Source organism: Adiantum capillus-veneris, chromosome 3 (genome assembly GCF_014529385.1).
Source record: "Adiantum capillus-veneris isolate H3 chromosome 3, ASM1452938v2, whole genome shotgun sequence".
Classification (NCBI taxonomy): domain Eukaryota; kingdom Viridiplantae; phylum Streptophyta; class Polypodiopsida; order Polypodiales; family Pteridaceae; genus Adiantum; species Adiantum capillus-veneris.
In genome coordinates this window covers 67,544,637-67,616,725 of record NC_140933.1, presented here as the reverse complement: position 1 = coordinate 67,616,725, position 72,089 = coordinate 67,544,637, and positions in this window count along the sequence as shown.

Sequence of the window (72,089 nt, the reverse complement as noted above, 5' to 3'; positions counted from 1 at the left end):
ATAAGGGGTTTTACAAACATGTCTTGAACGCACGTGATATGGTAGTTTTACACATAGTGAACCCCCCGAGCCTGTTAACAAGCCGTGATCACTGACCATTAAATGTGTAATCTTCAAAGAAGCTTAGCTGTTATTTCTCTACTCTTTTTCTCTTCATGACAACGAAGCTGTACGACAGCGTATAGAGCTAGAAGAGAGAAAGTGGAGGCGCTCACAATGTACAAGAACTTGGGACTTGCTGATAAGATTAATCTTGATTACAAGACTAAATACTTTATTAAGAGAGATAGATACAAGACTTTGATTACATGGCTTGAGTACAAGACAAGGCTTGATTGCAAGGACAAGACTTGAACATAAGACAAGAACTAGAAGAGGGGTCTCCTCATAGGAGGCTCACAACTGGTGTTGGCAAGACTGAGGGGCTTGTGGCCCAAGACCCCTATTTATACTAGTGCTTGAGGAGGTTACTTGAGGAGGTTAGGACTTTCTAGGATCGTCTTGAGGAGGTTAGAATATTCTAGAACCTTCTTGATCCTTGTAGTTCTTCTAGAGATTTCCAGAAACTTCTAGATTCTTCCGGAATCTTCTCGAAGCTTCTAGAAACTTCTTGATCCTTTCAGATTCTTGTAGAGTCTTCTCGATCCTTCTAGAACCTTCTAGATTCTTCTTCAACTTTCTAGAGCTTTCCGGACACTTCTAGATTCTTTCAGAACCTTCTCCATGTTTCTAGAATCTTCTAGATTCTTCTAAAGCCTTCTAGGCGATGATGTAGGCAATGACATAGGTGATGATGTAGGCAGAAGCTGACTCGGAGAATTGAACCACGATGTTTCCAAAAGAAGAAGGGAAGGCATAATAGGCCTATATATCTTGGAGCCGAGGTCTTCATGCGTGCAACCAAAAAGTATCCAACTTTCCTGATAATGATAGCCGCTTTTCGGCTCTCCGTAACTGCCATAGTGAGTTAACCCACCCTACCAAAATCATCCAAACATTGTGGCTATCCCTACCATTTCAGTGTATATAGGTGTGTATGAGTTAGGGGACTTTTCCCATATCTTCTTAAAAACCCTCAATTAGCTAGTCACTCGGCTAGTTGAGCCAAAAATAAAAAATAAAAAAAATTATAAGTATATTATGACCCATTTGTGTGTAAATATTTCATTGTATATAGGACCTAAATAAAATGATGTTTCATCATTATTTTGGTATTTCTTTAAATATTTCTACGTATGGTGTGTTATTTATGCTATGTACATTGACTCACCATTACCATATTTTTTCTTACCATTTTGCATACTCTTTATTCCATATAAAAATAATTTCATGCAAGCTTCTCTTATTTTTGGTGTAACTCCATCCCAACAAAAATCCCAAAAAACTAGTTCTATTTATGTGTATATTTTTTCACTATTGTGATTTTTTCCTTCCTACGTCTATTCTCTATTACTCTCATAAATTAGACCACCAAAAATATTCATCTTTTTATGGTAGACTTATAATGAGAGAGATTTATTTTGACCCCTTTATATTTTTTCCACCTATATTATTTATATTTGACATATACATATTTTTTTAGACCCCTCAATATTTGATTTTCTTAGTTGTACTATTCACTTATATCATGATCTCAACAATATCTTCAATGATAAACCTACCAAATAAGTTCAAGGGTATGTGGCATGCATGCATGCACCATGGGGGGCTCACTCTTGGAGGTATTCAAAAGAATCATCCAAAGAAAGACCTCACAAGGACTTTGTGTAGTGGGAAAAAAACCGTCTGTTTTGCTGAATTTTTAAAGATCACATGCTCCCCGAATTTGAAAAGGTGATACAACAAAAGTTCTAGCTCGTGGGTTGAACTTTTACCTCAAATTTTTTCATATTTTTTTGAGCTACGAGATGTGAGCTATGATTTTATTGGTGGACCCCAGTTTGCCCATGCTATGCAGCCACACGCCCTCCTCCACTTTATCATTTTTCTCTTTCACACACACTTCTTCACTCATCATCCCCACCTCTCTCACCACTCCTCTCTGCACCCTACTCACCTTCTTGTCAACCTTGAAGAATAAGAGAAACCATGGTGAACTCATGTCTCCTACACACACTTCCATTCCAAAATTGACCACCTAGTCTCATTTTTCCTCTTCCATATTACCCATATCTATCAAGAAAACCACAAAATTCAGCCTCTTATCTTGAAACACAGCATCATGGTGATTGATTACTCATGTTCACTTACCTTGGCTCTGAAGGAAGGTCAAGAGTGGAGAAAAAACGTACCGTCAAAGCTAGTGGACCGCCAAAAAGCGTCAAAATTGACCCTACTCAAGACACTTGGAGCATCAACATCATAAGAAATCCATATTTTCATACCTATTAAGAGTTTTTTCTTCCTTATTTGTATCCTATATAGATACTTCCATTGTAAATATCCAATTCCATTTAATACTAACTCTACTAATTTACTAACACTAACCTACTATGAAAAATCCTATCACCTCCACTTCTCTCCTCTCTCTCTTCTTCATCTATCCCCACCAACTTCTTGATAATTCCAAGCAAAAGAAAATAATAAGTGCTAAAAATATAACCCAACCATGGTTAGAGGAGTAACTCTAGCCCTCAAAATTGCTATAAAAGGAGGGTGTAGCTAGCACAAAAAGGGGGGAGCCGTAAGAAACAACACTATGCTATAGCTTGAGAAGCCAAGCTCAACCTCTCTAGAAGGAGCTCTTGAGTGGAAGCTCATTATCTTATGCATATGCATGTGTTGTATTAGGGGTGATTAGCAAGGGAACTCTATGCCATTGTAAGAGAGAGTGATCATTCAATTGAGAATAGGAAATCTATCATTTCTCCTACTAGTGTAAGCCCAACATTTGCTGAATCAAGGAGGGTGGATTTGGAGTAAGCTTGGATACTTTCTCTCTCTTCCAACGTGAAGTAATGGACAACAATGATGTGTAAGTGTCTTGGTGTTTTTTTTTTTTAAAGTTCTTGATAGCTTGTCTCTAGGTGTTGTCATCAATTAAGCTTGAAATCCCATATACTGTAAGAGGGCGACAGGGTGGAGAGGACTCCCCTGGCTTTAAGATAGTGATTGGGGTGGCTTTTCTTGTGATGTGTTGTGGTGTAATTTACTCAAGCTATGTTGAAAAAATACTAATCTCACTTTCATTGGTCATGATAGATTTGTAAGAAGGTATTATGCAACAATCACCCCCTCCCCCTTCCCTCTCTTTCTTACATATATAATTGTGTTTTTTTTATCACGGCCAATATATTTCAAAGCAGCCCGAGCACTATCTCTCTCTCTCTCTCTCTCTCTCTCTCTCTCTCTACGCGTCCTAGTTCGCATCCAAAACTAGGTGGTGCCCCAAATTTGTGTAGGGTTAGGTTGCGGGTTTGTGTGTGTGTTTGCTGTTTTTTTCAACCCTAACCCAATTGAGCAGCACGGGAGCCTAGAAAAGTGCTTAGAGGCCACTCTTCTTGTTGCCCGCCCCGAACGGTTTCAAATTGGTGCCCCCACGGAGGACGGCTTGTGTATGTTTTGTGTAGGTTCAACCTTTAGCATAATCAAGTAGCTTGCATGAATCACAAGAATTTGTATGATCCCTTCATTCCTATTGCAAGGAAAAAGGTACACATAATTGTTAGTACTAAGTTGCAATTTCAACGTGTAATTCGTAGAATTTTAGGTCCTCTTGGGTTGGCTGAGATAAACGCTTCAATAAATTCTTTTATTTTACCTCTCATTAGATACGATCTTAGTTTGGATGTCTATATTTTTGTTTTGTTTTAAGCATTAGGTCATGCATAGACGATGGATAATGGCCCAGGAATAGAGGTTTTTCCCTTCCATTTCTCTCCACACATTAGAATAAACATTGCAATTAGTAGAAAAATCCACTTTCAACAACGTATGGTGTTCATGTTTGGTGCCCAAAGAGTAGGAGAAATTCCCTGTCATTGTACCTCTTATTGATTATCATAGGTCATTTAATGTGAATATTTTTATTTTGTTGTAGAATAGATTGCAATTTAGAAAATATTATTGTGTAAATCTTTTAAAGAAAGAAAAAACAAAAACGTGTCACTTTGAAATCAATTCAATGGAGAGCCAACGCCAAATGTCTGGATATCCTCTTTTCTTTGGAGAGCCTCGAGAGGATGCAGAATTATTTTTAGCAAATTTCAAGATGTCTTGTCGTATCAAGAGGATAGTAACTGATCGTTCCTTAGGAAAGATGTTAGCACTTGGTTTGGCTCGTTGCCTGAGGAAGTTAAAGGGAATTACACGGAAGTTGTGAATCATTTCAAGAGATACTTTTTTGACCCCCAAAACACTCAAAAACTATGGCAAGACATTGTTTCTCATAAGCAAAAGGACTTAGATGACTACTACTTGTACAAGCAAGAGTTTCTACGTCTTTGAGCTGTATGGGTGAGAAATGTTGCTAACCCTGGTGATGGTGCAGAGTTCCTAAAGAAGGAGAGGTTCATGGCCGGACTCTTTTCTGACCTTAAGGTAAAAGTTGAGGCAGGTGCACCTACTACCTTTGATGCAGCTGAAACTAGGGCTGCTGAGAAATATAGGAAACTCAAGTGCTTAAGGGGGGAGGTTCCAATAGAGGGTCTTAGACCCAAAGGTAAGTCACAAGCATCAACATCTAGGGAGCTTCCTGAGGTAACGGCGGAAGTGATTGAGAAGTTAAATGAATCTTTAAGCAGCTTGTCAATTCACCTTGCACAAGTTGTAGGTCCAAAGAGACAAGCAAAGAAGTCTGAAGAGCAAGATCCACAACCTAGGAGAGTCTTGCAATGTTGGAATTGCGGAGAGTCTGGACATGGTATGTATAATTGTCCTTGGCCCTGTGGGGAGCCATGGAGACCTAACTTGAATTACCTAGTGATGAATGCAGGTGAAGGAACTAGTCAACAACCACGGCTTCTACAAAGACCAAATGGACCAAGACCACCTCCACAAGGGGTAGAAGGAGTTCCACCTTTGCCAGACCCAAATGTGCATGTGGTAGAGGTGACAAACCCAAATGAGGTGGACATGGAAGCAAATGGCATTAAGCGTGGCCGAGGAAAAGGTAAAGAGAAAGAAGGTGTCACATCACAGAGTGACCATGGACGAGGCAAGAAGGCAAAGGAGACCAAGGAACCTAAGAGGACTCGACGTCGTATCAATCTCCAAGAATTCCCTCTTGGACATGGTATGGCTCCATACAACCTATTGGAAGACATGAGAGGTAAGGGTCTTGATATCTCATGGTCTCAGTTTCTTGCATTATGCCCACAAGTTAGGAGGGATTTAACGAAGGCAGTTATCACTAGGAGAAAGATAAAAGAGAGTGTTCCTGTTGTAAAAATTGCACATGCTGAAATGAATGAGGATATTACACCTGTGCTAGATTGTTACATCAAAGGAAGATTGGTTAGGAAAGGTGTAGTGGATGGGGGTGCACAAATTTGCATCAGGACAGAGGGACTCATGCAAAAACTAGGCATGCACATCCATGAGACACTTGAAATTAAAGTCAAGATGGCAAACAATAGCAAAGCTAGGTGTGTAGGAATTTGTAAAAATGTTTTTGTAGAGGCCTTTGGCATTAAGAAGGCAGTTGACTTTTATGTTATGTCTACCAAAGGAAATGGTTACCCATTTATCCTAGGGAGACCATGGCTAATGAAAATGCGAGCTTTGAAGGATTGGGAGAGTGGAAAGCTAATTTGCAGAAATGACAATCATAAGAAGGTTGTCTTTGACATGAAGGAGAAATGCCAAGAGGAGCTCCATGAATAATTATCCCAAAGTGAGATGGAGGAAGGCTGGACCGATAGCACTTCAGAAGGAGAAAGTAGCGGCAGCATTACTGAAGAGTAGTCTTCCATTGAAGTCATGGGGGTAAGGTTTAATCCAAACAACCAAGAGACCTCTGGACCAGGTTTGGAAGAGGTAGGTTCCCAAGAGAACCAAAATGTGCAAGATAAAGAAATGTTAGAAGGTATGTTGTCTACAACACTTACAAAGGACGAAAGAGAGGAGTTCAAATGTGTGCTAAGGAAATTTCCTAGGATTTTTGCTAAAGACTACACGGATGTGCGTGGAGTAGATGCTGTTCAACACAAAATTGAGTAGAAGCCAGAGGCCACACCTAAGGCTCAGAAGCTACGAAGGCTAGGAGTCATCAAGGAGAAGGCTTTACTCAAGGAGGTAAGAAAGCTTCTAACAGCAGGTTTCATTTATCCAATGGAGAATTCAGAGTGGGTCTCTCCCGTTGTTGTCACTCCTAAGAAAAACGGCAAGTGGAGAGTGTGTGTGGATTAACGTCCACTCAATGAGGCAACTTTCCCCTCCCATTTCAGGATGAGATATTAAATGAGGTAGCTGGTCATGAGAAGTACACTGTGTGTGATGGCTACTCAGGTTACTTTCAAATAGGTATCGCATTGGAAGATCAGTTGAAAACAACCTTCATCACTCCTTGGGGTTGTTATGCTTTTAGAGTCATGCCATTTGGACTGACAAATGCTCCTGCAACTTTTCAACGCTTCATGAACATGGTGTTTCAAGCATTCTTTGGAAAGTCAATTAGGGTGTTCATTGATGATTTCTGCATTTATAGCTCAAAATCATTGCATCTACAAAGGGTAGAAGAAGTTTTAAAGAAGCTCTACGACATGGGAGGTCAACTCAACCCCGACAAGTGTCACATAGGTGAGGATGAAGTGATCTTGCTTGGTCACAAGGTTTCCTATAAATGCATTGAGGTGGATCCTTCAAAGGCAAAGGCTCTTACTGAGCTCCTATCACCCAAGAAGCTCAAAGAGGTCATCTCATTCATTCAAAAGGTGAAGTATATGTCACGCTTTATTCACTTAGCTTCGGAGTTGCTTCATCCTTTGCAGAAGTTGACACAACAAGTAGAATTTGCATGGTCTTATGAGCTTGAAGAGTACTTTTGTAACATTAAAGTCATTTTGTCAGAGCTACCAACACTCATGCCTCCTTGTTGGGGGTACACATTCTTTGTTAGCTCTAGTGTTGGGAAGGAAACAATTGGTGCAGTTTTACTACAACAAGATCCCCACAGTACCAGGATGCGATCTATCTACTTTGCTAGTAGGGTCATGAATGCTTTGGAGAGAGGCTACACGGAGGCAGAACTCATGATGCTTTCTCTCATGTTTGCGGTGAGAAAGTTTAGATCCTACTTGCTACCAAAACCTTTTGTAATTCTCACTGCAGAAAATTTGTTTCCTTGGGTGTCATCTCAAATGAATCTTAGCACTAGGATCTCAAAGTGGATTATGGAATTGCAAGAGTTCCAATACTCTTTCAAGGTAGAAGATAGTGTGCGTGCACAATTGGCAAGGATCCTTACTTATAGGGTACATGAGAAGGAGATTAAGGTGCATGAAGACCCTACCATTGCCACCACCTAAAAGTATTCCTAATGCTTTTACCTTGTTCTTTGATGGAGCTTTTCAACAAGCCACAGGAAAAGCAGGGGGAGGGCTAGTGTTGCTCAACCCTAGTGGGGAGGTGTTCATGAAAGAGAAGGTCAATCTACCAGGTTCAACTAGCAACAATGAAGCAGAATACGACACACTATTTCATGGTTTACAGATATGCATTGGCCAAGGTATACAAGGTCTCATGGTAAAAGGGGATGCACTTCTCATTGTGAAGCAAATTTTAGGCATTTGGGCATGCAAGAATGAAAACATAAGGACAAAAGTTCATGCCATTCGTAGGTTGTTTAATCAATTTGAAGAAGTGCAACTATATCATATCCCTAGGAAACAAAATGAAGATGTAGATTTACTTGCACAAAAAGCAGTTGCATGTGTTGAGAAAGAAGTGCAGGTCATCATGGTGGCAACTACTGTGAAGCAACCAAGATACCAAGGATTGGAGTCATTGACTCCCATTATTAGCTACATTTTGGAGGGTGAGTTTCCACAAGACTTCACAAAGGCTCAGAAGAGGAGACTCGTGAAAAAGGCAAGCGCGTATCTCTTTCTAGAAGGATCCCTCTATCAAAGTGGGAAGGATCAATTGTGCAGAAGAGTACCAACTATCAAGGAAATTCCAGCCATTCTAAAAGGTTTGCATGAAGAGGCATGTGGTGGTCATTTTGCCCAAGAGCTAATTGTGAAGAAGATTTTTCTTGTGGGGTATGTTTGGCCAAGTCTGCATGTGGATGTCCAACATTGGTGTAAAAGTTGTCACAATTGTGAGGTAAATGGGAATAGAAGATTGTTTTATGGTCCAAGGCAAATCGTGCTTGCAAATGGACCCTTTGAAAAGTGGGGCATTGATGCTATGGGTCCTCTCCCTAGGACAAAAAATGGTAAACTCTAAATTCTAGTGGCTGTAGACTATATAGGTGGGTGGAAGCACAAAGTGTGGCAAAGGTAAATGAGAGGAAAGTGAGAAAATTTGTTTACACTCACATCTGTTGTAGATTTGGCACACCTTTGGATATTGTTTCTGATAATGGTCCAGGGTTTAGAAAGGGCTTGCTAACAGAGGTCTGTGAAGAACTTCACATTCTACATCGTCATAGTACACCATACTATCCCCAATCCAATGGTCTGGTAGAAAAAGCTAATGGTGTCATTGCAGGCATCATTAGAAACATGGTGAGAAACAAGACAAAGTTGTGGGATGACTTCTTGGATGGTGCCTTGTGGGCATATTGAACCACATATAGGGAAGCCACGAGGTTTACACCATTTAACTTGGTCTATGGTCAAGAGGCTTTATAACCAATTGAGCTCAACATTCCAACAATGCAACTTCATGGCAAAGCAGCACAAGATGATCAAGAAGCATGGATGGATCGACTTCTTACCTTAGCTGAGCTTGAGTGGAAAAGAGAATCAGCATACGAGTGCTACAAGAGGAAAGCTACGCAGGCGAAGGAGAAGCTTGACAAGAAACTAAAGGACAAAGGCATCAATGAAGGAGATCTTGTGCTAAGGTATGACAATCGACTTGATAATCGTTTTGATGCCAAGTTTGAAACTAGACGGCAAGGTCCATACATAGTTAAGAAGGCTTTCAGTTCAAGTTACTATCAACTTATGGACTTGAATATGAAAGAGCACTCTAGGAAGGTAAATGGTTATCGCTTGAAGCCTTATTTGAGTCGCCTTCTACCAAAGGATCTACCAAAGATCTGTCAAAAGGCAGCTATCTCATGTAGGTATTGTTCCATGAAGCATGAGTGTAACTCAAACCAAAATTCTGAGGGGCCAAACAATGAAGATCTCATCAAGGACTCTAAAGAACTCTCTTTGGAAAAGATACTCTATGATGGTACATGAATATACCATCATCCTGGGGGAGTGCTAATGATAGTCATTTTTCGGCTCTCCATAATTGCCATAGTGATTTAACCCACCCTACCAAAATCATCCAAACACTGTGGCTATCCCTACCATTTCACTGTATATAGGTGTGTGTGAGTTAGGGGACTTTTCCCATATCTTCTTAACAACCCTCAATTAGCTAGTCACTGGGCTAGTTGAGCCCAAAAAATAAAAAAATAAAAAATTATAAGTATATTATGGCCCATTTGTGTGTAAATATTTCATTGTATATAGGGCCTAAATAAAAGGATTTTTCATAATTATTTTGGTATTTATTTAAATATTTCTACCTATGGTGTGTTATTTATGCTATGTACATTGACTCACCATTACCATATTTTTTCTTACCATTTTGCATACTCTATATTCCATATAAAAATAATTTCATGCAAGCTTCTCTTATTTTTGGTGTAACTCCATCCCAACAAAAGTCCAAAAAAACTAGTTCTATTTATGTGTATATTTTTTCACTATTGTGATTTTTTCCTTCCTACGTCTATTCTCTATTACTCTCATAAATTAGACCACCAAAAATATTCATGTTTTTATGGTAGACTTATAATGAGAGAGATTTATTTTGACCCCTTTATATTTTTTCCACCTATATTATTTATATTTGACATATACATATTTTTTTAGACCCCTCAATATTTGATTTTCTTAGTTGTACTATTCACTTATATCATGATCTCAACAATATCTTCAATGATAGACCTACCAAATAAGGTCAAGGGTATGTGGCATGCATGCTTGCACCATGGGGGGCTCACTCTTGGAGGTATTCAAAAGAATCATCCAAAGAAGGACCTCACAAGGACTTTGTGCAGTGGAAAAAAACAGTCGGTTTTGCTGAATTTTTAAAGATCACATGCTCCCCGAATTTGAAAAGGTGATACAAACAAAAGTTGTCGCTTGTGGGCTGAACTTTTACTTTTAATTTTTTCATATTTTTTTGAGCTACGAGATGTGAACTATGATTTTATTGGTGGACCCCAATTTTCCCATGCTATGCAGCCACACTCTCTTTTCCACTTTATCAGTTTTCTCTTTCACATACACTTCTACACTCATCATCCCCACCTCTCTCACCACTCCTCTCTGCACCCTACTCACCTTCTTCTCAATCTTGAAGAATAAGAGAAACCATGGTGAACTCATGTCTCCTACACACACTTCCATTCCAAAATTGGCCACCTAGTCTCATTTTTCCTCTTCCATATTACCCATATCTATCAAGAAAACCACAAGATTCAGCCTCTTCTCTTGAAAGACAGCATCATGGTGATTGATTACTCATGTTCACTTACCTTGGCTCTCAAAGAAGGTCAAGAGTGGAGAAAAAACGTACCGTCAAAGCTAGCGGACCGTCAACAAGTGTCAAAATTGACCCTACTCAAGACACTTGAAGCATCAACATTGTAAGAAATCCATATTTTCTTACCTATTAAGAGTTTTTTCTTCATATTTGTATCCTATATGGATACTTCCATTGTAAATATCCAATTCTATTGAATACTAACTCTACTAATTTACTAACACTAACCTACTATGAAAAATCCTATCACCTCCACTTCTCTCCTCTCTCTCTTCTTCATATATCCCCACCAACTTCTTGTTAATTCCAAGCAAAAATAAATAAATAAGTGCTTAAAATATAACCCAACTATGGTTAGAGGAGTAACCCTAGCCCTCAAAATTGCTATAAAAGGAGGGTGTAGCTAGCACAAAAAGGGGGTAGCCATAAGCAAGAGCACTATGCTATAGCTTGAGAAGCCAAGCTCAACCTCTCTAGAAGGAGATCTTGAGTGGAAGCTCATTGTCTTATGCATATGCATGTGTTGTATTAGGGGTGATTAGCAAGGGAACTCTATGCCATTGTAAGAGAGAGTGATCATTCAATTGAGAGTAGGAAATCTATCATTTCTCCTACTAGTGTAAACCCAAAATTTGTTGAATCAAGGAGGGTGGATTTGGAGTAAGCTTGGATACTTTGTCTCTCTTCCAACAAGAAGTAATGGACAACAATGATGTGTAAGTGTCTTGGTGTTTTTTCTTTTTTTTTTTAAAGTTCTTGATAGCTTGTCTCTGGGTGTTGTCATCAATTTAGCCAGAAATCCCACATACTGTAAGAGGGCGACAGGGTGGAGAGGACTCCCCTGCCTTTAAGATAGTGATTGGGGTGGCTTTTCTTGTGATGTGTTGTGGTGTAATTTACTCAATCTATGTTGAACAAATACTAATCTCACTTTCATTGGTCATGACAGATTTGTAAGAAGGTATTAGTGCAACAATCACCCCCTCCCCCTTCCCTCTCTTTCTTACATATATAATTGTGTTTGCTTGATCACGGCCGATACATTTCAAAGCAGCCCGAGCACTATCTCTCTCTCTCTCTCTCTCTCTCTCTCTCTCTCTCTCTCTCTCTCTCTACGCGTCCTAGTTCGCATCCAAAACTAGGTGGTTCCCCAAATTTGTGTAGGGTTAGGTTGCGGGTTTGTGTGTGTGTTTGCTGTTTTTTCCAACCCCAACCCAATTGAGCAGCACGGCAGCCTAGAAAAGTGCGTAGAGGACACTCTTCTTGTTTCCGGCCTCGACCCGCCTCAATATTTGCAACACCAGCCGGCACGTCGACAACAAAAATCATGGAGGCATTGCCACGTTAATATAAAGATTACAATGATGTTTTTGAGAAGAAGATTGCAGACCTCTTACCGGAGCATCGACCCTATGATTGTGCTATAGAGCCCAACCCCCTTTTGGCCCAATATACAAGCTAACTCAAGATGAATTGGTAGAATTACAGAAAAATATTGATGAGAATCTTGCTAAGGGGTTCATACGACATTCAAAGTCCCCAGCATGAGCTCCAATACTCTTTGTAAAAAATAAGATCTAACCTCCTCAAGAAGAACCTAGAAAGTCCTAACCTCCTCAAGTAACCTCCTCAAGCACTAGTATAAATAGGGGTCTTGGGCCACATGCCCCTCAGTCTTGCCAACACCAGTTGTGAGCCTCCTATGAGGAAATCCCTCTTCTAGTTCTTATGTTCAAGTCTTGTCCTTGCAATGAAGCCTTTGTCTTGTACTCAAGTCATGTAATCCAAGTCTTGTATCTAGCTCTCTTAATAAAGTATTAAGTCTTGTAATCAATATTAATCTTATTATCAAATCTAGGATCTTTTACATTGTGAGCGCCTCCTTTTTCTCTCTTCTAGCTCTATACGTGCTCATTACCCCCTCCTTTAGCGACGAGTTCCACGAGGAGCTGTGGTGTTCCTTGAGTTGGGCTTCCATGGATGTTGTTGATGGAACTCTTGGACTTTGAGAGATACATGTTGTAGATTGTGTGCTCGTTCCCATGTTTGTTTACTAACTTCATAGCCTTTCCAATGCACCAAGTACATCAACCTGCCATGCAAAACTCAAGAATCTAGGACTTTCTTAGTCTTATATTCGTCATGGCCTTGAATCTCAACTGTAGGAGGTGGTTGTAGGGCTCTTCCTGGGATCTTAGATGTGTGACAAGGTTCTAGGACTGAGACATGAAAGACCGGATGGATTTTCCTGGATGAGGGCAATCGGAGTTGATAGGTGACTGGATTGACTTGACGGATAATTTTAAACGGGCCAAGCCTTCGATAATCAAGCTTTTGACAGAGACGAGATGAACGCAGATCACGTTGGAGAAGCCACAATTTATCCCCTTCTTTGTATTTTGGATGATGCATGCGATGGCGATCTGCACTTTCCTTATACTTGGATTGAGCTTCTTTGATATGAATTGTAAGTTCAATTGGATTGCAGATAATTGTTGTGTAAGATGAATAGCAGTTGGATTCTTGACTTGATAGTGTCTATGGATATCCTGTTTGGGATGTTGACCATAATTAGCAAAGGATGGAGTGTGACAGGTGGAGGCTTGAAAAATGTTATTATAGTAGAATTCTGCTAGCGGTAGGAGCCCGACCCAATTATCCTGGTGATAATTGATAGTACAACGGAGATACTGTTCCAAAACTTGATTTACTCTCTCTGCTTGTTCATCACCTTATGGGTGATTTGCTGAGGAGAGGTTGATTTGTACTCCTAGTAGCTTGAATAAGCTTTTCCAAAAGCTAAAGATGAATTGTGGGCCTCGATCAGAGACTATGTCATATGGTAATCCATGATAACGATAGATATGTTGTAGAAATATTTTGGCCATTCCTTCACTGGTGATGGTTTTAGTGGTTGGAATGAAGTGTGCCATTTTTGTAAACCGATCCACGACTACTAAAATGGTGTGACAAGGGTAGCTCTACAATGAAATCCATGGAGATGGATGACCATGGTTTGGTTGGAATGGGCAAGGGATGGAGTAACCCATGCGGACGATGACGAGGGGCCTTTGATGTATTGCAAGTGTCACAAGTGCCTACATACTCCTTGACAAGATTCCATATTTGAGGCCACCAAAATTCATGGGAGAGAAGCTCAATTGTCTTATTAACTCCAAATTTCCCTCCTTCTAATGGAAGATCATGCCGTTGCTGAAGTACCTCCAAGCGTGTTGGTCTTGGCAGAATATAGAGAAGAACCTTATAGTAAATTAGTCCATCAATTTCTTGAAATTCCTCATTAACCTCTTGTCCTTGTAGTTGTTGTCTAATATTTTGAGCAAGTGGGCTTTGGCAATTTGCGTCTTCACCTTAGAAATAAAATTAGAATCATTAGGATCTTGTCTCATGGTGGCGTTTAGCTTAAGCTGCTCACGTTTCAAACTCACTGACTTGTGTTTATCAAATGCCGCGTCACCTTCTCTAGGTGCAAGGTAGGATATTCTTGATAAGGCATCTCGCTTAGCTTGTTGACGGCCAAGTCTATAAGAGATAAGAAAATCAAACCCTTATAGGATACCACTCCACCTGACTTGGAAACGATTCAAGACGCGGAATGTCATGAAGTATTCCAAATTCTTGTGATCTGTAAATACAGTGGTCTTATGAGGAGCTCCTTCAAGTAGGTGACTCCAAGTGTTGAAGGAGTCGATGATTGCTAAGATCTCTTTGTCATGGATTTCATAATTGATTTTTGCAGCTGAGAACTTGCAAGAATGAAAATCCACTAGATATACTCGACCATCCTCACCTACTTGGGATAGAATAGCGCCAAGGGCAAAATCTAAAGCTTCTGTTTCTAGGATGAAAGGCTTTGTAGGATCTGCGTGATATAGAATGTGTGCGGTCATGAGAGCTTGCTTGAGAGTCTGAAATGCTTTTGTAGCCTCTGAATCCCAGCCTGTCAACCTTCTGAGTGTTGTAACCACCTTGGAGTATCCCTCGATAAAGATACGATAAAAATTTCCAAATCCGAGGAAACATTGAACATCTCTTACCGAGGCGGGTGTCTCCCAATCAAGGATGGTTTGAACCTTCTTTGGATCCATGGACATTCCCTTTTCAAAAAGTACATAACCAAGAAATTCCACCTTAGATTGATGAAAAGAGCACTTCTCCAACTTTGCATATAACCCTGATGCAGGAAGCTTTTTAAGCACTAATTGTACATGGTGCTCATGCTATTCTTGATCCTTGGAAAATATTAAGATATCATCCAAATATATTACCAAGAAGTAATCCAAATACTCTCGAAAGATATCGTTCAATAAATGTTGAAAAACAGCTGGGGCATTATTGAGACCAAATGGCATGACGGTGTATTCAAAGTGGCCATACCTTGTCCGAAAGGCAGTTTTTCATTCATCGCCTTCTTTGATCCTGGCTAGGTTGTAAGCACCACGAAGATCTATTTTTGTAAATGTTCTTGCTTTGCCAAGGCGCTCAAGAAGCTCTGGGATCAAGGGAAGGGGATAGCGATTCTTGACAGTGATCTTGTTTAGGCCCCTATAATCCATGCACATATGGAGAGTTATGTCCTTCTTCTTTAAAAAGAGTATTGGAGCTCCTGCTCAGGACTCTGAATGCCGTATGAACCCCTTAGCAAGATTCTCATCAATATTTTTCCGTAATTCTACCAATTCATCTTGGATAGCTTGTATATTAGGCCAAAAGGGGGTTGGGTTCCCTCTTGAAGCTCTATAGCACAATCATAGGGTCGATGCTCTGGTAAGATGTCAGCATTCTTCTTCTCAAAAAAATAATTGTAATCTTGATATTGAAGTGGCAATGCCTCCATGATTTTTGTTGTCGACGTGTCGGTTGGTGTTGCAAATATCAGGAAAGCTAGATACTTTTTGGCTGCACGAATAAAGACCTTGGCTCCAAGATATATAGGCCTATTATGCCTTCCCTTCTTCTTTTGGACTTTTCATGGTTTAAATCTCTCAACCCTCCAATCGATGTCAGGATCATGGAACTCAAGCCACGGTAGCCCAATAACAATTGGACTGCTTGGGATTTGTATAATATTGAGTGCTATTCTTGAAACATGCTCCTGCAATGTTACTTCTATGGGGCGAGTTTCATACCTGACATCCCCTGAAGCGAGGGGACGACCATCAATGACTTCTAGAGTTGTTGGATTAGACTTCTCCACAGGTGGTAGGCCGTTGCGCCGGAATCTAGTAATGCTTCACAATCCATGTGCCTATTCGGCATATGGATCTTGACTGGTAGCATAAAACTTGAAGTGGAATCAGCAGAAAGAAAGAGACCTTTTTTTGCTTGTCTTTTGTCCAACCGAGCGGTCTCTATTGGGGTTGGAAATCCATGTTTTCCGAACACGTTGAGGCCATTGCACCATAGACCTTCATCCTTCTCATCCTTGGACATTGTTGAGACATGTACCCCTGTTCTCCACAATACATACATAAGCCACCTTTGCTTCTCCTGGTTGAGAGAGGTTGAAACCGTGGAGAATCAATTTGCATGGGCTCAATGATTGATTCATGGCCCTGTTGAGGTGTGTAGCCATTATGTGTCACTTTTGTTTGGGGTTGCAATGGTGCCCAAAGATGCCTCTCTTGTCTCCTCTCAAATAGTCGATTATCACATTCTATTGTTTGAGAGATGAACTCGCTTAGTGTGTGAACCTTTGGTATAGTCAATAAAAGATCTTTTATGTCATCCTTTAATCCCCACCGAAATTGGCTAATGAAATATTCCTCATGCCAAGTCAGATCACAAGTGAGCTGTTGAAATTCGGATGCATAGACGAATGCAGGTCTCGATCCTTTGGGGAGATTTCTAAGTTTGGTTTTAGCAACCCTTGCTCTATCAGTATCCCCAAAGGTTGCACAGAACTCCCGCACAAAAGCTTCAAAGTCATGAAGAAGAGGAGATTCTTTTTCAAGTAAGGGAGCAAACCAAGAGAGAGCCGTACCCGAGAGGAGGGTCCCAATAAGGCCTACTTGAGAGGCATCATCTGGATAACACTCTCATTGCATTTGAATGAAGAAGCGCACTTGTTGGAGAAAACCTCTAAACTTTGATCTAGTCGCATCAAAATTTTCAAGCATGGTGACCTTCGACTCCTTCTCATGTTGTTGATAATAGCTAGATCTTGCAGCTTCTGCTTGATGTGTGTCTCTTGAAGCTCTTATATTTGACATTGAAGATTTTGCAACGCCGGTCCCAAGATTAGGGGTTGCCCTGCTTGAAGTTGAGCGTTACTCTCGCGAAGTTCTTGTAATTGATCTTGGATGCTTTGCAATGCGTTGATGACACGTTCCATCGTCGGCTCCATGATGGCTTGAGAAGATTAAGAGATGGTAGTCTTGCCAAACTGTTATGAGCGCGTATAGAGCTAGAAGAGGGAAAGTGGAGGTGCTCACAATGTACAATAACTTGGGACTTGATGATAAACTTAATCTTGATTACAAGACTTAATACTTTATTAAGAGAGATAGATACAAGACTTTGATTACATGACTTGAGTACAAGACAAGGCTTGATTGCAAGGACAAGACTTGAACATAAGACAAGAACTAGAAGAGGGGATTCCTCATAGGAGGCTCACAACTGGTGTTGGCAAGACTGAGGGGCTTGTGGCCCAAGACCCCTATTTATACTAGTGCTTGAGGAGATTACTTGAGGAGGTTAGGACTTTCTAGGATCTTCTTGAGGAGGTTAGAATCTTCTAGAACCTTGTTGATCCTTCTAGTTCTTCTAGATCTTTCCAAAAACTTCTAGATTCTTTCGGAATATTCTCCAAGCTTCTAGAAACTTCTTGATCCTTCTAGATCCTTCTAGATTCTTCTAGAGCCTTTTGGATCCTCATAGAACCTTCTAGATCCTTCTTCAACTTTCTAGAGCTTTTCGAAAACTTCCAGATTCTTTCGGAACCTTCTCCATGTTTCTAGAAACTTTTAGAATCTTCTAGATCCTTCTAGATTCTTCTAGAGACTTCTAGCGATAATGTAGGCGATGATGTAGGCAGCGAGACTGACTCTCAAGCATCAATGACACACATCATTCTGGGGAAATCTATTCAAACTTTGCAAGTTCTTGTTTACATTGGCTCTTCTCTTTCTTTTGTAATCCTTGGGGGCTCCCTTCACATGTAAAACGGGACGTCTTCTTCCTTGAAAACCATTCATTAGGGAGTGAGAGGATTAATGTCTAATTTTACTTAGCCATAATCATAAGCCTAAGTCTACACTTACTCCTTGAGGAAGATTAGCCAATCTTGTAATCAATCTTTGGAAGATCAATGTTAATCAAAGAAGGACTTGAACTTGCTGCATCAATCAAGGCTTTAAGTCTTCCCTCTTCTTCTCTCTCCATCAAAATGACAAATAACTCCCGAAGGGTTTGTCAAGTAAGATGTGTTTTACTTTGAGGTTTTGTTGGTTTCTTGTTGTTTTCTTTTTCATCTCTAATACAACCTATATCTCTAACATTATCTCCTTCACTGGACAAATCTATCTCTCTCTCTCTTAAATTATTTGACAACTTCTATTCCTCCAAATATCTTGCTCCATAATCACCTATCTTTCTCTAGATAAGTCTCTGTCTCTATCTCCAGCTATAGGTCATAACTAGATCATTTTCTATATGCTTATATTATCTTAAATGAATAACCCACACGATGCAAACTTTCACCCTTTCCATAATGTACAATCTCTTAGGGTTAATGTGTATTTAATTTTAAAAAATCACTTCCAACAAAGAATTGTATTTCTTTTTGGACCTGAAAGAGTTATATGTAAAACGGAGACTCAACAAGAGCTCATGCAAGAGTTTCATGAGAGTCTATGGGGTAGACACAAGGGTGTGTGGGCATCCTTCTCCATGTTCAATTAAAAATATTAGTGGAAGGTTATGTATAAATATGTATCTCAATTTTTAGAGTCGTGTGTAGCTTGTATTCTAATCTCTCACATCGTGATGGGTTGCACCCTACATATCGAGTAGCCATGCACTATGAATGGGTTGTGGATCTAGTCACAATGCCTTAGGACTCTGGCAAATGAGATACTTAGTTCTTGTACAAGTGGACCCAGATAACCAAGTTGAAGGGTGAGCATTAAGAGAAAAAACCATAGAAGTTGTATGCAAATTCCTTCTTGATGAGGTTATTTGCCGTTATGGTTGTGCGAGTGGTTGTGTGGGAAAGATCACTACAGGTAGAGGGGAGTTGGATGTCAAGGGAGGAAGGGAGTTCTTTTCTAGAGTAGGAATCAATATTTCTATTACTTCGTCTTACAACCTTGAAGGATATGAAAAGAGTGAAAGAGGGCATCCTCCAATCATCAAAGCTTTGGCCAAGGCTTGCGAAGGAAGAGCTAGTGAGTGGCCAAAGTTATTGCCTTATGCTTTATGGGCTGATTGTACAACATGTAGCTTAGTAATTGGCTATATGCTTGTGGAACTAAAGAATGGTCAAAAGCCAATGATTCCATTTGAAGATACAATTTCCACATGGAATGTGCTACCTTGGAAAGAGGGACGTAGCAGGAAAGATCTCCTTGCATTGCATATAAGGCAACTAGAGAGAAAACATGGAGACATTGAGGTTGCAAAAAAGCGATTGAAAAACGCAAGGTTGAAAAACAAGGACTATTTTGATAATCCATATCGGCTCAAGAGAAAAGAAATTGACAAATGACATGGTTTTAGTGTATGATAGTAGCATTGATAACCAACACACAATCATGCATAAGTTCTCAAAAAGATGGTTTCGATCATATGGTGTAAAGCATGAGCATGAAAATGATTCTTATAGCTTGTCTAAACTAGATGGTACAGAACTGAATTTTCCCATTGTATGGAAAACGATCAAAGTGTTTAAGAGAAGAGAAGATAGATATCCACACGATGTTGAGGAAGAGGAAGAGAAAACAACAAGTAAAGATGTGTTTGCCTTTGAGGTTTTGTTGGTTTCTTGCTTTTCTCTTTTTCATCTCTAATCCAACCTATATCTCCAACTTTATCTCCTTCTCTAATAAAGTCTATCTCTCTCTCCCTTACACTCTTTACTAACCTATCTCTCCAACTATCTTGCTCCATAATCACCTATCGTTCTCTACATAAGCCTCTGCCTCTATCTGTATCTATTGACCATAACTAGATTCTTTTCTATATGTTGATTTTATCTTAAATGAATCAACCAGATAATTCCAACTTTCACCCTTCCATAATGTACAATCTCTCAGGGTAAATGTATGTTTAAGTCACAAAATTCACTTCCAACAAAGAATTGTATTTTTTTTTGGACCAAAAAGACTACAATAAATTCTTCTCTTTACACTCCCTATTATTCTACCACTCCATGATTATTCTAACTCATTTGATGTGCACATATCTATTTTTCTATAGAGGGTGAGTCATGATTGATTATGAACCACGAAGAGTTATATACACATCTCATTCCAATCGCTAGGCAAAACAAATACATCTTTGTGAGTAAACAATTACAGTTACAAAAAACAATTCGGAGTTTGTTTAGAAGACAAAGATTAGCCTCTATAAATGCATCAATAAATACTTTTATCCTACCCTTGAATAGATATGCTCAAAGCTTGGATGTTTTCATCTTTGTCTTATTTTGAGAGTTCTATGTGTACATGAGAGGGAGAGAGAGTTTTCTATGGCTACACTTTATGTATTCACCACCAAACACCACACTTCATGGAGTGAATACTGTGCTACCTCCTCACAAGCTCTCACAACCAGAGGTCCAGTACCTTCCATGCAAGCACGCCAACTTATTGAGAGTGTTTTTTATTAACTTTTACTTTGATCACTTTAAGTATTTCTGTGACTTTGAGCTTATGATTTAATAAGATATATATAGCTTGTTATTCTTCAAAGTCTCTCTTTGTAAAGATTGTCTATCAAAGGAGAATTACTAGTTTTTAGTGGCCAGATCGTAGGGCTTGTAAGATGTTGAGATCATTTCCCTGTTCTTGTAGCTTCTTTACATTTTAACATTTTGAAGAATAGTTCCTCTCTTTGCTGGATATTGGCCTCTATAAGAGTGTGACACTAGAATTTTAAAGCTTGTAGCTCTAAAATTATCCACCTTATGAAAGCTATCAATGAGTGTTTAAATATCAAATTCAAAACATTGACCTATAACCTATGCACCCAAGGGTTCCACCATTGAAAAGTTACCTATAGAATATGCAATTGATATGCAGTTTGAAGATCCTTCTAGGTACTTGCACTTCAAAGTATAAATAACAACCCCTTTTCCTCCATAAATCTATTCCTTTTCACAAGAATTTTGTTTTATAATCGATCATGTAAATTCTATTTTCAATATATTTAAGATTGAAAGTACTATTGCCAATGAGCTAACATGATTTACTTATACTTTTTGGGAAATATGTCTCATACCTCTTATGATTCTTTCAACTAATCTTAGTATAAAGTTTTGACGTTGTCGTACTGCTTTGCGGGCACGGGGTGAAAGATGAGGATCTGCCTGCATTTTCAAGGTTTTGCCAAACTTCTGATTTGGGCCATGCCAGATTCTTCCATGATATCAGGAGATGATTGGAAGTGCCTCAAAGTGAACCAATTGGGCTGACAGGTGAAGATTGAATGGACCGATTGAAGTGTTGAAGGAGCAGGTCCAAACGGCTCATCAAACAGAGCTACCACTACAACAAAAAAGGGAGCCTTTGACGTAACCCGTCGAAAAAGACATCGAAATACGCGTTGACGAAGGAAATTTGGAATGGCGGCCTCTACACCAAAACAAACTCCATTTCGCCACAAGGGAAATGAGATGAGGGCACCACCTAGTCTTGGAAGCGTGGACTAGGACCGCTACACAAAGAGAGAGAGAGAGAGAGAGAAAGAGAGAGAGAGAGAGAGAGAGAGAGAGAGATCACTATGAATGAAGCATTAACTGTAGTGTGTGTACAAGGAATGGATGACTTCAAACACTCCCAACACAAATAGCATATGGATTACCAAACAATCACTCAAGGATTAGCCAAGATCACATCAAGCACTCTCGCACGCATATAAAACATTTCTCTTAATTAACATAAGTAAGAGGAGGAGAGGTTACTAGCATGAAACAATTTTCACTCTAGGATGTGCAAGAATAGAGTGAATGAATGAGCTTATGGGCTCATGGTGAGTGATACAAAGGCTCAATGGGGCTGAGGGAGGCTTGAAATTACAAAGGGGAAGGCCTCTTTATATAGGAAAGAGAGTGATTAGGAGTGAGGTTAAGATCCAAGTGTAATTTGTACAAATGAAGCTTGATTAGGGACATTCAACCAATGAAGAAGCTCCTTCCAAGTGATTTGTTGACCAATTAGCTCCATCATCCCTTGTGTTGTCTTCACTCCTTCCTCCATAGCTTGAGTCCAAGAGCTTCCTTATTTTAAAATGTAAAGAATGTACATAAAATCAATACATATCTAGTAATAATAGAAAGGGGTTGAATGAGAACTTATGAATTACAACAAGATTAAGCATGACTTGAGAGGTGATTAGAAGAGGAATTTTGATGGGTTTTTGAGCTTGAGAGAGAGGAGGAAGGAGAGAAGGGTGAAAAGACTAATGGCTGATTTTTAGAGAAGGTCTCAATGTGGAAAAGGAAGGGTGTGTGTGTGTAAAGCTAGAGGGGGTGGTCTCCACCACAGTTGAAAAAACTGGCGTCTGCCATTTTGGCCATATCTCCTAGACCGTAGATGCAAAAATTATAAAAAAAATATGGTCAGAATTTCCAGCTCATCAGCTACAACTTTGATGAAGAAAAATTTTCTTGGATCGGAGTGGAAGTATTTTTTAAAAATTCAGCAAAATCATGTGTCTGGTTCCTTCCTTTACCAAGTCTTCCACTTGGGTCCCATTTGTTTGAATCATCATATGGCTCCAAAGCCATGATGATATGAGCCACTCATGACCCTTGAATCATGGGTGCATGGCTCCACAACCACATCATATCTTTTCTTTTCACATTTACATATTTTCCCTTCCATTTACCACTAGGTTCTCCCTCTACCTTTCACCTCCGGTGAACTAGTCAAGAAAAAATTCCTATCAAATCATTTTTTTAATTTTTCCAAGAGGTTGTTCTCACTCTTTCTTTTATTGTAATCCTCTATAAGCAAGGAAAACCAACAAAATATGATAAACAAAAAATTGTGATAGGCTCGGATCATAGCCCCCCCAAACCTGGCTAGGGGTATTTATGCCTCTAGCCTACTTTCTTTGATCTTGAACTGACCTTATCCTGATGTGATAAGGCTTTAGACGCCATCCATTTGTCCTGGTCTTGTGCACTTTACCATCAATGTCTTGAAGTCTGTAAGAGCCATTTTTGAACTTTTTGGTGACCAAGAACGGGCCTTCCCATCGGAAAAGAAACTTTCCATCCTTACGAGTGTCGAAGCGATTGTCATATCGAAGCACCAGAGATCCCTTTTTGATGTCTTTGGATGCTAGCTTTTTGTTGAACTTTTCTCTGCGCTTCTCTGCTTCTTGAGAATAGTGGTTGATGGCTTCTTCACGATCCAATTGCAGCCTCTCTAGATCCATGATCCTTTGATGTACTTTCTCCTTTTGAGAGCCTACCTGGCTACCCAATATTCAAAGACTTGTTAACTTCACTTCAATGGGCAAAAGCGACTCCTTTCCATAAACCAAATGAAAGGGTGTGTACCCTAATGTGGTTTTGAAGGAGGTTCTATAGGCCCATAGAGCTCCATTCAGGTGTTTGTCCCAATCTTGGCGCCTGGCATGTACCTGTTTGGTGAGAATTTTGCAAATGATTCCATTTACCTTTTCCACCAAACCATTGCACTGAGGGTAGTAAGGAGTAGAGTGTTGATGCTGAATATTTAGCTTCTTCATGAGTTCTCCTACCAAGTCTGCTCTAAACCCTGGTCCTCTATCAGATAGTATTTCAAGAGGGGTGCCAAACCGGCAACAGATGTGGTCAAAGATGAACTGACTCACATCCTTAGCAGTAATTCTATTGGTCGGCATAGCCTCAGCCCATCTAGTCATGTAGTCTACTCCCATGATGATGTACTCTTTACCTGACTCAGTGCGTGGTAGAGGCCCTATGGCATCAATTCCCCACTTCTCAAAGGGCCCATATACCTTTATTGGGTTCTGAGGTTCAGCTATGAGCCGTCGTGGTCTTGCTTTTTGACATTCATCACATGTTTGACACCAGTATTTGACATCACGATGAAGACTTGGCCAAGTAAACCCAGCTTGTAGAACCTTTCTACTAGTGACGTCGTGTGCTAAGTGTCCTCCGCACATATCATCGTGACAAGCATTTAAAATTTCTTCAATTTCACTCTTCAAAGGCACTCTCCTAAGCACACCATCCTTACCCAGACAATACAAGTCATCATTTACTATGCGATACCTGGTAGCCTTCCTAGCTAACCATCGCCTTTCCCCTGCATTCAAGTGTTTAGGAGCCTCTCCTTGCTCCAGAATTTGCATAATATCTTCCAAGTCCTCCTTGCCTTGCTGAAGTGGAAGTTTGATGGCCAATGCTCCCACTATTGACTCATTTAACTTTGATGATGCTAGGTGGTCTGCATCCTTGTTCAGGTCTCTTGGCACATGATGTACTTGTGCCTCCCTAAATCTCCTCATAAGAGCTTTTGCTTCTCTCATTTTAGTAGAGAGACGGGCATTTTTGCAAGCCCATGTACCTTGCATTTGCCTTACCAAAAGCATGGAGTCACCAAAAGCGTTTAATCTCTTAATTGAATTATCGAGGCACCAAAAAAGGCCATGAATTAGAGCATGATATTCTGCTTCATTGTTGGAGTGGACATCTTCTAGAGTGATCCCTTCACCCTGGATCCTCTCTCCCAATGGAGATAAGACCACGATGCCTGCAGCTGCCTTATCCTTGGTTCTCTTGTATGCTCCATCAAAGTAGAGGCTATAAGCATTGACCAAAGCCTCTGGAGCTGGAGGTGGTGGAAGTTCCTTTCTCTTCAAATGGAAAACTTTTTCATAGCACTTGTTTGTTAAAATGTCGGCTAAGCATGCTCGAGTTGTTCTTTCAACTTGTATTGTATAATCAAACTCTTGAAGTCGCACCACCCACTTTGCTATTTTGTCAGAGATTTCCATATGTTGTAGTGCATAGGGAAACATATCCTCCACAGTGATAATTACAAACCTCTTCGGCAGCAAGTATGGCAGAAATTTGGTTACCGCAAACATGAGAGCTAACACTAGCTATTCCATCAAGGTGTAGGCCTTCTCTGTGTTTTCCATGAGGCGGCTAGCAAAATACACAGGCCTCATAAAGGATGTTTTTGGATCTTTTTGTAGGAGGGCAGCACCAATGGCTTCTTCTCCCACACTAGGGTTTACAAAGAATGTTTCTTCCCAACAAGGTTGGAGGATTACAGGGAGTGACCCTAACATTTTTTTAATCTCTCTAAAATGCCCATCACTTTCTTCACTCCAAACAAGCGTCTCTTGACGAGTCAGCTGTTGTAGAGGAAATATCACTTGGGAGAGTAAGTGTATGAATCTACTCAAATATCTTAGCTTTTGCAAGAAGGAGATTAATTGTTTGATGGAAGTTGGGGAAGGTAGATTTAGCAATGTTTCTATCTTTTCAGGATCTACCTCTATTCCATCAATGGACACTACATGCCCTAATAGTGTAACCTTGCTTTCCCCAATGTGACATTTGTCCTTGTTTAGTTGTCCACCCAGCTTAGCTAAACGAGTAAATCCTTCATCAATCTTGCCGAGATGCATACTTTTGGAGCTGTAAATACAAAAGTCATCTATGAAAACCCTTATGGACTTACCAAAGTAAGGTTGGAAGACCATGTTCATGAATCGTTGAAAGGTGGCTGGAGCGTTGGTGAGACCAAAAGGCATGACTCGAAATGCAAAACATCCCCATGGTGTGATGAAAGTAGTCTTTGTCTGGTCCTCCTCTGCAATGCATATTTGAAAGTAGCCAGAGTAGCCATCACACACTGTGTATCTCTCATGGCCTGCTACTTCATTTAGAATCTCATCTTGAAATGGGAGAGGGAAGTGGTCCCTCTTTGTTGCAGCATTTAGTGGCTTGTAATCCACGCACACTCGCCATTTACCATTCTTCTTTGGCCTCACCACTACTGGGGAGACCCATTCTGAATCTTCTACTGGGTATATGAATCCTGCTTCTAAGAGTCTCTTCACCTCAGACAACAGTGCATTTTGTTGCACAACTCCTAATCTTCTTAGTTTTTGTACTACTCGCTTGCTCCCTTCTTTTAGATGGATATGATGCTTCACTGCAGTGACACCTCTAATGTGAGTGTAATCAGAAATAAACAATGATGCATGCTTCTTGAGAACATTTACATAACCCTCCTTTTCATCTTCCTTTATATCCTTGGATAACATCTCCTCTAGGCTGGCATCCCACACATTCTCCATTTGGATCCTTGAGTTGTCTTCTGATGAGGTAGTTTCATTTATGGTGACGCCCATGACTTCGAGAGTGCTATCACTCTCTTCACTTGAACTCTCTTCCTCGTCCATGGATGAGGAGCATCCACTTGAGCTCCACTCATCAGCTGACGTCTCTAGTTCAAGGTTCTCTTGTCGCCCATTCTTTAGGTTATAAACCACCTTCCGACTACGGCCACCCATGCGAGGCCTCAACTCCAAGTCTCCTGTTGCCCAATCTTGCCTAGCTCCTATACCCATGAGCCAAGGTCGTCCTAAAATAAGGGGGTATCCTTCTCGCTTTACTGGCATCACATAAGCATCAACCTCTGTAGTGATTCCAAAAACAGAAACTCTCAAAGCTTTCACTACACCCACACAAGTGACAGAGAAATTATTGGCCATTTTTGCCCTAAAGTTTGATGATTCCATTACCTCTAAACCCAATTGATGCATTAGCTTTTCTGTCATGACACAAACCTCTGCTCCACTGTCAATGTAAGTTTTTGGAATCCGTTGTCCCTTGATTTGAGCCTCCACCAAAGGCACTATATCCTTGAGACCATATGCTTTGATTACACTTACTAGCTTACTTCGCTTTGCCCTTGTGCTCACCATTTTTGACCATTGTCGTCGAAGATTTGGGGAGATATGAAGTAGTTGTGGCCAAGTAATCTTTGGTCCTTGAGAACTCACATCAACTGTCAAGTCATAAGGTTGTGTCCGAGATCCCATAGGGAAATCAGAGATGTCAATTTGAGACCTAGTACGGGTCTTTCTCTTCTTGGCTTCATCTTCAGTTGCCCGAGATGTACTTGCTTCATTGCTTGCATCCTTGCTTGTTTCTTTACCTACTTCTTCTTGGACATGCACACGTTTGATAGGCATTGTAGCCACTTCATCTATCTTCATCTTCCCTTTAGCTATTTCTTCCTGGTTGCTTCTGCCCTTGAGGACCTCCTCCATCCTTATGATGCTCACATTTGGTTGAGTAGCAGGGGCTTGAGCTTGAGCACGAGGTGGCTGCAAAATTTGAGGTTGCGGTTGCTCTTGTGCTTGAGCTCTAGCACAGGGAGGACTTACTTGTTGGCGAGTACCTCTGACAGGGTAGTCATATCTTTTGGGATGAGGGCAATTATACATGCCGTGGCCATTTTCCCCACAATTGTAACACAACATTTCCCTCGCTTGACGTCGCATTGGTGGCCGATTGCCACCATTTCCCTCAATAGGCCTTCTTGCACCCTGCACAAGATTTACTCTCAACCCCTCTAGCTGGTTTGTGAGATTGTTTATTTGCTGGAGCATATCTTCTTGTTGACCTCTATTGAGGTCTGGTGCATTAGGCACATTTGGAGGTATGTGAGAAAATTCCATAGTTGTGATATTGCCTCCCAAAGCTAGCTGGCCAGCTTGGGCTTGATAAAGAATCTTTCTATTCTTTTCCCTAGCAATTCTTAAGGCATCTTCAAAAGCATTTGGAAATTTGCTCTTTACCTTCTTCCTTAGCAAGGGGTACAAACCTGAGATAAATCGATCCTTTTGAAGGCAATTGGGAGCTCGCTCACCAGGGTTTAGTGAGTCTGACCATTGCCCCCAAAGTTTCAAAAAACCTTCCTCATAGGCTGCATAACCATGAGGGTCAACTTGATGAAGGGCCAGAAGCCGTTGCCATAGTTCTTCTGCCGAATTGGCTCGTTGAAATCTTCGTAGGAAAGCCGCCTTCAATCCCTCCCAATCAACTCTTTGGGTTGGATCTAGAGCCTGGAACCATACCCTAGCTTCTTCTTTGAGCACCAAAGGAAAAGCTCTCAATTTCAATGCTCCATCATCCCTCCCAGAGACAAGGAAATCCATCTCCAAGTTATCCAAAAAATCCCCAGCATTTTCCCCACTACGCCCAAAAAATTTTGGGAAAGCCATCATAAGAATGGGTTGCCTTCCTCTCAATACAGCACAAAGATGAAAACGTCTAGGCCCAAATCATATCTTATTAAGGGTAGAATAAATGGATTGATAGATGCATTAATCTCAGCTAGACGATGAGGGCCTAGTAAGTTCCTTATGATGTTTTGGAACCTAAGCTTTGTTCTAGCTATTATATGCACAGTTTGTCTAGCAAGAGGTTGGAAAGGTCCATATAAATCCCTATGATTCATGGAGTATGCTTAAAGCAAGATGAAGATGCGAACATCAAAAGATACATTATACTCCAAAATAGGAAATATTATAGGGTCAGGGGACAACAATATCTCTCTCAACCTCTCAGCTCCAAAATAGAAGACCAATCTTTGTTGGAAAAAAATCTTTCTGTCAATGCGCACATTCACCCTAATATTCTGAACTGATTGAAAGTTGTAGAAAATGGGATTATTCATTGGTGCATTAATTACAAACTTCCATGAAGCACTTCATTGAAGTTGAGCTCTCTTGGATCCCACCATTTGAGAGATGCGAAGAATTTGCTCACCAGTGATTAGCCTAGCTTTGGTGTGACCATCTTCAGCTTTGTAGAGTTCATAGGGTTCGATGGCTACCCTCTCAACCACCTTGAGCCTTCTTGCTAGTAGTAGTTGGAGTGCATCACCATATGTAGCCTCTTGCCAATACCGCACCCCATTGATGTGTAGCTCCCCCTCCAAAAACTTGTTAATACCCGAGTTTGAGAGTGCTTTCACCACCTGAAGTCAAGGCTTCAAAGGAAGTGTCTTCACACTAGCCACAAAGCACTCAACACAATTTTTTGACCTAGGGACTTGATGACTACAAGATTTTCCTTGAAGCAAAGAAGAGTGTGTGTAGTTAACTCTCTTTACCCGCATACGTGCCGTTTGTCGATAAAGACGCTTCTTTTCTCAAGCTTCTTGGGGAGACCATAGTGGAAGTCTCGGAGAATTTGATGGATCTTCCTTCATAGGATTGATAGAGTGCTGCTTGAGAACTCCTCAGTGGGGGCACCAATTTATGACGAAGGAAATTTGGAATGACGGCCTCTACACCAAAACAAACTCCATTTCGCCACAAGGGAAATGAGATGAGGGCACCACCTAGTCTTGGAAGCGTGGACTAGGACCGCTACACAAAGAGAGAGAGAGAGAGAAAGAGAGAGAGAGAGAGAGAGATCACTATGAATGAAGCATTAACCGTAGTGTGTACAAGGAATGGATGACTTCAAACACTCCCAACACAAATAGCATATGGATTACCAAACAATCACTCAAGGATTAGCCAAGATCACATCAAGCACTCTCACACGCATATAAAACATTTCTCTTAATTAACATAAGTAAGAGGAGGAGAGGTTACTAGCATGAAACAATTTGCACTCTAGGATGTGCAAGAATAGAGTGAATGAATGAGCTTATGGGCTCATGGTGAGTGATACAAAGGCTCAATGGGGCTGAGGGAGGCTTGAAATTACAAAGGGGAAGGCCTCTTTATATAGGAAAGAGAGTGATTAGGAGTGAGGTTAAGATCCAAGTGTAATTTGTACAAATGAAGCTTGATTAGGGACATTCAACCAATGAAGAAGCTCCTTCCAAGTGATTTGTTGACCAATTAGCTCCATCATCCCTTGTGTTGTCTTCACTCCTTCCTCCATAGCTTGAGTCCAAGAGCTTCCTTATTTTAAAATGTAAAGAATCTACATAAAATCAATACATATCTAGTAATAATAGAAAGGGGTTGAATGAGAACTTATGAATTACAACAAGATTAAGCATGACTTGAGAGGTGATTAGAAGAGGAATTTTGATGGGTTTTTGAGCTTGAGAGAGAGGAGGAAGGAGAGGAGGGTGAGAAGACTAATGGCTGATTTTTAGAGAAGGTCTCAATGTGGAAAAGGAAGGGTGTGTGTGTGTAAAGGTAGAGGGGGTGGTCTCCACCACAGTTGAAAAAACTGGCGTCTGCCATTTTGGCCATATCTCCTAGAACGTAGATGCAAAAATTATAAATAAAATATGGCCAGAATCTCCAGCTCATCAGCTAAAACTTTGATGAAGACAACTTTTCTTGGATCGGAGTGGAAGTATTTTTTAAAAATTCAGCAAAATCATGTGTCTGGTTCCTTCCTTTACCAAGTCTTCCACTTGGGTCCCATTTGTTTGAATCATCATATGGCTCCAAAGCCATGATGATATGAACCACTCATGACCCTTGAATCATGGGTGCATGGCTCCACAACCACATCATATCTTTTCTTTTCACATTTACATATTCTCCCTTCCCTTTACCACTAGGTTCTCCCTCTACCTTTTACCTCCGGTGAACTAGTCAAGAAAAAATTCCTATCAAATCATTTTTTTAATTTTTCCAAGAGGTTGTTCTCACTCTTTCTTTTATTGTAATCCTCTAGAAGCAAGGAAAACCAACAATATATGATAAACAAAAAATTGTGATAGGCTCGGATCAGCGTCCCTATGGAAACGTCGCAAAATGCGTCAAAAGGTACTGTTATCGATGTGTATTTCGACGGGCCTAGCGATGCATATTTCAATGACCATAACAAAAAGAAAAAATTATTGGGCAGAGGATAGGCAACCTGGCCTGTGCCCAGTGAAAAGATGGACACAGCCACAGCCAGACTACCTATCCTTTGGCCAAGAAAGCGAGTACCACCAAAATCAATCGTGCTCCCGTAGAAATTTTGGCAGATTTCCCTTCGTTAACATAAACTTAAAAAACAAAATCATATGTATACGCCTCCTACATTCTATCCATGTAGGATCTCACATGAGATTTAAGGCCAATGAAAGAAATGAAATGAACTTTGTGCAAAACCATAACCAACTTAAAACCATAACCATAAGGAACTTTGTGCAAAACCATAACCAAATTAAAACCATAATGCAGATAACCATAAGCATAACCAGAAAGTTAAACATAACCATAAACAAAACAATAATCATAACCATGTCTATACAAGAACAATAACCATAACCATAACCATAACCATGTCTATACAATGACAATAACCATAACCATAAGGAAAACAATAACCATAACCATGTCTGAACAATAACCATAACCATATATGTCTATACAAAAAAGAGACACAGAAGCGTATCTGTGTCTCACAAAACGTATATATGAAATCCACTGATGACTAGGCATCACAACCTGCACATAGGACAAGTCACAAAATTAGTATTGATACTACTTCACATATACTTATTTAATTAAATCAACTCACACATATTAACGTCTCACCTCAATCGATCAGCAAGACTCTAAGGCCTCCGAGTCTACAGGCTCTCCTGAAGCATCAAGATCATTCAATACTTCATAGATACCTCTGCGATATCCATCTGTCTCCTCCTGGCGTGTCGGGGCTTGATGCATTGCAAGATTCAGCATTTATACAAAAATCAAAGTTATAAGAATACATGATTCATCACGTTCAAAAAAACGCCATAGCTAGGATTGGATTGGAAACTCACAAACTCATAGCGAAGGTGTCAAAGCCTCCGATGCCAAGATGACATGTACCCTTGGTCATCTGTCATATCTGTGCGGCCTGATGCTGCTATGTGAACCACGTGTCCACTGTCCGCTCATCCTCCCTGATCTGCTGCCACGTCTCATGTGGGATGTCCGAAGGCTTCGGCGAGCCGATCCTGAAAGCCTGCCGAGCTGCATCTTGTCGATGTTTCACGGTGTCCCGTGCAATACCCTTGATCCACCTCCTCGGAACATCCTTTGAACCTGGAGCAGGCTGGATACTCTCTCATGATGGTCTCCACTATATAATTGATTTTTTCGCGATCCTGGTCAGGCCAAGGCATTAGAATGCTAGTCGAAAACTGCAGCTCCGCGAGCTAGCAAATCCGTTGTCTCATCTTAGTCCCGACTCGATCCATGTCAACAGAACCATCTGCTCGTACAATATAGAGCTTGGAGGCAGTAGGATCGTGTGTCCCCCAAGGTGTCCGACGTGTACCAAGAGATGTGTCGAGAGGTGTGCCTGGGTAGGATGGGGGTCGTGAGTGAGGAGGGGTTGAAGCATCTGTGGACCCTCCTCCACAGCAGCCACCACCTCCACCTGAAGATCGTCGAGATCGAAAAGTGCGCCTGTGCTGTGGAGATGAGGACGTACCCGCCTTTGCCCCACCCCTAGTTGTCGAAGCGGCTGTGATAGGAGACCTCGTAGGCGTTGTATCCGTAGGCGTCCCCTCCCCATAGGCGTCCCCCCCATAGGCGTCGGACTCTCGGGTGTGAAGCTCGGAGGCGTAGTACCGGTGCCTCTGGCTACCCAATACTGAGACGCCTTTGCCATCTGACTGGGCGTCATCCGTGTGATGAAGCCCATAAATGCATCTACACTCATAGAAGCGAGATCTGGAAACTGGTCTGGCATACTAAAGTCCTGCAAGAAAGTAAAAGAAATCGGCAGAACACCTTTGTTTAAATTAACTTTAAGCTTAATTTTAAATCAACGTCTTCACACAAACACTTATAGGCCTAGGCCTCGCCACGAGTGAGGCATCATCGATAAGATCTTGCACCGTATCATCGTCTATCTCTAATTGCAGACATAAGTCTGCCCCAACTCGTTCTGGTACATTGTCTTCATCCATTGCATCTTCATCTACAAGTGTCATATCTGCCTCGTCTGCGTCATCCCTCGTATATCTGTCAGCTTCCTCTGCCATACCTTCGTCCATCCCATCTAATGTCACAGTAGTATCTACGTCGTCTGACCGAATTTCCTCTAGGAGCTCTTGCCCTTCAAATACTTGTTTATTTCTTGGAGCAACCTGAACCACAAACCACCATTGTCGCTCTCGAGGGTCCGGTACAAAGACCACTTGCTCAAAAACATCTCAAACCGCTTGAAGTTGCCTTTCAGGATATCTGACACCAAACCACAGTAATCCAGGTTGCTAGTGCTCTCATTCGTGTCTTTGGCACTGGCCCTGCTCTTTTGCATGAAACTAACCATTACCCCGCTGTTAAACGTGTTTCTTCTACTCTCAATTTGTTGTTTCATAATACCTGCGCAGCAGGTTTTAGCCAAGAGATCTGAGCGCGTCGCAAGCAAAAATGGTCGCCTGCACGCGGGTTTTCCTTTTTTTTCCCCCAATTTTTTGCATCGATATACTCGTGGTAATATCTGTCGATATTAGCGTGGAAAACTATGTCTTTCCACGCGCATATCAATGGGTATATACTCGCATCGCATGAATCGTGCCAACACTAGCACCTCTAGCTATGATTACATTAGGAGAAATATGGACTTTGCATGGGCCTTGTAAGGAATACTAATTTTTAGGGATTAAGGCTAATGTTGTGTAGGGTTAAGGGGACAAGGGCATTCAAGAAGGTAGTTTTGAGTAGACTTTTTTAGCCTTTTTTTTAGACACATGTAGGATGTGGACCTAAGAGGTCACTTTCTCTCTCTAGCTTTTGGAAAGTGAAGGGAGTAAAGGGGTGTGGCCACATCAGCAAAAACGTGGGTCACTAAGAGCCAAACTTTGACATTTTTTCAAAAAAGTTATTTTTCCTTATTTTTGACTTAAAACTCTCTCCCAACATATATACACATCAAAAAATCATTTTTTGACATTTTTTAAAACCTACAAACACTAAAAGTCCACTTTTTCAAAAACAAAATCCCCGCCCAAAAAAAAATATTTGTTCTCTCCTCCTCCTTCCTCCTCTCTCCCTCTCCTCTCCCTCCCTACCCCCTTCTCTCCTCCTCCTCCCCTCTCTCTCCCTCTCCCCCCTCTGCCCCCTTCTCTCCTCCCATGTTCCTCTCCTCTCCCTCCCTACCCCCTTCTATCCTCCTCCTCCCCTCTCTCTCCCTCTCCCCCTCTGCCCCCTTCTCTCCTCCCATGTTCCTCCCTCTCCTTCCCCCCTCTTTCTTTTCATTCTTTGCTTCCTCACGCAACAGCTGTCATGGTGCTCACAGACATCACAAATCGTATGCCTCCACCACCATGTACTCCGCACAACAAAAGTGTACATATTGCTTGTCCACGGTGTTTGCACCGAAGGCCGCACGTGAGGGTGAGCAGAGGTGATCCCAAGATTGTCAGACTGTCGGTGAGACGAATGTGTATGGTTCTTCAATATCTTGGGAGGGGAGAAGTAGGCTTGTTAGGCTATTGCAATTGGTTGTGTATGGGTGCAGGTGCTTCTTTTCATTCATAGATGCACGAATGTCAAGCTCTTCAGCTCAAAATAGTGGCATTACAAGAAACAGTGGGTGCAGGTTAGAGAGATCAAGTGTCACCACTTTTCCTCTAAAACAGCCTTCTTTGCTACATCTTGCAGGTAGGTGCTTCAAATCCATCCTTATTAGAGGTGGGTAATCTCATCCTAATGCAAGAATGGCTCAAGGAACTAGCATAACATGAAGCTTTTACCGTGGCACAAAGCTCTCCTCAACCAATGTGGCTCCCACTACACCAAAAATCACTATGCTAACATGGAGAGATCCCTAGTAGGACAATACAACAACTTTTCATCAGCAGCACACCCTTTCCTCACATGAGGGCACCCCCACCAGAGATATTTTTATATGATAGGTCACCCCATGAGCATACCATGTCATGGAATGGATGTAAGAACTATGACTGCACTACCCCTTGGAAGTTGTTCACGAATGTATGTTTATCAAAGTTAATGAGAAGAAGTTTGGACTTTTTTGTTTGTTGATGTGTAAAAGCACTCTTGGTCTACCATATTTTAGATTGTTTAATAAGTTAAATAAGATTTGTAGTCATTTAAAGTGTCGTTTTTTTTTGGTAAGATTGTACATGAGAAGACATGATAAAGTACAAGAGATCTTGACGGAATAAACCTCGATGAGATTCCCACCATGCACTTGTGACACCATACCTCTCCTTGAACCCTTTGACTTCTATCGTTGTGGGGAGTCCAATGGGGGGCTATTTTAAATTTTTTAGCATAATTTTTTTTTGAAGGAAATTTTGGTTATTCTAAAGTTTATACACAGTCTAGGAGTTCATTTTGATTGTTTTTCTTCAGTTTCAAATTTTGACCGAGTACACTCCTTGGAAGCCACTTTTGAAGGTGTTAGTGCGAGATTTTGGGAAAGTTTTGTGTGTAGGAAATATAGTCCTTAACACAATAAAAAACAATGGTTCTTTGAGTATTTTTAGATTCCATGGTTTTAATGCTCGTTGGAGCCCGTAGATTAAGAAAAAAGTAAAAAAATGTATGTTTTACATCATTTTTAAATAAATTGTCAACTTGCACGTTGATTTTTGGAGAATGCGAGCAAGATATGATTTTTTCTCATCACATGATGGTCGAAGAACGCGATGAGATGAACAAATTCATGTGAGACAAGCCTAGACAGATTTGGAGCCGATTGAAATCTAGAAGCTGTTGAAAACAACCGAAAAGTTTAACACTTGAATCATGGCCATGCATCAAAAATATGCTCACACGGTGAAGGAGGTGCTTCAAAGCTATGGAAATCAGTATAAAATGCAAGCAATAGCGTTGGAGGCTATTCAAGAAGTTGTAGAGGCTCACATCATTTCAGATGACTTTGCAATGACAAAATGATTAAGAGTTGTGTCTATTGTCTCCATAGTGATTTGGCTTTTCGGTTTATCCATGTGTTTTAAGTTAAGTGGTTTTGGCCATGAAGAGTTAAATTTAAATCAAGTATTAACATTTTTTCCATCCTAAGGGGCAAACAAAGCTAGAAAATGCAAAAAAAAGGGTGGCCACAAGGGCACGCAGATGGCCCATCCAGAAGTTTTGGATGGCTCATCTGCGCACCCTTGTGGACACCCTTTTTTTTGCATTTTCTAGCTTTGTTTGCCCCTTAGGATAGCAAAAATGTTAATAGCTGATGAAACCAGATGTTTATGTAGCATGAGACTAGATTTTTATATTGTCCAATGTGATTTCGCCTTTTGGTGCAGGGAACTAGTAAGTTGAGTTGAAGGAAGGCATAATGTGCTTGAAAAGTTAAATTTTACATTCATCTCACCTTTTCCAAGATCCTGGAGTGCAACAATAGCCTAATTATGCAAAAAAAAAGGGTGGCCACAAGGGCGCGCAGATGGACCATCCAACAGTTCTGGATGGCTCACCTGCGCGCCCTTGTGGCCACCCTTTTTTTTGCATTATATGGCCTTGTCTGCCCCTTATAATAGCAAGAATGTTAATATTTGATGAAACCAGATGTTTATGCAGCATGAGACTAGATTTTTATACTGTCCAATGTGATTTGCCCTTTTGGTGCAGGGAACTAGTAAGTTGAGTTGAAGGAAGGCATAATGTGCTTGAAAAGTTCAATTTTAGGTTCATCTCATATTTTCCAGGGTTCTGGAGTACATCAATAGCCTAATTATGCAAAAAAAGGGTGGCCACAAGGGCCCACATATGGCCCATCCAGCAGTTTTGGATGGCTCACTACGCACCCTTGTGGCCACCCCTTTTTTTGCATTATATGGCCTTGTCTGCACCCTAGGATACCAAATTTTTTTTAGATTAAGTGAAAGCAAATCTTTATGCAACATGACAGTACAAATTCCACTTCTTTTCACTCAGATGTAACTAGAGCTCCCCCCCCCTTTCTTTGTGTTCAAAGGTCCGGAGCATTCACTTTGTAATATTTTCCTATATCACGTGCGTTCACTAGAATAGATTAAAAGTACCCCTTATATGCCTTATCTACACATGTTTCTGCAACTTTACAAGAATATAAAATCCCTTCTGTTGAACACATGTGCTATGTTACATATACTTTAGTGAACTCCCCATGTCAACGGCCTCACAAATCCTGTGCACTAAACATTAAACTCTAGAAATCGACCAAACAAGGAGCCAATTTTTACTTTCTTGTGTCCACCTAGTGTTCTTGTGAAACATTGCTAATGATATATATTCAACATCCCCAAATGAGGACATCTTGACAAAGTTTATGATCCACTTTAATAAGAATAACCATTAATGATTAAACTGAAATCAAAATATTGCTTGAATTTCTTCAAGGTGGAGTGATTAAGACTTGCAACTTGAATCATCGTACAGGAAAATCAAAATATCCATAAAAGTAAACAATATTTCTCAGATCTGTATGAAACTTCAATAATCGAAATTAAATATTCTCACTCAATGCGACACCATTTAACAAAAAAACATATTTATATTGCATTTATAGAGGAATCCAGCCTCATGAAAAATAATTACAAATGGAGACAATGTTGTTGCTGTTAGGCTTATCTTACAAGTATTTGTCTTCCTCATCTAGAGATTCATATACACTTGAGTATTTGTGTGTGTATGACACTAGGGAAGATAGTAGTACTATATGGATGGATTCTATGAGAGCTCCTAGAGAGTCCCTATTGGTTCAAGATTCTAAAAAACACCTACTATTCTTATCAAAATCTTTTAGCATGGTAGTGAAAGGTTCCTCAAGGAACAAAATAGAGTGATTTCCATCTCTGCACATGGTTGCTTGCTCATGTCCTCTTAAAACAAGTTGAATCTGTAAGTAAACAAAAGATTATGTGAGCACAAAGTTATAAAGTACAAAATGATATCATTCCAATTATCTAATGACAATTACACGAAGAATAAGTTACAAGAAAAATCTTTGACGACTCTCCATAGATAACACAACTTACTTACATTGTGAGACTCAAATCACATGCTACACAACTATAGATGGCGCACCAAAGTCATCAACAAAATAGCACCACCCAGTGTTATGAGGTGTGAAGCCTAAACAGTGAAATCGATAAAGAGGTTAATTCTCTCCAGCATGATAAAATTAAAGATGGAGATGATGTTAAGCTCTGAATGTAAGCTACAAGGGTAGTTTTCTTACCATTCTATCTTTATGTTGGAGATGAACCCTTGCAATGCCCACGCGATATTCACACCTCCTATTGTTGTGGTATGCAACTCATGTGAGCTCATACGTTTTCCACCTTCGGGAGTAGAGGTTTCCATGTAGTGTGAGTGAATGAAAGTAGAAGGAGTAGAATCTTGTTTCATGTTGTAATGGAGATGAGAGAAGGAAGAGGAGCTAGCTTGGTGTGATACTATGTGGTGGGCAAGGGGAAGAGATGGAGGAGGAGCTTGCTTGGTGCTACAATGGAGGTGGGAGAAAGCTAGCACAGAGATAATGATGGACTATAGGGGTGCATGTGGTTGTTGCAGCAATGGAGAGCTTGGAAAAGGGTTTGTAGAGAGAGAAAAACACTTTTTAGCTATAGAATAGGTTTGGAAAGACTTTGGAGGGTGAAAATGATGTTTTGATTTGTTTTTTAAAAAAATCAATTTTTTGGATTTTTTAGTGCACGTTTTTAACTTTTGAAGGTCAAAAATTCTTTTTGGCCATGAAATAGGTTTGGGGACCTTTTAAGGAGGAAAAACTTGAAATTTGAATTTTTTTTTAAAATTTGAATTTTTTAGTGTATTTTTAAATCCGGGCCAAAAAGTGGGGGAAAAGAGGTCAAAGTGGTCCCCCCCCCCCCCCCCCCCCCCTCTTTCCCCTAGCCAGCTCCCTTACCTTCTCACTAGGTAAGAGACAATTAAGAGGTGTAAGGCTACCTTGTCCCCCTACTTTTTTGAGGGTATAGAGTGTGTCCACCACCCTCTTCCTATTGGTTGCCCTCTAATTAACCTTAATCCCAAAGGGCCCCTAGAGGGTTCGTATCTTTCCTAATGAGCTGTCCACGATGCAATCTAAAACTGTGCCCATCCAGCACTACCTAGCATCCGCTGTCTTGTAAGTAACTCACAGAGATCAAGCTCTGTGTACATCTCGCAACACGTATGATGCACCACTTGACAACGATAATCTAACATCTCCTGCACCAAATATGTTATGCATTGAACCATCATGTAGACACACACGTCGAAGTATACCACTAGCATATGTGCTAAACCACTCACGACTCGGCATGACGTGAATCCTAGCACTCACATCTAGTATCCAATGCGAAGGTAATGTGTCATCAAAACCCGACATAAGAAAGTTAAGAGTAAACATAGAACCAAAGTCAACATCTCCGTCATGCGTAGCCACATACGCTACATCTGCTCCCAAATCATAGAAAGTGATAGCATCCCTCTTGTGATGTCTGTTGTGTTGTCTCATCCACCGAAAACAACACCTACGTACATGCCCTGTATGACCACAATGCCAACACACAACATCTCTATGTCTGCAAGATCGTCCTTTAACTGTAGGCATCTCTCTAGACTCATTTGTGCTAAAAGCATTGCACAATCTTTGCCATAACTCTCTAGGTGTACATGCATCCAAACCAATGCGTTAGATAGACTCACCGAGGTGTAACATAATTGTTGAACGTGCAAGCTCATCCAAGTCCTCTCACTCATCATCAGTCATAGAACCTGGCATAGCATTCATGCCCTATAGTGGCAACATTTGGCCCAGAACTGAGTCAATGCATCATGCATACCTACTTTCCTGTTAGGAAATAAGACGTAGCTAAATAGATAATTGAGTAGATTACTTAATGGAGAGAGACAGATTTATATACACGAGATTATAGAGTAGAGAGAGAGAGAGAGAGTACACATGATATACGTGGTTCACCCAATGTGGGCTACGTCCACAGGAAAGCAGCCACTCAATGGCTTTAGTACTTCAAAACAAGAAGTAGTTTACAAACGGATTATACCCTTAATGGAGCTCCCGCCTTGCTTCACTCTCACCCCCTCACACTCACCTTGTTGCATCAACTTCACACTATGAAATGTGTGTAGAAATGGCCTCCTTTTATAGGCCAAAAGGGCTGCCCTCTCTTATGAGAGACAGCCATGTGTAGCCACCCTTGTGCGAATAAGTCCAAAACGGACCCTCCAATCCGCCCATGTGTGGCCGCCCTTGAGAAGACAAGTCCGCTTTTGAATTCAGCCACCGGCCATTGACTTCCGACCACCGGCCACCGGCCATTGACTTCGGACCACCGGCCGTCGGCCATTGACTACTGGCCACCGGCCAACCAACCGGTTGTTTTCCGACCACTTTCCAGCCGCCGTCCGGCCATAATATTCCGGCAAAAAAGAATATTCCGCCGTCCGGCCTTACAAATGTGCGCTTTTACCACAGAAAATTACAAGGGTAAATCAGGCTCCATACTTAACAATCTCCCACTTGGAGACTGATCTCCAAACCAAACCTGTGGCTGCTTTCCATTCTGGCTTCTTATCCTTGAATGCCGATTGAAGATGAGCAAAAGCTCAACTTCTCCTTGTTGACCACCTTTGTAAACATGTTTGCAGGATTTTCACTTGTATGCACCTTTCCTAGCTTTAGTTGTCCCTCTTCCAAAAGAGTGCGTATGAAGTGATATCTCACCTCAATGTTCTTTGTCCTTGAATGAAAGGCTGAGTTCTTCGCAAGATGGATAGCGCTTTGGCTATCACTGTACAAGACACAATTGTCTTGTTTGAATCCAAGCTCTTCTAAGAATGTGTGAAGCCACAGAGTTTCTTTGCTTGCCTCCGTCATTGCTACATACTCTGCTTCCGTGGTAGAAAGTGAAACCACTTTCTCCAGCTTTGAAGCCCAGCTTACTGCTGTGCCTCCAACCGTGAACACATAGCCATCTCCCAAATTCTCCGTGTAGACGCCGTGATCCGAGTTGCATCTTCTGAATCCATGATCCAACATCCATCGATCAAACTTCAAGTACCATTGTCTTGATGCTTGCTTTAAACCATACAAGCTCTTCTTTAATCTGCAAACCATTTTATCCTTACCTTTTACTTCATACCCCTTTGGTTGAAGCATGTAGATTTCCTCCTCTAAGTCACCGTGAGGGAATGCCGTATTTACATCCATTTACTCGAGATTTAGATCATGAACAGCCACAAGGCTTCAGAAAAGCCTAATTGAGTTCATTTTTACAACAGGAGAAAATATTTCATTGAAGTCCATACCTTTCTTTTGAGAAAAACCTTTTACCACAAGCCTAGACTTGTACCTTTTCTTCCCACCTTCTTCTTCCTTTAGCTTGTACACCCATTTGTTTTGAAGTGCCCGCTTACCTTTAGGCAACTCAACCAACTCCCATGTTTGGTTGCGATGTAGTGAATCCATCTCCACTTGCATGCTCTTCGTCCATTCTTCTTTGGATTCATGTTGCATAGCTTCTTCATATGATTCCGGCTCTCCAGAATCTGAGATCAAGAGATGGTTGAAGGAAGGAACAAACCTTTCTGGAGGTCTACTTTCTCTTGTAGATCTTCGGGGAATAGGTTGAGGCTCCTCATTTGGTTGACGTTGTTGCACATTGTCAACATTTGCAGTCCTTGAGTCTTTACCATCCTCAAGCTCCATGTACTCATCACCTGTTTCTTTTGTTTGTTTTCTTTCCAAGTAATCTTTGTACATATTTTGTTCGTTAAAAGTTACATCCCTACTCCTTAAGATTTTACCATCTTCACGATTCCATAGGCGATACCCAAAGTCTCCTTCTCCATAGCCAATGAAGAAACACTTTTTGGACTTTGCATCTAACTTTGATCTTAGGCTTCTATCCATGTGCATGAAAGCCTCACACCCAAACACTTTGAGAAATGCATAATTCACCGGTTTACCTGTCCATGCCTCTTCTGGAACTCCCCCATCCAATGCCGTTGAGGGTGACCGATTGATTAAGTACACATACGTACTTACAGCTTCCGCCCAAAGCTCAAGCGGTAGGTGTGCATGTAGCCGTATGCTTTGTGCTCGTTCCATGATTGTCTTGTTCATCCTTTCCGAAATCCCATTTTGTTGAGGTGTCCTTGGGATTGTCCTTTGCCTCCGAATGCCATTGCTAGCACAAAAGCTTTCAAAATCTTGACTGCAATATTCGCCTCCATTGTCCGATCTGAGGCATTTAACCTTGGGACCTGTTTCATTCTCCACAAAGGCTTTCCACCTTTGAAATATGGAAAATACATCAGATTTATTCTTCATGACATAAACCCATGTTTTTCTAGTCGCATCGTCTATGAATGTTACATAGTACAATGAGCCACCAAGTGATGGTGTACTTGCAGGACCCCAAACATCAGAATGAACCAACTCAAGTTTTTTATTTTTTCTTTCATTTCCTGATTTTTGAAATTTTACCCTCGTTTGTTTACCATAAACACAATCTTCACAGAACTCTAAGTCCACTTCTTTCAAGCCTGGTAGAAGCTTCTTTGTTTGAAGGATTTGCATTCCTTTGGCACTCATATGCCCAAGTCGGTAGTGCCACACCGCACTGTCAACTTCTGTAGTTGCTGCACAAGCTGAAGGTTGCATGCTAACAGTACACAAGTAAAGTTTACCGACTTTTTCACCCTTGGCAACCACCAATGATCCCTTTGAGATCTTCCACCATTTGTTTCCGAATGCAATGTTGTGACCTTCATCGTCCAATTGTCCTGTAGAGATCAAATTTTTGCGAAGAGAAGAAACATGCCTAACATCTTTAAGCTTCCATTCATTTCCATTAGCAGTTTTGATAGAAATTGTACCTTTGCCGACAATCTCACAAGCTTCATCATCTCCCAAGTATACATACCCAAAATTACCTTTGGTGTAGTCTTGGAAATGTTGCTTGTGTGGTGTCGCATGGAATGAAGCCCCGAAATCTACTATCCAGGAATTAGACACATTGTCTAATGAGAGAATTAGAGCATCTTTCTCTACTTTACCTGCCACATTGGCCTCCGATGTTGGCTTGTTGTCTTGAGACTCTGTCTCCTTCTTCTTCTTGGACCAGCAATCCTTCTTGACGTAGCCCTTCTTGCCACAGTTCCAACATTCAAGAACTGACTTTGTGCGTGACTTGCTCCGCCTTGAGCGATCACGACCCTTTTGGTTTTTGAACCTCTCCTTAAGCCTTCCTCTTGTTTCCACTGATAGTGCAGCACTTGATGATTCTCCTATGCTTCTCCTTCGCATTTCCTCGCTTAGGAGAACACCCACAACATCATCAAACTTAAGAGTATTTGTGCCAGAGATAGAATTACTTACAGCCATCACAAGGCTGTCCCAACTATCCGGTAGAGATGATAGTATAAGGAGAGCTCGCACTTCCTCATCGAAATTGATTTTCACTGATCGAAGTTGACTTATGTTTGTGTAAAAGTCATTTAGGTGTTCTGCAACTGAACCATTCTCTGCCATCTTTAGATTGAACAAGCGCTTCATAAGAAATACCTTATTGCATGCCGATGGTTTCTCGTAGAAGTCGTCAAGTGACTTCATCAAGTCCTCCGTGGTCTTCATCTCCGAAACATTGAAGGCCACCGTTGACGCCAAGCTTAACCGGATTGTTCCCAGTGCCTTTCTATCAAGGAGAATCCATGCTTCATATACCATTGTTGCGGGCTTCTTTGCAAGACCGCCTAGTGGCAAATAGAGGTCCTTCTGGTAGAGATAGTCTTCAATCTGCATCTTCCAATGTTGGTAGTTTTTGTTGTTGAACTTCTCAATCTTGAGCTTCCCTTCCTCCGCCATAACTCCCACTCAATTCAAGGAATCCTTTCCTTGAGATAATTTAGCTACGAGCAAACCTTGCTCTGATACCAGTTGTTAGGAAATAAGACGTAGCTAAATAGATAATTGAGTAGACTACTTAATGGAGAGAGACAGATTTATATACACGAGATTATAGAGTAGAGAGAGAGAGAGAGAGAGAGTACACACGATATACGTGGTTCACCCAATGTGGGCTACGTCCACATGAAAGCAGCCACTCAATGGTTTTAGTACTTGAAAACAAGAAGTAGTTTACAAAGTGATTATACCCTTAATGGAGCTCCCGCCTTGCTTCACTCTCACCACCTCACACTCACCTTGTTGCATCAACTTCACACTATGAAATGTGTGTAGAAATGGCCTCCTTTTATAGGCCAAAAGGGTTGCCATCTCTTATGAGAGACAGCCGTGTGTAGCCGCCCTTGTGCGAATAAGTCCAAATCGGACCCTCCAATCCGCCCATGTGTGGCCGCCCTTGAGAAGACAAGTCTGCTTTTGAATTCGGCCACCGGCCACCGGCCATTGACTTCCGACCACCGGCCACCGACCATTGACTTCGGACCACCGGCCATCGGCCATTGACTACCGGCCACCGGCCAACCGACCGGTTGTTTTCTTACCACTTTCCGGCCGCCGTCCGGCCATAATATTCCGACGAAAAAGAATATTCCGGCGAAAAAATAAGTCTCGGGGGCCTCCGCCCACGAGGCCTTTAAAGTTGCCCTTGATTCTTGTCCATGAAAATTTTGGTTTCCGGTGAGTGATTTTCCTTCACGCATGATGGCTTCTCCTCATAATGGGGGCCTTACAAATGTGCGCTTTTACCACAGAAAATTACAAGGGTAAATCAGGCTCCATACTTAACATTTCCAATGCTCAAAATTTGAACCATCAAACTTTGTATGGAAAATCATAGACTGTTACAATGATGTACATGCCAAAGCCTCGCTAACTCATACACCAAGTACTGTCAAAATACAACATAAGCTGACATAATCTGTCTAAGAGAAGTGTCAACAAATATGGCGATCAATGTAACGAACAAGTGAGCAAAGCCGCTCAAATGATGCCAAAACACCCGCTCTAATCCAAGAGCACTATGTGGTAATGGATGAAAATATCATCAACAGTCTCCCTCTTGAAGAGATTACCACATGCATTTCAAATGACATAATCCAGTGAGCAAACACTCTCACAATGCGATGCCAAAACACTATGGCAAAGCAACCACTAAGTGCCAAATGTAATCAAAACACAATTTCAAACGATGCGCATAAACAAAATAAACTCGCAAGAAAAATCCAGCAGAGTTTCAGCAGTAATTGGCTATCTGACCATAATAACCATACATGCCATAAACATGCTCAAAACCATGAGAAAATCATGCACAAAATCCGCACTTAGGTATACATAAGCTACCCCAAAGTCTCAACTTCTTAAACTTGGAAAACAATCATGTAATCTGAAACAGAAAGTGCATCAACCGCACTCTACAAGCGAAGCATATACTAGCATAAACTTGGATGCAAACCAACCAAAAAATGACACAAATTGATGTTAAAACCAACTAAAAATCAGCCCACATGTGACATTGCAAGGCGAAGAATACCATCCACCAAAAAGCGCACATCATGTGCAGCCACATGGCAAGAATGTACCAATTGTGTAGCAAATGAGCATCCAAATCAGCTGGAAATTCAGCTCACAATCATGTCAGGAATGCTTGCAAAACTCTCTGTAAATTGTGCACCACACTTTCTGAAATCTACTCAATCGCATAAGTCAATGCACATAACCTGTGATGAATCCACTCTCGACCCTGAGATTCCACAAGAATGCATACATCCACAAAGCATTCTCAACGTATGTGCATAAATGTGTTAAATTATCTCAACCCACACTCTCTTCACTGACAGAAAAACATCAATGCGCAAAACAAGAGAATGACAAAAGCTCAATGCAAGCTCTCCGAATGTAGCAAATCACCACAATATGCATACATAATCCTCATTTTTTCGAATACCATGTAGTCTATCATCCCATATCTTCCAAACCGCTCAGAATTTGTAGAAACCTCCCTATACAAAGTTGTAGAGCACGCAAAAACGGTTGGGAACAGAGAGAATGGACTTGAAATGTGCTACTTTTACAGGTCGAAACAGATCTGTAAAAATATACACCTATGTACCCTAGCCGTGTAGGCAGTCTGAGTGATGTATCTCAAAATTGGTGAAGATTTTGAGAAAACTTTCTGCTCAAAAGGTGAAGAGGACAGAAAACCGGTCAGGTATAGCGGGATTTGGCTTGAATGAAGATGTTTTGGTAGGCCAGAACAAATCTACAAAAATGTGTTGCAGTTTTTGCTGCTTCTCTGTCTGCCTCCCCGCTGAGCTCCAATGGTGCTCCCAATCCCTGAGCTCTGATACCAGTTGAAGTACGTGAGTGAAAGCGTGTGTGAGTGTGTGGAGCAATGGAGAAGAGAGGATAAGAGGAGACCTTGTGTTTGCAGGGGCTGAAACTCACTCTCTACATGTGAGCCCCCTTATTCTATAATGTACATAATGAATAAGTATAGTGGACGGGCACTTGGCCTAATCGTCCACATGGGGCTTTACCCCAACACAATCAACTCTTTACATTGATTCTCATTGCTTAAAGCTCGAACAAATGATTCTTTGATCATCTTAGTTGTCTCTAACCCTTATAATGACTTATATGACTTGGCTCTAAGTGACTCTTCTGAGTGATGCACATTTTTTCAATTAATTCTCTAACACCTCTTTCTTCATCAGCCACTTTCTAGTCCTTTAGAAACTCAATAACAACTTGTAAATTTATAGAGAATGTAAAGCTCTATAAGTTGGAAGGAATTATTCCAAAAATTAATGCCAATTATTCCCTCCTCAAAGGCTAGATTTAGAAATAAGTGAAGAAACCACATGTTAGGTTTTGTGCCTAGCTCACATCACCATGGAACTCTCCTTTTAGCACATTGGTCTAGATACACTACATTTTCATACTAGACTTTTCTATTTCTTTTACTAGATGCTTTCATTGACTCCACATGCCACATACACCCATGGAGGAGTATAGACAATCAAGGTCCCCCTTAGGATGATTCCCACTCATTCCAACATCCATGATGTCATTTGAAGCCTTCTCTACATGTCTATAAAATGGCTCACTATGTACTACATTTTTTGGTTCAATATTTAATCCACTTTGTGCTTATTTTTTCTTGTCTATTGAAGCTTCCATCTGTGTTTATTTGGCCATTTTTTGTAATGGATTTACACAGTTCCTTTATGAGGAGGTCAGACCGGCTAAATGAATAATAAAGGTCATTCAATAAACCTTATAATCCTAAGGCTTGGAAGTAATATAAAATCTCCATCTATGTTGGAAATTCATTAGAATCTCTAGGTTATGGGAAACCTAAAACCCTTGGTTGTGAGAAAACAAAAAACTGACGGTTATTGAGTATCCCAAAAACTCATAGTTTGGAGTAAATTGAAAACTTTTAAAGAATGACATAACATCACCCATAGAAGAAGAAGAGAAGAGAACCATGGCCCAAAACATAGTGACCGTACAAGTATAAGCTAAGGTTACAAAGAATGAATACAATCTTAACATTCCACTTGCATATCCTATCCCACATTAAAATCCATAGAATTGGAAAATAGAGTGGCCACAACTATGAATATTTAAATAGTAGAACAATTCATGTAGAGAAATTAGAATCTCATTGGGCTAGGTAGCCCAATGTTGTGATGTAGACAATTGCAAGATGGGCAGTACCCTGTCCACTTGTTGAATTGCACTTCTCAATCAAATACTTAAAAGCTACTACTGACCAATTGGTGTGTTTCATGATACATATATATGTTTCTATCATGAGATTAAGTTAGCACATAAGGAGTAAATAAATCAATGATACAAGTTTACCAGCAATTCAATGACTTTGAATTTGGATTCTACATAGAGAGTGCAAACCATTGTAGATTGCATACTTATCTTGAGTCTATTGATTTGGAAGGTTGGAATTCTTGATTGAACTTGTACTTAAGATATATTGGCTTTATGGTCTATGAACTTTAGAAACAAAAGCGACCTCTATGCCTTGATAACTAGCATCAAGTTTGAAAGATATATAATAGCAATTATTAATGATAAACTAAAACTATCATAGAAGTTTTTCATAAATGATAACAAAAATTGAATATTACAATGAATTAGTGTCATAATTTTTTATCTTGAAGAGATAGAAGGGAGAGAGACTAAAAATTTTGAACAATCATATTCACAGACACACACTTTCCATGCCATGTGACAAATCTAGTCATAATCCAGTAGCTTATCTATTGAATAGCTTCAAAAGACGTAGGGAAATGAATGGCACAATTTCCAAAGTTTATGTTGTGTTTTGTTGGATACACAAAGGGACTAAAGAAGACATAAATTAATAATAGACGTTGTTGCGAGTCAACAAAATACTTAAAATATTATCTTAGCTATGATGGATAAGTGCTTTAGCTCCATGATCTTTTATTTCATTTTTAAAAAAATTAGGGTTATTCCATGCCAAAGTAAATTTCAAGTATCTAGTGAGTGATCATAGTTTCTAGGAATAGAGTTGCTACAGTAAAATATTTTGTAGAATTTTTCGCATTAGATTCCCCATTCTTATTTTGTTTTATAGTGGAATTGATTGGTGGAGTCACACTAGACATTGAATGTGCATCCAATTGATTGCTTCCATGAAGAGATGCTCTACGGGATGGACCCCCCTTCCTAGATTTGAAACTATCTTGAATGATACGAAGGTTGTTTGCTCTAAGAGCTTCTTTGACTTTATAGCAAGACTACGGTTGCCTTGAATAATTTAAAGTTCAGATTGCTATTGCACACGCATCTATGGTGAGGATCAAGCTCTTTTGATTTAATTTTGCTCTTGATGTGTAATTAGATATCATAATATGTTGTCAACATTGATGCCCTTGCGATGTGACAAGCCTAGGGGCCAAGTGCCACTTTGTAAACATTTTCCAAGGCATCCATGTCTAGCATGCATTTATTGATTTCGTATCGCTAAAGCCCAATCTTAGGCATAATAGAAGGTCATAGATTCACATATTCCTTCATTACCACCTAGAACCCAAATCCAAGTTCATGAGATACCTATAATCCAAGCATGGGAATGCTAGACACATGCTTAAGTTGTAGGGTTTAATATATTTTTTTCTTGGGTTTGGTAATCTTATATCTTCTCAACACTATGATCTCTTTGCAAGATAGTTTCATGATTTTTTTCTCCAAAGGGTGTCATGTCAAGCTCACTTGGTGCTCTCAATAAGGTCTCATTAAACCCTTAGGATGATGAAATTCATATTTTTCATATTTGTTTAGGTTCATGCGGTTGGGTCGGAAGCTCAATGAAATCAACCAAAATTTGTTGGTCAATGACATTGTCGTCCCCATGCAAGCATTTACGCAAATGATTTACATGAGATTCTACTTGAGGTTTTGTTTGGCGGTCTTTCCACTAGTTCATGTGCAACAATAGGTCTACCCCACTCTCGGTTAAGGTCATCCTTGCGAGCATATGGCGATAACGAGAATTGTTTCTCCGCTAAACTCAAAGGCATACAATTCCTTATAGTCTATCTTGCAATTATTGCTTATACACGCAACTTTGGGTCAATGAATTGTTACTGACATTACCCTAAGAAAACACTAATTAGGCCTCTCAATTCTTATATGGAGCCTTATTTCTCTCTCATGGGCCATGCTGGTACACATGATGAGAGGGGAGGCAATGTGGAAAAGAGAATATAAAGAAAAGAAGCATCAGGGAGCACTTTGGCATGCTATGTAGAAGTGGTAGTGCACATAAGAGATGCACAAAATGGTAAGAGTCCTACATTCATCCTTAGGAGTTTAGGTAATGTAATTTTATGCAACGAGATTGACTAATGTAGCCTCTAGTTGTCTATTGGGAATCAGCCACACGACATTATATAGGGTAATTATGCTTGTACCATTGTAATCACATTGTCACCATCGTCACAAACTTTTAGTTATAAGCATCATGTTGTAATAACCCCTAGCACGACCTCTCTCTAGCCTACTAGTAAGAAGTTTCCCATGCACCATATGACAAATGCAACTTGGTCGAGTAGGCCTTGCTCCCTTCTGTTCTCAATGTTGAAAGAGAAAGAGAGTGCATAGAAATAGAACCCCAAAGTGTGTAGAATACACACATGAGATGATGTATATATAGAGGGGACCTGGGTGCCATATTTAGAGAAGCCATATATTGAGTAGCTTCACATATAAGCTCAACACCCCCACTCAAATAAGGGTCCCTAACTGTGGATGAAAAAACCCTTGGGGGATCAAGGGAAAAACCCACAGCTCTATATACACACACCGTTATATTATAAAAATCATTGAATATACAAATGTTCATAAGGAGCTACATCACTCCTTTTACAATGAATATTTTATGAGGAGCTACATCACTCCTTTTACAATGAATGTTTTATGAGGAGCTACATTACTCCTATCCTATCAAATACAATAATGAATACAAAGGTTCAATAAAGAGGTGTAAAGGCTATCAATTAGCTCGTAATCAGAAGTGTCTCCATGAATCTGCTATGTAGCTTGTCATCACTATCGTATCACCAAATATATCTTCATGTTGTCATCAATATGACATCACCAAACATATCTTCATAAATCTTTTATTGTCACCAAGTTTGTCTTCATAAAATCAATTCTTTGATGAATCCTACATAGATCATAGACTCAAAAAACATAGTCATGAAAATTATTAGCATCGTTAGTGAAATAATTTACGTTCACAATGCCATAAGAGATGGTTCGCGACGCCACTCTTTTGACGACATATATACGCACGAAAACATATGCTACATAGAGTATGAACGTAAAAGTACAAGATGCGTGATTACGTGATGCAAATGATATGTGTATATACTACATAAAACAATATTTATCAACGTAGTGATCAATGAATATCATAAAAGTATTAACAAAACATCATCATTGTATCAATAAAAATGAATAAATCATCATGGTATCAACAAAAAGCATCATGATATCACCGAAAATAATCATCGTATCAACGAAACAACATCATGGCATCACCGAGAATAGCCATGGTATCAACGAAACAACATCATCATATCATCGAGAATAACCATGGTATCAACGAAACAGCATCATGGTATCAACAAAAATCACCATGGAATTAACGAAATATCATCATGGAATCATCGAGAATAACCATGGTATCAACGAAGCATCATCATGGCATCACTGAGAATAACCATGGTATCAACAAAAATCACCATGATCAAAGTACTTAACAAAACATCATCATGGTACCATCAAAACCACTATGGTATCAACAAGAATTATCAATAAAACGACGAAACTATATCTCTAAAAGAATAATTATACGAGAATCAATGAACGAGTATATCATATAACAAAAGATCATGTACCAACAGTAGCTCGATAGAATTTGGACGATCATCAAATGCTCGACTAAATCGGAACGATATGTAACTAGCTTCTGCAGCAAAGTTACGTCAGTAACAAATATATGATGGATGAAGAAAAAATATAATTGAGAAGTTTTTAATTATGAAAAAAATCAATAGCAAAAAGTAAAATTTTGCTTTTCAAACATATTCACAGTCCGCAAATGATAACCCAAAATCGGTGCAGAATTTAGAGAAACTTTCTTCTGCAAAGTTATAGACCACATCAATTCCGATGGATCAAGCGAATAGTTTCTCATCGATTCCGATGCCTGCAGTGGCTAGTTCCTTCTGCAAAGTTGTAGACCACATCGATTCCGATCCCTCACGCGGGTAGTTTCTACAAATCGTTTTCAATTAGCAGAAAAATCAAAACATAAAACGAAACTTGCTTTTCACGTATGTATGCAATCTGCGAACGATAACTCAAAATCGGTGCAGAATTTGAAAAAACTTCCTTCTGCAAAGTTGTAGATCACATCGATTCCAGTCCCTTTCATGAGTAGTTTATGCAACATCATTTTCAATCAGGAGAAAACTCAAAAACAAAAAGCGGAAGTTGCTTTTCGGGCATGTACGCAGTCCGCGAACGATAACTCAAAATCGGTGCAGAATTTGAAAAAACTTCCTTTTGCAAAGTTGTAGAGCACATTGATTCAGGTCTTTATCACGGGTAGTTTCTGCAAATTCATTTTCAATTAGCAGAAAAATCAAAAACAGAAAGCAGAAGTTGCTTTTCGGGTATGTACGCAGTCTGCGAACAATAACTCAAAATTGGTGTAGAATTTGGAAAAACTTCCTTCTGCAAAGTTGTAGACCACATTGATTTCGGTCCCTCTAGCAGGTAGTTTCTGCAAAATCGTTCTCAATTAGCAGAGAAATCAAAGACAAAAAGCGGAACATGCTTTTCAAGCATCTACACAGTCCGCGAACGATAACTCAAAATCGGTGAAGAATTTGAAAAAACTTCCTTCTGCAAAGTTGTAGAATACATCGATTCCGGTTTCTTGGGCGGGTAGTTTCTACAAAATCGTTTTCAATTAGCAAAGAAATCAAAAACAAAAACGTACTGCTCTGATACCATGTTGAAAGAGAAAGAGAGAGCACAGAAATAGAACCCCAAAGTGTGTAGATTACACACATGAGATGATGTATATATAGAGGGAACCTAGGTGCCATATATAGAGAAGCCATATATTGAGTAGCTTCACATATAAGCTCAACACTCAAGCAGTTGTGATGTGTTGTAAACTACATAACAGATACATGCTAGTAGAATTATGCGTGCCTTCTCTTTTCAGTTCTCTCATGGTTGTTGGTAAGTTTTGGGCACATGATATTTTGTTGATTTGTCCAAGACTTTATAGGGTTTCCTGCAACCATTTGGAGCCATGAATTATTTCTCTCTCCCTCTCTCTCTCTCCCTCTCTCTCTCTCTCACTCTCTCTCTCTCTCTCTCTCTCTCTCTCTCTCTCTCTCTCTCTCTCTCTCTCTCTCTCTCTCTCAGTTTCATGCTATTTAGTACATTATTTTTTTAGTCCAACATGCTGCGGATATCTCAACTTGATTTGTAGCTAGGTGATTGTCCCAATGAATAGGTAGGAGGTGTTCATCCTTATGCATGAGAAAGAGATGCAAAGGCCACCCCCCACTTCTCTTATTTTTTTCCTCTTCGCTATAGTACCTTTGGCATAGCGTGTCTTAGGAGTGCCCAATTAGCCATACCTTGTTTGACAAAGCCATTATATATCTGTTCTATTTGCACAATCAATGTTGCAAGAAGAAAGCTATATTTAAAGATGTTGGTGTACAAAAGTGTATATATCAGTAACCTTGGAAGGAGGAGGAGGAAACCAATTTGTATTAAGTAAAAAAAAAAAAAAAGAGGATGAGTAAAGTAGTAGAGACCGCGGGTAGTTTCTGCAAAATCGTTTTCAATTAGCAGAAACATCAAAAACATAAAACAAAACTTGCTTTTCAGACATGTACGCAGCCTGTGAACGATAACTCAAAATTGGTGCAGAATTTGAAAAAACTTCCTTCTACAAAATTGTAGACCACATCGATTCCAGTTCCTTGGCGGGTAGTTTCTGTAAAATCGTTTTCAATTAGCAGAAAAATCAAAAACAAAAAGAAAAAGTTGCTTTTTCAGGTATGTACGTAGTCCGCGAACGATAACTCAAAATCGGTACAGAATTTGAAAAAACTTCCTTCTGCAAAGTTGTAGACCACATCGATTCCGACGCCTCGCTTAGGTAATTTCTCCAAAATCAATTTTGATCAGGAGAAAAATTTAAAACAAAAACGTACTACTCTAATACCATGTTGAGAGAGAAGGAGAGAGCAGACAAATAGAACCCCAAAGTGTGTAGAATACACACATGAGATGATGTATATATAGAGGGGACGTGGGTGCCATATATAGAGAAGCCATATATTGAGTAGCTTCACATCTAAGCTCAACAATATTTTGTCGAGGTACGAAATAATGTACTCTCTTAAAATTTAAAATGTTCTTACATAAATTAAAAAAATTCACATATATAACAAGTTCATAGATAATTACAAAGGACTACCACTTGGGGTAGTTCTGTTAATAGATGCAAAATCTTTAGAGTTCTTTGTAATTGCGCTTCTTCTCTAATATAAAGCTGATCTCGCCCTTTATGGTTTTTTTTGTTTTAAAAGTTCATAGATCAACATGGATGTTTTGGACAATCTTTGCCAAACTCAAGTTATGTATCCTTTAGAGATAGATGGGGAAAAATGCATATCTAGTCCACTTTATTTTTGGTCTATGTCTCCCCAATCTTGAAAAAGGTCAATAACAAGGTTTGGTGATAAAAAAAGATCATTTTTTTCACATTATTGGTAATAATAAAAAAATGAGGATCAATAACTTTTTTTTAGTTTGTGTCAAAACTTAGGATTTTGTTTTTTATGTTCTTCTTTTCAAACTCTTTCCAATGATTTCTTTTAAGACTTTGATAAATTGCATTGTGAATATTTGTCAAAAGTACCGTGGAGCACAACCACTTTTGTACCATCATCCTTTGTGTTTAGTAAAAAATAAAAAGCCTACTTTCAAAACCTCTTACCTCTCATGTGCTTAAGTGAAGGGTGAGTTTAGGAAATGAAAAGACTCAAGTCAAAAGAATTTTTAAAGATATGGTCTACTTCACATTAATGCATTTAGGTTTATTTTTCTATTTGATTTTTTATTTAGCGTTCTCTTCTCTTTAAAATGTCCTTGCACTACCTAAGTAGTGATTTTTTTTAAAAGCCATTAAGAATATTTTGTATTAGGAGGGACCAACGAGCTTTGCTTTACTACAAAATTCCATGGTGGAGAAGTTACAATCAAAAGCAAAGTAATACTTAAATTTTTAACGCTAACACAATATTGCAAAATTATTATAAAAAGGGTACCATGTTGTCAACCATGTTACATTCCATGATGCTTAGCCTGCGTGCATATGTAGGGTCTTGATTGTATTGTTTTTGGTTAATGAGACGTTGTAAAATGGCTGATCTTACCTATCTTGAATTTATAAAGCTCTTCCAACATTAGCATTTCCAAATCTCTTACACCTTGGCCTTTGTCTCTCTTTACCTTCCCTTTTTGTTCTATCGATAATTCATGGGACTCTCTTAAAAGCTCCTAAGCAACTCGGGAAGATTGTGCCCATCCATTTCTTAGCCGCTTTATGTATGGGAATTCATTAACCAGGTACAAAACAGGTGGAGGGACGTAACTAGTGGTTCATAGAGTAGAGGATCAACACATGCTACCTACTCTTTCACTTATTTAACCCAAGAGACCACCCATAGTTCAACTGTAGATGCCCCGTGCTTACTTTCCGACTTCATCATTCTCCATGACAACTATTGTGAGAGTGGTCCCTCAAATAGCCCTCTAATTAAGATTACTATATAGCCTTCTGTTAAAATTTCTATATAAAGACCTAAGTTCAAAAAAATATAAAATTCTTACTATATATTACTCATAGTGTTTCAAAAGGACTTATGTGCAACCCGGAAGACGAGCACTATTTTCTTGTACTATTGCAAATTCAAAGCTTTTGTCGTGTGCTAGCTACACTAACCAAACAAGTGAAAGGGTCACGACAGATTTCAAAAACAATAAGAAAGTGATAAAATTGCTAGGTTGAATTAAGCTAGTATTAGTGTTTGGGAAAGGATTGCCTCAGCTTAGTCTTGAGCCAATTGAAAATCCAGACTAGCTAGTATTTCTCCTAGTATTTTCTGGTTTTCTTCTTTGTAAGGAGAAAACTCGACCAACGGCCACTTAATAAAAGAGACTTTCTCGAACATTAACACTGATTAGAATCAAGCTTTAGAATGCAAAAAATGTAAAGCCATATGAAGTTGTGAAATGAAAAGAACTAATTAATATTTGTGTGTATGTGTATATAGAAATTACTAGAATTATGCAAGGTGAAGCTTCACTTTAGCATTCTAAAACAGAAGAATGCAGAAAAACATACATGTGTGTGTAAAACTTACTAAAATTATGCAAGGTGAAGCTTTACTTTAGCATTCTAAAACAATAGAATGCAAGAAAATTAAAGACATGTCAGGATGTGAAATGAACTGAAAGGTAAGTCTCAATCATGGCACTGAAAACAATGAAAGTCTCCCTAATCCAACACAACACTAAGTTTTCTTTTAGAAAGCAAAAAAGAAAAAAGGATGGGAGTAGAGACTACTCAAACAAAGAAGAAACTTTTTGGAATGGAGAATTTCTACCTAGAAAGGTCACTCTTTGAAAGGTCGTGCAGTCAATGGGATATTTTTTCTTTGAGGAGTGTAAGCGTTGCTGAGAACCTATCGATGGCGTAGTCCTTTTGAGTGTGAGTGAATGTTCAAAAAGGGTAAGACGGTGGACTAAAGTGCAGTGAGTGTGCTTGATCTGTTTGTGTGGGAGTTATCACTTACAATACCTTCCTTTGTGTGCATACACTTTTCATTGCAGATTGGATGTGTTTTAGAATAGTCTCAAGGGCTGAGAAACCTGATGAATCAGGGTGCAGAGCTTCATGCCGAGTTGGGGGAAATGGTTAAGTATCAGGGTGCTTGCACCGCGTAGGTGGTGGTGCCGGCACAATCGGTCACGCAGTTTATGGGGGGGCCTGCATGTCAAGATGAGTTATATACAACTACTCGCATCATGCAGGCCTGGGCGAGCATGCAACGCAGTGGTAGAGGCATTGTCTCTCATCGGCCGACTCTTGAGTTTGACACCATGTCAGCTATGTGTTGACTCTTCTTTTGGTCAACCGATTTTGGCCCGTGGAAGGTGGCTGGGGAACTTGGAGGGGTTGCTTGCCACGATGGCAAGCGCCCCGAAGCACAACCTTGTGCTTGTCCTTGCTGGGGCTGGTCTCCCCACCAAGACGATATGTTGTCCATAAAGGTCCTACCCAAATCTTTGTATGCGGACGTGGTTGTGGGTGGCATAGGGCCAGTTAGCTAAGGTTTCCCCGCTCAACCAAAGTAAAGAAAGCTCTGGAGGCCGAAGCCGACAAAGCCACAACATGGTGGAAAGAGCAACGAAGGGTGCCAGTATAAGGGCCTTGTCAATCTGAACGAAGACGAGCTTAGAGGCCAAAAAACGAAGGAATTGGTGAAAATTCTCATCCCACTCTCATTGAACAAAAGATCACATGAAGATATAGAGGCACTGAGGAGCACTAACGATGTTTCCAATGGCGACATAGCCTATCTAGCCTTAAAGAGAGCACTCCCCCATTGAGTGGAAGTAGAGGATGCACTCATACTTTTTGTCCCACCCGCTCTTATTAAGAGGCAGGTGGCGGAGCTTGCCAACTCGACGCACTGGTAATCGGATTCATGGGCAGGGTGCCTCCTAATATGGAGCTAAGTAACTAAATCTATATCTCCAACATTCAGGGGAAAAGTGATTCGGTGGCTAACATCCAATACCTCGCAAGAGGCTTCTTCTTAGTGAAATTCAGTGGTAAAGCATCCATGGCTAAATTAGTTGCCAAAATCCATCTATTCCTCGCTGGTATGTGTGCTCCTTTGGGATCCTTCATTTGAATCCTCTGATGAATTTTAGGATATGTGTCTGGTGTGGTTGGAATTTGTGAACCTCATGGTGTGTCAGGGAAGTAGCTTGAAAGTCCTGGAAATAACAATAGGTACACTATTGTTTGTACCCTTACATAAAGCAACAGGTAATGTAGCAAAAAAGGTGTATATTTGATGGGATCTTAGAAAGCCCCATTCCAAGAATCTGGCAGTAAATGTAGGGACTGCTTTGAAGGTCATTCCTATGGACTTTGGGACCTTTTTTGGTGATTGCTTCAAGTGCAACAAATTTGGACACTTTTCTAGATCGTTTTTAGCTGCCTCGATCATGGCCATAGATCTAGTAGTTGGTGAAAAGTCTGCCTCTAGCGTCCCAAATGGATACCAAAACTACGGCTCCTCCTCACAATAATAATGAAAAGGATCGAGAGGAAGAGAATCATAAGCTATTAAAAGAAACCCTATAGAATTCTAGCAAGCCCATGAACTCCCATCATAGCAAAGACCAACTAAAAACCACATCCCCAATGGTGCAAAAGATTATTATGTCACCCGTGCATAGAAAGAATGATGAAGGATGGCATCAAATATCCAACATCTCATGCAAGAATTTCAAATACCAAGTACGGGCAGCTCGGTGCATGAGAGAAGTCCTGCCTAATATTCTCAAAACCCCCTTTCTTCATGATAGTATCTTTGAGGTTTTGTGGGAAGCCAACCCGAAAAACCTCATGGTAATGAAGGGATTTGGGAATGGTTCAACAGAAGAGGAAAATAGGAAAGAAGTTTTGGAAGAAGAGTGTGTGAGGTGGAGGAGTTTGTACCTTTGTCTGAGTAATGGAACAATTTTCTCTACAATCATGGAACGTGAAAATCCTTAAGGACCAAAAGAAGAGCTCTCTCTTTTGGGAGGAAGTTAGGAAAGGCAAAGATATCAATTGGTGGGCTATCCAAGAGCATCATGTTGATGCTACAAGCAAAAGAAAGATAGCACTGGGAAAGAAGCTTGTGTTCTATGTAGAATGTGTTGATGGGTACAGTGGCGTCCTCTCTATTGTCGACAGGCTCGAAGGGTTCACTATGTGTAAAACTACCATATCACATGCGTTCAAGACATGTTAGAAAAATCCCATATCTGTGATTTTTTAAAGGAATATAATGTACCCTTTTTTTTTTAAATCTATAAGTTTTTTTCAAAAATAAAAAACTACCATATCACATGCGTTCAAGTCATGTTAGAAAAACCCCATATCTGTGATGCTTTTAAGGAATATAATGTACCCTTTTCTTTTAAAGTCTGTAAGTTTTTTTCAAAAGTAAAAAACTAGTATCCTTATGTATATATATATTTTTGTAAGTTTCAAGAGATTTAAATTCTCTTCTTTTGAACTCACGTTATAGGTTACATTTTTCTTAGGTGATGTCTCTAAGTTAATAGAGACCTAGAGCCAAAGGTTGTGTTCAGTCATCCTTCTGAGAGAGCTCTAGTAGTTAAGATCAAATGGACAGATTAGCATATCACCATTATCAACGGTTGATACAAAGGTTCTGCCACATGCGCATAATGTGGAATCCAGATAACATAGAGCACACATGCACCCAAGAACCTTCAAACCTCAACTACATTATGTCCCACAATAAGATCTTTGCTCACACCAAACACTGACTTTTTCCCAGACAAGGTAAGGTTCACTTCTTCCAATCTTGACAAGATACTATCACAATCGTTGATATGATTTGCTACATACTTTTGGTACCCCCTCGAGTCCAGAGACACGCCTGTATCACTTACATCACATCCTTTGATTGGCACGTCATCAAGGAAAGGCATTGTAGTTTGTAGTATGAAGTCACGTAGGACTTTGTTCATATCATTCATCGTATGTGCAACTGAGTTAGTTTCTCCCTGAGGTAAGGTGCACATCCTTACTAGACCCAAAGCTCGGGGCGGTCACTATTCAATACCCACCTATATAACGTGCATTCGTATGGTATTAAAAAAGCCCTCTTTTAACACGTCTCAATGAATAAAGTGACACATGCAATGCATTCACCATCTTCTAGCAAACCATTCATCTTCAAACCTCTTTGTACACTATTTACATGTTGTCGTTCACCCCGCTTTAAGTCCTCACACTTTGTAAAAGAAATAGATCCATATTTTGTTAATCATACAATACTTGTAAAAAATGTTTCCTTTCCATATACATCATGTGATAAATTTTCTCTTCTTTGTACCACTGCAATCCCGCTCTACAATGGTACATGGACAAAACCCCTCATATCCTTGTAGTCCTTGAATTCTTTATTTGCCTTTGGTAAGTGTTGCTCACTAAGACTTTCCCAATTACTTTCATGATCCACACAAACAATAAGAAAGTGTACTGCATGCTTTCCATCCCAACTCCTTATTCTAGCATAAGATGACCCACTGTCCATCACCTCAGTTTTGCATGCGAGTAGTAGTGATGTATGGCTGCCCAAGGATAAGAGGGTATGTAGACATCTCTAGAACAAAGAAATTTTGGTCATCTTTCACATCTCCTATAGTCACTTTTAAATTTGGACAAGCTCTGTATAGCTCCCCTGATGAGTTCTTTGCTACACGAATCATCCATCCATGATTTATATCAATTGGCCATTTTCTTTTTTATAAAGTTTTTTTGACATAAGGTTAATCTCTGACCCATGATATTTCAATGCAATATATGGCTACTGAGTCTCCTACTTTTACCAGGGTCTCAATAGTTGCTCTTGCATAGTGACTCTTCAAGTAATAGCTGTTGTGAGTGGTCTCCACTTCATCTTCATCATCCAAGAAGTGGACGTGTTTTACACATCCCCTAGATTTATAGCATCCAATAATAGTTTGATCACCTTGCTCCCCATAGACCTGTACTCCTTGTGCATTTAAAGTCTCTTCTTCACCTTGTACATGGATAGATTCAGTAAGAGTTATTTCTTCATGGAACACCCTCTTTGCTATTCCAAGGACCTCACCCAAGGTAAATTCCACCTTACTGTTCAAAATCCTCTCTTTCAAAACCTTTTTGAGATCAATTGCTTCCCCTATATCAGGTTGGAGTTTGTTGGCCATCCCCTTTGCCCCTTTGCTCTTTTTTATAGAGGATTCTTGCATACGTGATTCGGGGATCGATATCTATTGCAGGGAAGGTGATCTAGGAGGCACTGTATCATTTCTGTCTCCACTCCTCATCTCCCATTTTGAAGGCTTTTCATCCCCATTCTCACACCTACATTTATCTTCAACAATAACCTCATTGGCTGAGATTTGGCAATGTATGAACGCACTTACAAAGAATTTAGAGGGTCGTTCCAACCCGTTTCTAGCCGAATGCAATATCCAGCTTCATGTAAAACCTTTGTATTCATTTTACCTTTCAAAGAAGACTCTATAGCACATGGCCATATCTCTCCAATACCGTTAGATTCCTCTTCTCCAGCCTTGACTGATCCTTTCTTCTTAAATGATCCACCTTCAAGCCATAGGTGGCTACCTCAAACATTGAGATGGCATTGCTAGTAGCCATGTCCTCAACTAGTTTCTTCATCCCGCCGTTTCCAAAGTTTTTCCTTAAGAGCTTACCTATTTCACTTAAGTGAATCTTACCATCTTTAAAGAAATCAAGGTCCTTCATCAAGGCATCATTGAAACTTTCACAATCCCTCCTTGCATGGTCAATACTATCCCACCATATGCATCTATTTACAAAGACTTCTCTAGTTTGAGGTCCTTGCCCTGTAGGTTGACCTAATGGTTGCCCCTTCTCTTCTAGCATTGTAAGCTTTAAATTTATCTCTTACATTCTTTAACAATATCATCAAGGATGGATTTGTCACTTTTTGGAACCACAATCACAACCAGGGTGACCTGATGGTTGCCCCTTCTCTTCTAGCATTGTAAGCTTTAATTTTAGCTCTTGCATTCCTTTAACAATATAATCAAGGACTCTTGGGATTAGTTGGGGACAGATTAGGGTTAACTATCATCTTGTATCTCCGTCGTTGTCGCTTGGCTAGCAGTGAAATTGCATCTTCAACTTCATTCCATTCAGTCTTTAAGCCTTGTTCCGCATCCATTTCCTAAAGTAGTAACGTTAACATTTCTTGAATCTATTTACGTGCTACTTGAAAAAATAGCTCTATCTTCTCTAAGTTTAGGGTGGACTTCTTAGTCCTTGAAAGTTGATCATAGTGGTGTTCAAATTTCCTTAGCAGTTTGGTAGGCGAAAGTCCCTCTTTTGGATGAGCTACCCACTCTAAACAAGTCCTCTTTTTTACCCTTTCAAATTCCTCCATGAAATAATCTTCTTTTAAGGCTAACTTAAATGATTCCATGTCTCCCCATGCTCATTTCTAATTCCTCTTACATGCCCTCTCATCTCAGGAACCACAACTAGCTCAAAACTTTGTACCGTCTTTGCTTCGGGCACTCGATGAAGCTCCATCTCCTTTACATATCCATAAAGATGATTTTCTAAATCTTTACCTTTAAATTGGTCCATTTTCTTCACCATGGATTAAAGCGCCTTGGTTCAGGAAAGCTCCGTCCTTTCCACAGCTTACTGTTGTTGCATACACACCGCAAAACCTTCATACATTTGCATTGTCACTCGATCAAACGTACCCCCTATTGTTCATGTTTCTTCTTATCTTTTAACCTTTGTTTTGAGACCTTCAATGAAGATTTTGAATCCTCACCCTAGCCTACTTCGTGGCGGGCTCACCAAAAATGTGTCAAGAAGTGCGTAGTGCGCCTAGGAAAGCACCAAGCCTCTAATTGGGAGGATTCCTAGCGAAATCAAGCAAGGCGTTGATGATTTGAATCCAAAAACACAATCAAATAGAAAAAAACTCCAGCCATCAAAGCTTCATTTTAAAAATGAACCGATAGTAGCTCAAAACTCTTGTGTGTGTGAAGATAAGGTAGCCTCGCTCCCAATTGCAAAGATGCAGTGCTCTTTCGACCTGTTAAAAACCCTAAAATGGCGTTTTGATTTCTCTTTATGAGAATTCATGAAAGCCTTAGTACTAAATTGGACAAGCCCCAATAGTTATTTGAGGAAGGGAAACCCTAATTGGAGGCCTCACAGCCTCAACCATGAAGTGGAAGCAGCACGGGACTCCACTAGCACCATGTAATGGAATGGATGTGTCTCCTTGCTTATATGCCCAAAGGAGCTCATTCTTGTCTCTACAAATTTCCCCTCATCTTGGGCGAAGATGGAACCATCTTTGACGTGGTAATTTTAGCCATGTTTCGCTATTTTGACCATTTTATGGCCATGTTTAATCATTTTTTGCCCAAAAATGCCTCTTTTTGTCCCAAAATGCCCAAACAAGCTGGGAAAAATCCCTAAATTTGTGGAAAAATCACACTCGGCTCAAATTTCATACTGAATCTCATTTTCCCACTTGGTAATCCCTAAATTTGTGGAAAAATCACACTCGGCTCAAATTTCATACTGAATCTCATTTTCCCACTTGGTAATCACTTTGGACATGTCTTTTATGCCCGCATGCGAAACCTATTATTTTTTACCAAGATCACCTGCATTCAACTTTCTGGGCAAAATCAGCGTCCCACTTCAAACACTTGATATTTGTACATTATTAAAGCAAATTAGACACTTTTTAATGTGGTAAAATATGAAACGGTGCCACATGCACGGCCTCGCCTGCCTGACAAGGTACGTACACGCTTGCAACCATGGCATCCGTTTTCGCATATATCACTCTATGTACATTGTAGCATTTGGTCCCACACATCGAAAACATTAAGAGTGAGGTAGATATTTTTATTTTCACATTATGCACGTACCACGGCACGACAACACGTATGAAGACGAAGACGGATTTCGGAAGTGTCGAGACTCAAAATCTATAAGTACCTATGCATAGCTTATGTCGCCCATGATTCTAATGACTACTTCCAAGTAGAAAACAAACATCATTTGATATACTTATATCCACAAATAGCTCGTAGGTGTGCGAGTGCGTTTGCTTTGTTTCATGAGGAATGATTGGCATTGAAGCGTAGCTTTTTCCGAGACTAGCGGGATGGTGTAGTCGGATCTCCAATGTGATGGACGAGCGGGGAGTAGGGACAAGATGAAGCTCACGCTCTCTTGCTTCCTTTCTCACACACAATCGAAGGAAACTTAAAACTTGTTTATGATAAAATTTCTCTTTACAAAATGACCTAGGTACCTTATATACTAAGGCTATCATAGGTTAAACCTAAAATAGAGTTCCAAGGGTAAAATGGCTTTTTATGTACAATTTGGAAGTACCATTGCACCCCGACTTCTACAATTAAACTAGCTACTTATTACAAATGATGTTTGTAACCATAATCTGTAGCATTTCATAACTCTTAGAGAATAAGGCTTTGTTGAGTTATGTCGTGTTGTTGACATAGTGGTCAACACTCCCCCCCTCTGAATTCATGTCATTCTTGACATGACCTGGTTGTCGATGTCGGTGCGGTCTTTGTTGTCATTTTCTTATATGTAAAGAACATTTAAGCTATAGCCTTTGCACGAGCTCGTCCTGTTCGTTCAATCCGATGTACATAGTCTTTACATGATTCAAAAAAATCATAATTGATGATGACACATGCCAATTTTGTGTCTTTCTCATTTTTAGAAACAACTTCTATAATATGTAGAATCGAATGATTGGCTTTAGATCTTGGGAATGAATGATAGCTTTGTAAGGATTTTGTAGAAATTTTGGGCCTAAACTTTCTACTTCTTTAGTTTAAGTTGCACGCCAATGCCAAGTCTGTCTGTCTGAATCTGGGAGATAACTTTTTTATGCCTTGAGGTTTAAACCCATTTCTAGCATTTGATCCACCTCATCCAGGACAAGATATGTAACCCTGTGAAGGTCGGTTTTGTCTTCTCTTCTTCATTGGGGACTCCTTTGTTCCTGCATCAAGGTGATCAAAGTTGCATTTACCATTGTTAGCTTTTGTGTGATTTGTAAATCATTTTACTGATTCTACTTGATACATGATTTAACTAAAGCCTGACAAATCCTAGTTAATTCACCAAGTTAGTAACTTGCATCAAAAGGACCATTCGACATCATTTGTGATAGATGACCATTTATCAGCTACCATTGTCCATTTGTCCCCAAAGCTCATATACATGTGGATAGGATATGTAGATCATGACTTCAGATTTGAAAAAACTACATCTTTGGCTAGCTAGGTTTTTTTAAAAAACCCTTAGCTTGTACTCTCTATGCATAGCCTCCTGACAAAGTTTAGCTCGATTTGGACTTGTATTTGGCTCTCCATGATAAATTTTTGGATTTCATTCTCAAAAATGACTGATGGGCATCGCTAGCACCATCTGTCAGTCAATCACTTGTAGAACCAATGATGATGACGAGAACTTGGCTTGACCCTTGGTTGCTCTTGCAAACATCTAGCTTGACAAGAAAATCTAGTAGCCTCTCAATAATTTTGTGTTTGTAAACATTACTAAGAAACAACTTTTTAGTGCTAGAATACAAACCAATCAAATTGGAAGAAAAGTGGTGTACATTTATAGTATTTAGAACTAATCTTGCAGCTTTTGGAGAACATTGTTAGAAAGAATTTGATCCATGCTATATACATTTAAGCAGGGTATGAAAGCACCACAGTAGAAGATCAACACTATAGTAGTGTGCAAGACAGTCATCCCTAAGAGAGTAACAGTAATGCTATAAATTGTATTAGAGGTAGAGGTTAATCTTCTAAACATGTGGTATGTGCAACATATGAGTTGGATGTTTGACATACGTGTTTCTTCCTACTCGCTTATGGAAAACATCTTTTGTGCTTGGAGAGACCCTTGCCTTTCACTTGGTGCTCATATGTTGCTGTCTTCGGCATGTTGCCAATGGCAACGAGCCATCCTCTTCTTCCAGCCTCATGCAATGTTTAGCTGAGTACAAATTCCTTCTATTGACTTCAAAAACTCTAGAAGCTCTTGCAATGTTTAGCTCTTTTGATGTAGGGGATAGTTACGGAGCAAGTTCAACAAAGCGAGCTTTGTAGCGAGTTCTTTCCTTTTTCATCCCACCACCACTACCTCCCATTGCCTCCCCTTAGTAACCATCACCACCACCACCCTAGCCCACCATTGGTAGTTAGTGGTGCTAGCTTACTACCACCATTAGGCGCCCCTACGCCTACGACCACCGCCCATTGCCTACGCCTACGATTTTGCTACTCCCTTCGTTTTTTTATTATCAAAACCCCTCACCCATCCCCATCTCTCCCTCTCATCATTCCTCCAAACCATTCCCTCTGTTGCCCCCTCTTCTCTCTCTCCCTCTCCCTCCCTCTCTCTCTCTCTCTCTCTCTCTCTCTCTCTCTCTCTCTCTCCATCCACAACACCATCACTGGGATGGCCTTGCCACACCGTCCAATCCTAGAGAGAAATGAAATGAGATGGAATGAAATATTATTTTAACCAAAATGGAATAAAATGCTATATTAAGCATTTTCATAAGGCCAAAATGACCTATGAGACCAAGCTAATACAATCTTGGTGGATCTAATACAATGCATGGGTACAAAATAAAATGAGAGAGAAAGATAGAAAGGGGGAGGGGAGAGAGAGAAAGAGTGAAGAAAGGGAGCGGTTAACGGGGGAGGGAGAGATAGAGAGATAGATTTTATTATCGTCTTTGAACGTCAAATATGACCTATGACACCAAAGATACATGTGATGGTAGTATGTGTGTGACTCATGAGTGATTCTTGATGCTCCAAAATTGTGGTGATGAGAGCTGCAATGGAGAGCCCACACTATGACTGGGAGAGGAATGTTTGTGCAAACTCAATTCGACTCTTCTCCATTGTCCCAACACCCTTTCTTGCATTAAAGGGAGTGCGAGCTAATTGAAATGGATGTGATAGTGTGTATCGTTGACAAGGGGATCATCTCAAGCATATAAGGGTGAGTATAATTTCCTCTTTCGGCAAAGAGCATGGTTTTGTAGTTGGGGACAATGTAGGTGGTGTAATACATGAAGTGTGACTCCCCGAATTTCTCCTAGGCCATAATACATTGTTGGTGTTGTATAAAATATTCATTCAATAGGAAGTCTATTCAGGCATCAAGTGACAAGTGTAATGCATCCCATCTTCCAAACCACGTCTTCATATCATGCCAAGAACCGCCCGGGGGGGGGGGGGGGGGGGAGGGGGGAATTGTGAGAGGGTGAGAGGTGTGATAATTTTTTAAAAAAAAAAGAGGAAAAGAGAAGGAGTGCAAGGAAGCTTTATCAAGAAAATAAAGAAAGAAAAAGTCCTCAAAGCAATAGCAATATTAGGGAAAAAAAACATCACCCTTCACTCTCCCCCTCTCACAATATCCCCCCCCCCCCCCTCCCCCGCGTCCAACCAACCGTTCCCTTCTCCTCTCTCTCTCTCTCTCTCTCTCTCTCTCTCTCTCTCTCTCTCTCTCTCTCTCTCTCTCTCTCTCTCTGATTATCTCATTTTATTTTGTACCCAGACATTGTATTAGATCCACCAATATTGTATAAGTTTGGTCTCATGGGTCATTTTGTTCTTTTGAAGATATTTAATATAACATTTTTACTCCATTTCATTTCATTTCTCCTTGAGATTGAAGGGACTCAAGTGGCAATGTGACTAGAAGCAGAGAGGGTCCCAACTCCCTTCTCTCTCCCTCACTCTATCGCTCTCTCCTTCTCTCCCCTGCTCTCCCTCTTTTACAAAAAAGGACAAACACTAGCGATACTGCTAGTGCTTTTCTTTTTCAATGGATCCCTCCTCACCCCCCCCCCCCCCCCCCCCTCTCTCTGTTTGTGGGACGGGAGGAAAGAAAAGGGCATGGTGGCAAAGAGAGAGAGAGAGAGAGAGAGAGAGAGAGAGAGAGATAGAGAGATATGAGGGTGGATCTCACTCTCGGATGAGAGGGAAGGGAAGAGTGAGGAGGTGACGGAGAGAGAGTAAGAGACAAAGAGAGAGGGGGGGGGGGGGGGGGGGGGGGGGGGGGGGGGGGGGGGGGGGGGGGGGGGGCGGGGGAGAGGGGGGGAGAGAGAGAGAGAGAGAGAGAGAGAGAGAGAGAGAGAGAGAGAGATCAATAGGGTGTGTGTGTGTGTCTGTGTGTGTGTGTGTGTGTGTGTGTGTGTGTGTGTGAGAGAGAGAGAGAGAGAGAGAGAGAGAGAGAGAGAGAGAGAGAGGCGGAGAGAAAAGGGCAACAAAAATTGTGAGAGGGAGAGAAGGAGAGTGTCTCGTTTTCTTTTGAAACAAAAAGAGAGCTAGTGGAGGGGAGATTTTTTTTTAATTAAAATAAAACCCTATCAAAATTACTAGTGGAAGAGCATGGTGGCAAGGGTAAAGAGCAAGAGAGAGAGATGCGATGGGGGGTGGAGCTCACTGTAGGATGGGAGGGAAGGGAAGGGAGAGGAGGGGGCGAGAGAGAGAGAGAGAGAGAGAGAGAGAGAGAGAGAGAGAGAGAGAGAGAGGGGGGGGGGGGGGGGGGGGGGGGGGGGGGGGGGGGGATGTATGGAGCTCGATCACTCTAGGGAGGGAAGGCAAAGGCAAGAGAGAGAGAGGGAGAGAGAGAGAGAGAGAGAGAGAGAGAGAGAGAGAGAGAGAGAGAGAGAGAGAGAGCTAGAGGAGGACATGGAGAAAGGGAGGGTGGCTAGAGGAGTAGATGGAGAGAGGGGATGGAGGAGACGCAGGATGTTGAAGGAGGAGGCTAATGAGGAGGAAGGGAAGAGGAGGAAGAACATGGGCGGCGAGAGGAGGAAGGGGAGGTAGGGAGGGCGGCCCTCCAAAGGGAGGGTGGCTAGAGGAGTAGATGGAGAGAGGGGATGGAGGAGATGCAGAATGTTGAAGGAGGAGGCTAATGAGGAGGAAGGGAAGAGGAGGAAGAACATGGGCGGTGAGAGGAGGAAGGGGAGGTAGGGAGGGCAGACCTCCAAAAAAAAAAAAAGCTCGCTCCAAAACTCACTCCATTGAGCTCGCTCAGAAACCTAACTCTTTGATGTAGAACACCTAGTTTTGCTCACTAGCATCAACATAGTTGATATTTTCAAGAAAAGCTAATCTGATTAGGATCTTGGTTGCTTCACAAATGTCAAGGTGTTTCGAATATTTGAGATAAGTGTTGCTTGAACAACTTGCACCTCCCTTGAATCTCTAACGTGCTTCAAAAACGGATGTAGGAGGAGTTGATCAAACACTTCGTTTTTATTGTTGAGTTTAGGCCCCTCGTGCACGTATCAAAACAATGTTCCACATCATTGCAGATCTTGCGTCTTTTTTTCTCACTAATATCATTTTTTTGTAGAACAAAGTGGTTCATTTAGTTTGTCCCTCTCTCATTGTTTCCATTTACGCTCAGCCTCGTATTGTCTTATGATGTCCCTTGTTTTATTTTTGCGTAAGTTGCATGGAAGTTCTTCTGATGGCTCTACACGAGATTCTTCAAATAGAATTGTACCAGATGTGCAGACACTTCCTAATGGTTGGTAGCTATGCAGACACTTGTAGATGGTTGGTACAAGCTTCTCCAACACCAACCTTGAGCTATGTAGACACTTGCAAATGGTTAGTAATAGCTTCTTCACAGCACCTACCTCCTGCTATCCACACACTCATACACACTTGTAGATGAAGAGAAACATCTGCTTTGGTACGTGCCTCTAGAGAAATGAAGCTTTACTGAAGCTGAAGGAGAAGGAGCTACATTCAAGCCTGACTACCTTGTGATTCCCTATCTCTAGCAAAATGAAGCAAAAGAGGTAGTACACACACACACACACACACACACACAGGTGGGGGCGAGAGGAGACGAGTTGATTCTCTATGGGCTCTTATCATTTTGCGCTTCACTACCAATGTTCCTGGGTTGTTACTAGGTATCAACAAAAGTAGTTTTCTGGTGCTACAAACCTATGTCCGCGAAAGTGCTTTTCAATCCACCCTACCATGCACCCACCCGACACTAGTCGAGTAGAAAGTTGACCCAAAAGCACACATGGATGCGGACCGGATCTCTAGCAAGTAGTGTGAGTGTAAGACATGAGATGTAGTTGTGTTAATTTTCTACCCATGTTACAACTTGTATGAAAAACAAACACTCCCACCAATACAAAGCCATAAACGCTTGCATTATACCTTTGTCCTCTTCAAACTTATCTATACTACTACCCCACTATGAAAAACGGAGAGAGATCACAAAGTGAAACCCCCCCCCCCCCCCCCCCCCCCCCCCCCCCCCCCCGCCTCCTTTTATCAAACAAGACATCCAAAGGTAGAATTGGATCTCATTTTTGACGTCTTTTTAGAGATACATCTTGCACGCCATCAATATATTTAGTAAGATTTAGTCTTAACACTAGGTTGGTAACCTAGCAGGACATAAAAGTGTCCTTTCAAGGTTTTGAAAAAAACCTCCAAAACCATAGTAGATCCATTCATTTTGTAAAATCCTTTCATGGGTTATAGTTCAAGGCCTACTACACATGGAAAAAATAAGAAACTTGCAAAATATCTCACCTTTTGGTCACACCAAGCCTCCAAAGTTGATGGACCAGTACATTTTCATCAAAACAGTCATTTCTTACGTTTTGTTGCACAAAAATAAGATTAGGGATTTTTGTAGGACTTGAGATAAATTCCCTAGTTAAATTCAATGGGTTGGTGATCAGAACATACGATTGCTTCTCACTCACTATTTTTTGTTTTGCCAAAAGAAATAGGTACAAAAAGGTTGAATTTTTACCATTCTGCAAACCTATCATCAAAGTTTCTATAGCCACGCTCAATACAAATAATATATGCATGTTTTCTTAGTTCCCTATTGTCGTTTAGGTTCATAAGGAGCCATGGAGCATGTCAAAAGAATAATACATCTCTTACCAAGGGGAATCTTGGGGACAAAGATGAAGTGCTAAATACAGCAAACATGAAAAAACTGGGTTCAACATTATGAGTTGTAGAATCCCATAGAAACTATTCAATATCTAGCCAAATTTGATCCTTATGACTAGATATGGTTACTACCTACAAAATGCATGTAGTTGTCACAAGAAACTAACAATATTGAAAAAGCTATACTTGATATACTAGAATGTTTCGTTTTCTTCTATAATTGAAAAAATCAACCATCGTTGTCTACTATGCAAAATAGGGTATTAGGTGCCCCGAAACTCAAGGAATATTAGCTTTATGTTACAATATGCGACATAGAGAATCAAAACTGCATTTGGATATCATGAAAGCCACCAAAAAAATCATAGAAGAGCTAAAATTTGCTAAAAAACAGGATTTGACAATTTTTGTAATTTGGTCATAACTTACAACTTTAACATCTATTTCTCCCTAGAAGCATCAGGACATGTTGAGGACTACTAAACATAGTTCTGTAGCATTATAGACCTCACAAACATGAATTCTAGAGTGGTATAGTTGCAAAAAGTTGAAAAAAGCCAAAAACAGGACCCGTTTTTTCACAGAGTTTAGGTTGTGAAATGTTGTGCAAGGACAAGGTTAAAGATGGAATTGATATTCCAAAAAAATGTCAAGTTTTTTTCAGCTCATGAGACAACTTTGTAGACAGATAGCACCTCCAAATCCATTTTGAAACTCTTGACATAATTCAAGGAAAATGGTCACTTCATAGGACATAAAAGTGTCCCATTACCAACCTAGTGTTAACACTCATTGTTTTTTCAAAACTCACAATGGTGAGTAGTTTATATTTACAACCTCAAAAAATTACAAACTCTTTGTCATCCTCGTGCTAAGCCATGCTATCTTCAAGTGACCATAAATACATTGACTAATAAGGGAGCCACCAGTAAGACCCACGCGAATATTTATAGGGATAGATACCAATAACCTTATTTCATTCATCATAGTTCTTATGCTTCCCAAAGGATAAGATGACAGCCCTGCCTCTTTGGATTATCTTTACGAAGTTACCTGATTCCATGATGTTATTGAATACCCGACAATTCCTAGCCTTCTAGACTTGTTTGAGGTAGCAAAACTAATTATTTGTGTTACAATAAGTAGATCTTGGCTCTTGAAAACCTTCCATTCTAGAGAAAGATCGTTCTTAAAGAAACCTATCCTCCAGCTCCTTTAAACCCATTTACATATCTTACCTACTAGATCACTAATCGCAATGCATTCTTTGAAAAGGTGAGAGAGGTCTTTGCCAGCATTGAGATCATCTATCTAGGCCAATGCCCCTAGCTAGAGATTTCACCCTAGTGGATAGGGCTCCCCATAGTACGTTCCACTAACTCCTCCAAAGGAAGACCTTGACATCAAGAGTCCACTCCAGGCACCATCTGTTCTTGGTGATTGCCTCCAATCTTTATTCTGGCCAATTCATGCCCCACTCTCTATTCAATGGAGAGAATCACGCCATTGATGCCATAATTGTGTGATGTACCTCTTTGGTTTGAGCCCTAAGGAAGTGTCGGTCCTCCTTCCCCATGATTTCCACTAAAACTCAGACTCATAGCAAGGAAGACACAAGGTGTCAAGCCATTGAAGGGCTCTACTTATCAGTAGTCTCTTTGTCCTATTAAGGTTGTACTAGAAAACCATCTGGTTTGTCCCTTTCCATTGGTTATTGTTGTAATCCCACAATTGACCCACATGTCAGAAAACTTTTTTATCTATCTTTCTAGAAGCT